The following is a 70,011-nucleotide window of genomic DNA, read 5'->3' on the forward strand; positions in this document are numbered from 1 at the left end:
AAATTAAAGATGTTAACCGTGCTGCTTAAAGCTTTCCTATTATGACAAGTAGCTTCTATCGGCTCCTCTTGATCCATCAGCTCCTGGAACGGTTCATTAGCTCCCCCACCATGACGGTGAATTTGTCAATTCTTGTAACTAGGCCACTTTTTATTTCTGCTTCATGAATCTTTAGGCTCTATCATCGAATGCATACAACTTTAGAATTATTATATCTTCCTAAAATTTTAACCTTTTATTACAATAGCAGCCAACATTTTTTTTCTTTTTTTTTATATATATTTTTTATTGATTTTTTTACAGAGAGGAAGGGAGGGAGATAGAGAGTTAGAAACATGCCCAGGCACATGCCCTTGACCGGAATCGAACCTGAGACCCTTCAGTCCGCAGGCCGACGCTCTATCCACTGAGCCAAACCGGTTTCAGCACAGCCAACATTTTTTAAGTCTTGACTCTATCCTAAGATCTGGCACAGAGGGGCCACGTACTACATTGTTACAGAAATAAGACTTTGAAAAACAAACAACAGAAGCCCCTAGGGGTGGGGGTGCCCATAGGACCTCTGACAGGCCCCCCTGAAGGCAGTGCTGGGAACCCCTTTGGGTGGGGGTACACTGTGCTCGGACCAGTCTCTTGCTCAGCGTCACAACCAAGAAGGTGGCAGAGGGTGGCGGCTCCCGGCAGTCCCCTGTGGCTGGCGTCTGGTCCCCAGCCTGACAGGGTCCCCCAGCGCGACTGCTCTGGGGTCACATCCAGGGGGGCTGGTTCCGACCGAAGCCGGTGATTATTCCCTACCCTGCACCCCGCCCCCCCTTCCTGCTGGAGGAGCCATGCTCAGGTCCATGGGGAATGTCGGAGTCAGGGAGGGGGTTTTCTCCCAGGAAATCCCCATGAAGCCCTGGATGCAGAGTGGGGGACTTCCTGTCTTCCCCAGGGCAGGTTCTGTGCCCCCGACACACCCAGAGACCCAGCACAGCCAGGCTCCTGGTGCCCCCCCTTTCAGACCCCGGGGAGCCCTCCCTGCGGCCCCAGCAGGCCCCCTCCGTGCAGGGCTGGCTCAGGCGCGCCTTCCGCCTCCTCTCCTTCCTGCACCTGCTCCCCGGAACGCTGTCCGGCCTTTCCCTGTACGCCCTCGGCGGCCACGCGTGGCTCCTATCGCCAGTGCCAGGCCGGCTGGCCATGCCCCTGGCCCCCGCCCCGATGCCCATGGGCCCTCGAGCTCAGCAGTCTCCCCACCTCCCACCCACCACCCAACCGTCCCTCTCCCTAAACTGGGACCTAGACAGCAAACTTTTTTTTGAAGTGTTTTTGGTTACATTTTTTAAAAATATATTTTTTGTTGATTTCAGAGAGGAAGGGCGAGGGAGAGAGAGAGAAACAACAATGATAGAGAATCATCGATCGGCTGCCTCCTGCACGCCCCCTACTGGGGATGGAGCCCACAACCCAGGCATGTGCCCTGACCGGGAATCTAACCGTGACCTCCTGGTGCATAGGTCAACGCTCAACCACTGAGCCACACCGGCTGGGCTTTGGTTACATTTTAATCTTTTCAGGTTACCTTTGAATGAGCAATATATTCACATGGTCCCAAATTCAGAAGGCCCAGAAGAGTCCATCACAATCGGTCAACTTCCAGCCCATCTCCCACGACCTGTCCCCTCCTAGGAGGCGCTCACTGCCCATCCCTGTGCCCTTCAGAGACTCCAGCACGAAGGCGTCCTTCATTCCCGTCTCTCCCCCACAAGGGAGCAGAGGCGCCAGCGGCCCGCGCACGCGGACGCCCATTTGCGTTCCCCTGGACGTTCCTCCTGGCTTCGGGCACTGACAGCGGTCTCCTTCCTTTTGGCCACGAGCAGAACGCCAGGGGAACTCACCTGACTCCTGCCCGTGAGGAAAAGGTGAGGGTCCCCCACCGTTTGCGGCCCTGTGTCACGGGGTACACACACCGCTTTGCAGAGTGGGGGGAGGGTCCCTGGGTGACAGGGGGTGTCATTCGTGCCAAATCCCCTCCCCAGCAATGCATCAAACCCCAGCGTCCCCGCCTTCTCACCAGCACAGGCTCTGAGGCAACTTTCTTAATTTTTGAGACTCCCGTAGGCAAAACAAACAACAACCAAGAAGCCCACAAAAGACATGAGGATGAGACGGAATTTGCATTTCTTTTCGTTTGCGTGAGCGGTTTTCGGAGGGTTGTAAGCCCTCTCTCTGTGTTCCCTTTCCTGTGAGCTGTGATTCCGTGCCCTTTGCCCACGTTCCTCTTTGCTGCGGTGTTTTTCATCGATTTCCATGTCAGGCAAATGAGCCTTTGTCCAGCCCACGAGTTGCAACCGCGTTTCCCCAGAGTGTCGCCGGCGTGACTGACAGTGGTTGGAGGCGCGCAGGCTTCTTGCTTACGTCCCTGACTTCACGGGCTTCTCTCCCATGGCTCCTGGCTGCCACACTGAGGTCACAGTCAAGCACTCCTCCGGGCGTCTCCCTGTCCTGCGTGGCTGAATTGGTGTATGTCTGGTTATTCGGTGCCTCTTAGCTTACCCCTTGCACACTGTGCGGTACAGAGCCTACTTCATTTCTGCCAGACGGCTACCCAACCCCGTTTTTTTTCTAATAATGTATTCCCGCCCCTCCCCCCCCCCCACCCTTGCCCACTGGCTGAAAAGCTACCTGGATCTCACACCCACTTTGCACAAAGTCTTGGAAGCTATTCCTGGGCTGGCAGCATTCTGGGCACTTGCTCCTCTCCTTCCCGGCACCCAGGCCCCTCCACACACCGATGCTTCTCTCTCTGTCTCCCTCCTGTTATCACCTGAGTTTGCCTTATCCTCTCACTTCCCGCCCCGCAGCTCCGGTTCAGAACCCAGCATTCGCCCCAGGGAGGCACAGCTGTGTAGGTGTCAGTGCTGGGCGCAGGGCTGTGGGCTCTCCCGAATGTGAGCGGGATCCTGTTTGCCCTCCCATCAGGCTCGCATTCGGCAGGAGGGTCTCCATGCTTGCCCCCTTCCCACTCCCTTTCTTGCTTCCCTCTGTCACTGTCTGGCCAGAGCCCTGGAGGGTCTTCGAATGCCACATTCAATGTGTCCTGGCACCTGCCATTCTCTCCACGCAGAAGTCCCCATCGTCCCCGTCTGCCTGACCAGGTCCTATTTCTCCTGCCAGACTCCTGAGCTCCGCCCCTGCGCTTTCCACGGAGGGTAGAACAGAGACCCCCAGCCCAGCCTGCTGGCACCTGAACCGCACAGAACCGGCCAGACGGAGGCGAGGAGTCTCTGGGTGTCAGCTCCACTCCCCCCAGCGCAGGCCCCCACCTCCTCCAATGGACAGGTCTCGGGTTTTGACTCTCAACATCCACTCCCTCCCCCATGGACCCCCCAGGCCATTTAACTCCTGCCTTTCTCCTGGTGCCCTGGCCACGGGTGTCAGTCCTCTGGCTCCGCCCGCTCTGGTGCTGGGTGGGCTTCCGATGCTGAGCAGGAGGGGAAGCACCTTCAATGGTCCTGGCCCAGGGCTTGGGGAGCGTGGCCTCCTGCCTGCCGTGTGAGGCTGGCACGCACGGTTCATCAGCCAGCTCATATTTAACAAGCTCGTCCTGGGTGCCAGGCCCCGGGGAAATGGCCGCAGACCACGCAAAGTCCCAGCGCCCAGAGAGCCCACTCGCACCATGAAAAATTAACAAAGGAGTCTGAACAAAAGAGAATGATGGAGAAGGGAAGAGTCAAATCAGACTGAGCTCTGCAGGGGAAAGACCTGCCAAGGGTAAAGAGAGGTGGAAGGCGCCTGGGGTGTTTCCAGGGGCAGCAAGAAGGCCTGTGGGGCTTGAGTGAAGTGCCCAAGGCAGAGTGGCCGGGAGACTTCAGTCCAGACCCCATTCGCTCTGCGAGCCTGAAGCCCGGAGACCCGGGTCTAGAAGGCGCCCTCTGGTGGCCATGTGAGGAATAGACGCACCGGGACCAGGGCAGAAACTGGGAGCGCCCTGCTGAGGTGTCCTGTCCAGGTGAGAGGGGACCCAGGTTTGGACCAAGGAGGTGATGGTGGAGGATGTGAGAAGTCGCCAGACTCAGGATGTGTTTTATAGACTCTGCAGGAGCTGCTGGAGCCAACGATGGTGCCAACTTCATTCTTAGCAGCTCGGCAGGTGGAAGTTCCGTTTAACCAGACGTGGGGTGACCCGGGAGGAGAGGGTTTGCAGGGTCGGAATCGAAGCTTCTACTCTGGACATTTCGGTTGAGAAGCCTGTTGGACGTGGGGAGGTCAAGTGTGCGGTTGGGTGATAAGTCCCAGGGGAAGGATCAGGGTGGAGACATAAGCATGGACTCTTCCAGCTGTGGACAGATTAAAGCAGCAGGTCACGGGCAAGGATTAGGCCATGTCCTCAGAGCACGAGGGCCGCTCAGGGCAGGCGGGACCAGGCCTGGGGCCCTGCGCCCACGGTGGGCTGCCTCCCGCTCCGTCGCGAGCGCACGGCCGGAACGTCCATTGACAGCCTCTCACACTGAGGAACGGGGAGGGGGACAGAGGCCAGAAATCCTTCCTACCACATAACGGGGGGCACATCTGCTCCCCCTCCGGCGTTCCCCGCCTGGCCTTCAGCCCCACCCCAGCTTCTTGCACTTACTTTGGCTGCATGCCCTCCCTGCCTCAATCTCAGATCACTTCCTGGACACGTTACTCAAAGCCCTCCACTCCTTCCCTCATTGGGACCTACACCCCCAGACCCTCCCCAGCCCCCCCATGTACCTCTTCCAACTTCACCTTCAGTGCAGCCAGGCCGTTGTTCTCGGCCATCCCCTTGCTGGCGCCTAGAGGGCGCTGTTTCTCACACACCCCTCTCCCCAGCCATTCCGTCCTGGGACCCCCAGCCTTGTCCTTCGGGAGAGGACCTCAGCTTCCATTGCACCCAACCCCGCCTAGAGCTGGCCCAGGGCCCCCTCCAGCCTCCTTCCTCTCCCACTCAGGTGTGTGTTCACATCCTGCCCCCTCCACGAGCTGGCTGGGCAGCCTCAGCAAGCAGCCTTCGCCCCCTGGCTGGAGAGCCGCCAGCAGGAGGAGAGTGATGCGTGCAACGCACCGGACCCTGCGAACACTGGGTGATGTCGGTTACTGTGGCCGTGGCCTGGCCTTCCCCTGCCCATCTCCTGCCCCCTCCCTTTTCCCAGCACTTGGTTCTGCTTTCTCAGGTATCTCCTTTCTCACATCCACTCCTTCCCACATCACGTCTGAAAGAAACAGCCCCGCGTTTACCCCCAGGGCCGCCCACCCATCCTCGCCTCCCAGCCCACACCATCTCCCTGCCTTCACCTCCCAGGAAACCCCTCACTCGCTGCCACCTGGCTTCCTTCGTGGCAAAACCAGAGACAGACTTTAATACGCAAAGAGGGGGCACTGAACCCAGGCAGGCTGGGGACCAGGGACCCCAGCGAGCCAGGACGCATTTGGGAGCTAAATCCATGTGTCCTGGCTGTGGGGCTCAGCCCACCTCTGTGGAGTGGGCCGTGTTCATAGAGGGCACCAACAGGCTCCAACATCCACGCCTCACTCCACTGAAACCACTGCCTCAAAGGTCACCAGAGACTTCCGGACCCCTAAACCCGAAGGCCACAGCGTGGTCCTGTGTCGGGCCTGGTGCGGTGTGGGGACCAACAGCCACTCTAGGGACTTACACAGAAAAGGCTTTAACGGGGGACTCGGTGTTTACAAAATCCCAGGACGTGCGCTCTGAGCGGGTGGGTCCCCAGGACCCCCCAGAACTGACCACGGAGCTGCTGCACCACCAGGTCGCCGGTTGGGTTCCCGCCAGGGCACATGCCTGGCTTTAGGGAGAGTGCAGGAGGCAGCCGAACTGTTCCACTCACATCCGTGTTTCTCTCTCTCTCCCTCTCCCTTCCTCTCTCTAAGCCAGCGGTTCTCAATCTGTGGGTCGTGACCATCAGAAAACACATATAGCAAATCAGATATTTACATTACGATTCATAACAGTAGCAAAATTACAGTTATGAAGTAGGAACGAAAATAATTTTATGGTTGCGGGTCACCACAACATGAGGAACTGTATTAAAAGGTAGCGGCATTACAAAGGTTAAACGATCAATAAAAATATTTTTAAAATAATAATAAATAGTTATATTTACTAATTAAAATACAGACTCGGCACTTGTATAACCTCATCTGTCTCACCCTGGTCCAGGCCCTACCCAGCACCCCAGCACCTCCCTCTCTCCCCCTCCTCTCCCCCCCTCCCATCCTCTCCATCACCACCTCACCCCCACCCTGAGGCCAGCCATGGAGAGTCAGGGAGGATTCCATGATGACGGAAGAGAAGACAGGGAGACAGAGTGGCCACGCCTTCCCAGCACCCAGCTCTGGCCGGCTCCAGCCCCTGCCCACAGGCTCCTGGGTGTCTGGGTGAAGGGCCCTCTGAGGTTCCCTCCCAGCCAGAGCCCGAGCTGTGGCTCCTCTGAGTGGCGTCCCCGCGGCCACCACCGGGGGGAGCCCGTGGGCTGGCGTTGGGTCTCGGGAAACAGAGAAAGAGGGTGAGGGAAGGGGCCGCCCTGTCTGACCAGGACCCGGCGCTCCTCCTGGCACAGGGGTTCTGAGCCCTGGCCGCGGCCACGCTCCGTGCCAGCTGCCTGTGTGGGTTCCGTCGGGAGATCCTCACACCTCCCCTCGTGGGAGGTGCCTTCATGATCATGATCCGTTTCTGCAGAAATGGAAACCAAGGCCCAGAGAGGGAAAGTCCCCCTGGGTGGCAGCTGCTGGTGGGGGAAGGACCTCTCTAAGGCCCACACTGGCACCCAGCGGGTGCCCTGAGCCCCGGCGCAGCCTCCACGGCCCTGGGCCTCGCTGAGAGCCTTCTGAGCGGGTCTCAGGAATAAAGGAGCCACAGTCCCCTTGGCAGAGTTGGAGGCCAAGGCCCAGAGCGGCTGGAGGGACAGAGGCGGGCAGAGGTGGGGCCTGGGTCTGCCTGCTCTCTGTACGTCCTGCCCTCAGCCCCCCAGCATGACCCCCACCCGAGGCCCCGGGCCCGGCCGGCAGACCCATGGGGCTCGGATAGGAAGTCCAGAGCAGGAGGAGCAGGCGCCCTTTGTCCCTCCCTTGGTCTGAGGTGGCACGGGGCACCTGTCTGTGCCTGGGGCTGAGTGGAGGACCAGTGGTGCACCTGTCTGTGCCTGGGGCTGAGTGGAGGACCAGCGGTGCACCTGTCTGTGCCTGGGGCTGAGTGGAGGACCAGCGGTGCACCTGTCTGTGCCTGGGGCTGAGTGGAGGACCAGCGGTTCACCTGTCTGTGCCTGGGGCTGAGTGGAGGACCAGTGGTGCACCTGTCTGTGCCTGGGGCTGAGTGGAGGACCAGTGGTGCACCTGTCTGTGCCTGGGGCTGAGTGGAGGACCAGCTCGCTGACAGCCCCCAAGGGAAGCATGGCAGGGCCTGAGGGGCGTAAGGGGGTAGGAAGGCATGAGAGGGTCATAGGAAAAGGGAATGAAAACTGGAAGCTCACGCTTAGGACCACCTCCCCGTCCCCCACCCGCCATGGTTTTCTCTTCTGTAACCGGAAGCGGAGAGCTCTCAGACAGGCTAAGGGTTCTTCCAGAATAATCTCTCCAGGGCTCAGGGTTTGCAAGCTCATTCCCGTCACAAGCTGGTCCATTTCGCCATCCCTGGACATGACGCCACCCCAGCCTGGCCGAGGCTTCCAGATGACGGAAGGTTCTGGTTAGTAGAGGTGCCATGGGCTCATGGAGGCAGCACTAGACACTGGTGGAAATGGCTCTCGCTTTATCCCAGGCCCCACTGGGACCTCGCTGGGAACGGTGTCACCACCTCTGGGTCAGGGGGTGGAGAAGAGATGCCAACCTCGGAGCCTGCTGGTCGTGTGCCTTTAGGGTGGACAGAGATTGACTGTTGAAAGTCAGGGGTCAAAAGGCCCTTTCAGCCGATATGGTCAGACCTGTGCCCCGCCTCAGCCACTTATCCATTCAACAAATACTTAGCACCGCCAGGTGCCGCGGGCTAACCAGATAGACCTGGCCAGTCCCTCACAGAGTTTATGACCCAAATAATGAAAACAAATACCGAGCAAGCAATTACAGTGTCATCCTAGAGTGCTGGGGAGGTGTGCCAGGAGCCAGGAGCATGTAGGGTAGGAAAAACGGCCCAGAGCAAACAGATTCAGCCAAGACCCGGAGCATGCGCAGGAGTTGGCCCAAGACAGTAAGGAGAAAGAGCTCTTCCAGGGGAAGGGGCAGCACGTACAAAGGCCCTGGGGCACCAGAGATCACGGTTCCTTGAAGCTGTAGCACAGAGTGGGAGGGAGCAGGGGGCTGGAGCAGGCCGCAGCCGGCTCCGGGGGCCTCGGGGGTCATGCTTTGGCGTCTCAGTGCCATCCAGAGGACAGTGACGAGCCACTGAGGGCTTGTAAGCAGAAGAGCGATGTGATCAGATTCATGTCTTGGCAAAATCAGTCTGGATGCTGCAAGGAGAAAGAGTCTGGCTGGAAGTGGGGCAAGACCGGAGGCCAAGGGAACAACAGATGCTGTCACATGAGGAAAGACGATGGTGGCCCCAACGGGGAGGTGACAGCAAGGGCCTGAGGAGCCGTGGCTTTGAGTCACGGGGGACATCAGACTGTATGGGGTATTGATTTCCTGGGCAGGGAGGAGGGAGAAGGAGTCCAAATAGATTCCAGGGTCCCGCCTGGGTGACGGGGGTTCAAGGGGCCCGGTGCAGCACTTGCCGAGCTGGAGGACACAGGACAGACATGACAGGCCGGGGGGGGACCGGCCGAGCTGAGGGCCACGGCAGGACACTGGCAATGAGGCCAGGAGTCGAGGAAAGCATGGGCGGAAGCAGGGGTGTGGCGTGTCAGTGTGCGGCTGTGGACTTGAACCGTGAAGAAAGGGGTTCTGGGCCAGGCCCGGGGGAACCCCAGTCTCCCCCACACCATGTGTCCGTGTGCCCACGGCCTGGCATGCTGCTTGGCGGGAGGAGGAGTGGCAGGCGGTATTTCCTAAGGATGGCAGCACCCGCGTCCCCTCCCACGTGCTCCGCTCACGAGGCGGCCCTGAGACGCGGTGGGAGTGACGCCGAGAGGCATCTGAGGCCGAGTCACACGAGGCGACCCAGTTTCCACCGCCCCCCACCCCTCCATGCACCTTGGCTTCTGAGGCTGGCGTTACCAGGAGCCACTGTGCTGGAGGGACCGAGCAGAGGCCGCAGAGAGCGAGAGAGATGCCTGAGGCGCTCCAGATGTGCGGCCCCAGCTGTTAGATTCTCCCAGACCTGCCAGCCAGCGCGTGAGGGCGCCGGCAGAGGATCCTGGCCCAGCCTCGAGCCGCCCAGCACACACCTAGCAGGACAGAGACCTGCCTGGGCTGGAGGTCTGTGAGCAAAATAGATGTTTAAGCCCACTAAGCTTTGTGTGTGTGTGGGGGGGGGGGGGGTTCCCCACAGCGGAGTAGGTAGCACTTTGTAAGTATGTGTTGAATGGCCATTTCAGGACAGGAGGAGACTGAGGAGTGGTCTGGAGGTGGGAAGGGATCAGAGAGTGTGAGTGAGTCACCCGAGGGCACACAGCAGGCTGGTGGCCACAGCGTTAAGTCCGGCCTCCTCTAACCATTGCACTCATATTTCGCCTGAGATTTTCCTTCCTTCCTTCCTTTATATTGAGAATTTGTCTCTCCCAGACCATCACATATATACACTGAAAGCTAGGAGCATGAAGGTAGAACATCAAGACCAAGGAGGGAAAAAAGCAAATATGCCAAATGATGGGTTGTAAGAGTTGAGCTTCAAAAAAAAATTTTTTTTTTAATTTCAAATCAAATTTTTATTTTTTTAGATTTTGTTTTAAATTTTTTATTGTTGAAAGTATTACCTATGTCTCCTTTTTTCCCCATTGACCTCTCCCAGCCGCCCTCGCCCCAGCACAGGCCCTCATCCCCCTACTGTCTGTGCCCATTGGTTATGTTTATATGCATGCATACAAGTTCTTTGGTTGATCTCTTACCCCACCTTATGCACCACCACCACCCCCCCCACCTGCTTTCCCACTGAAAAAAAAAAAATTTGCCTGAGTTTCCTGGCAGCAAGAGTGAAAAGGGAAACTAGGCAAGTTATCCAGTTCTCCTTACTAGAAAAAGGGAAACGTGCCAGTTCCCTGGTGAGCTGGGCTTTGCTGACACCAAGCTAGAAGGCTCTTGTGTGCTCTTGATGTAAGAGGCACTGGATGACATCATGCCCTCAACAGCGAGCACACACTGTTTCTTCATTTCTTCTAGCAACGTGTTTGCTAAATGCTGGCCCCAGAGCACTTAAGCCGAGAGGGTGTCCTGACAGTCTTAGAGAGAGAAGAGGACAATAGTCCTCTTACGGGGGTCACAGCGTCTGAGAATATGTTTAAAGCAATTATTTAGGCCCCTTCTCCAGAGAACGGACCCAGGAGTCAGGGGATTGTCTCCTAACAGTCACGCTGGGTGATGTGGGTGCATGTCCAGGTTAGGGGGTTTCCTGCCTAAGACCATCTCTCCTAACTTGCAGGAAAACGGACAGTAAAGCAAGGCCTGTGGCCCACCAGGCCCCGGAGCCCTTTGAAAACCAGACAAGCAGTGCAGGGACCAGGGCTGCCTCCACTGAGCCCCTCCAGGCCACACTCCTTACCCCTGCGCCCTCCGTTCTCCCCAGGTCGGTGAGACGTGGCACAGCGTCTCCTCTTACAGGTAAGGATGCTGAGCCGGGAGGGAGCCATGGCTCATGGGTGCAGACACTGGGGTGTGAGGCCAGGGTGACCCATCAGGACCCAGTGAGCTACGGGTGGACACAGAGAAGAGACCAGTCCTCCCAGCTGTGACACACATCTGCCCTTCACAAACACAGCCCGAGTCTCACCGGTGACAGTGTTAACAGTCATTCCTTCAAGAAGCACGAATGGAGCGCCTACTGTGTGCCAAGTCTGTGTCTGGTGCCTGGGATACGACAGGGAACCACACCAGCCATAGCAGTATATCTAACTATATACCTACCATGGTTCCTTCTTCTCTGGATTCCTGAGGCTCGGCAACTGGGGCCTTGCTCCTGGGGAGCGACCGCCCCTCCCAGGGGGAGCTCATTCCTAGAGGTGGTCATGACTGGCCTGCCAAGGCGCCTTTCCTAGGCCAGCCACCCAACCCTGCATCCGTGCCCCCAACTTGCCTCCGCAGCCTGGCCTTCCACTCCAGGAGGCAATAGTCCTCTGCCCTCGTAACCAGGGCCACGCGCCAGGCCACAGAGACCACCCCTGCAGCCCAGAGCCCCCCCAAATTATCCCGACGAGCCAATCCTCAGCCTGCTCAGCCACTTTACCCTGCCTCGCCTATTTCTTCCCTGGAAAACCAGAGTAAAGACTCTTTTTTAAAAAATATATTTTTAATTGATTTTAGAGAGGAAGGAAGAGGGAGAGATAGAAACACCAATGATGAGAATCATTGATTGGCTGCCACCTGCACTATCCCTACTGGGGATCCAGCCTACAACCCCGGGCATGTGCCCAGACCAGGAACTGAACCGTGACCTCCTGGTTCATAGGTCATAGCTCAACCACTGAGCCACACGGCTGGACCAGAGTAAAGACTCGTGTCCATGCTTCCCCCTCGCTCTTCTCCCCCCGGGCCGGCCCTGCTGCTTCCCTGTGTAGCCCTGCGTAGCCTGCCGTGCCTGAGACTCCTGGGAACTGGGAGTAGCAAACTGTCTTCTCGGTGGCAGTCATCCGTTCTGCTGGCCCCCGGACGCCTGAATAAAATAAAAACCCCAGGGCACATTTAAATCACCCAGCCCTGCCCTCTTAATTCACTGAAATGGTTCTGACCAATGATTTTCAAAACAGGCGGGCCCAGTGGACCACAGCACCGGGGGGCGGGTGATCGTAGGTGGCCCCCCTCTTCCCGCAGGTCACAGGGACATGACGGTGGACGTAGGGGCTGAAGAGATGAGACCGAAATGATGGAAATGCGGCCTGGGCTCCAAGAGACACGTGGGGGAAGGTCATTTTGTTCAAGCTCTATAGTCACACTTCTGAGCAAATAAATGAGTCCCCAGTAGCCGGAGCCTAACGCAAGCCCAGACACTGAAGTATCCGATTTCGATCCTTGCAAGGGCTGCCGAACGCTAGCGGGGTGGCTGTAGACTAGCTAGCACCCGTCCCAGAAAGATGACTCAGCGTAACCACAGTCGTGCAGAAGTCGGGCCGGAATCCCTGCTGGCAGCGCTGCGAGCAGCCTGCCGCCTGCCAAGCCTCAGTTTCCTGCTCTGTGAAGTGGGGAGCCGGGGGCCCTCGGGCCTTTCCCCTGGGCTGCCCCGTCCTGGGCCCTCCGCTCCTGCAGGGACCCTCTCCGTCTCTGATGCTGTAACTCAAGTCAAGTCGCTCCCTTTATATATATAGTTACCTCTGTTTATTTTATTTATTTATTTACTAGGGGCCCAGTGCACAAATTCGTGCACCTTGAAAGGAACTGTGGGCCACAAGGCTGTGGTAGGCACAGGGGCGGGTCTCGGCCCATCCTCCATGCCCCCGCCTGGCACCTCCCGCAGCGCCCCGTCTCCCCCATCCCCTGTCTCACCTATTTCTTCCCTGGCAACTGATGGTGTAGAGCAATTGGGGCTGGTGCCAGGAGCAGGTGTAAGTGGCGACTGCTGCCCTGATCACCCCTCAGGAGCAGGGGGAGGTGGAGAAGCCCTCAGGGGCAATTGAGGCCAGCAGCTGCTCCCACCTGCTGATGACACCCAGTGATTGGGACTAGTGCCAGGCACTGGCTTTGGGTTCGAGCGGAGCCGGCACTGGCAGTGGGTGTGAGCAGCGGCTCCAGTGCCGGCAGCAGGTGCAAGTGCTGGGTGACCGCAGCATGTGGGAGCAAAAAATTTTCAGAAACCATCAGAGGCTCACCCCAATGACAGCGGCCAGTGCCCCGCCTTGATCTGGCACCCCTGCTCACCTGCTCCACCATCCCGCTGCTGCCAACGCCTGCCGTGTTCCACACATGCCCCCTGGTGGTCAGCGCATGTCATAGCAACCAGCTGTTCAGTTGTTCGGTTGTTCTGCCATTCGGTCTATTTGCATATTAGCCTTTTATTATATAGGATTTTTGAGGGTATTTTCCATTGATTTTTATTTTTTTACATCTTTTTAAAAATGTATTTTTATTGATTTCAGGGAGGAAGGGAGAGGGAGAGAGATAGAAACATCAATGATGAGAGGGAATCATTGATCGGCTACCTCCTGCATGTCCCCTACTGGGGATCGGACCCACAACCCGGGCATGTGCCCTTGGCAGGATCGAACCCGGAACCCTCTAGTCCACAGGCAGACGCTCTATCCACTGAACCAAACCAGCTAGGGCAGTAGCTCTGTCTTTAAAACACCCTCCTCAGCCTGCGCCCTCACCCCCCAACTCCAGGGGACCCCACGTCTGGTTTCTTCTCAGCACCTCCTCATTGATGCCCCTGCCTCACCACCTCCACCCCCAGCGGCCCATTTGCTCACACACTGGATGCTCAGAGACCTCACCTCCCCCCAAGGGGGCACCTCTGACCACTTCTTGAAGGGCCCTCGTCTCGGGGTCTCTGACCACAGCTGGGCTTCCTCCTGTATCTCTGGCTGCTCCGTTGGTCCCTGTGGTGCCATCTCCCTTCAGGGCCCCACACGCTGTGCCTTGGTTCCTACCAGCAGCCCCTCCATCCCAGCTCCCTGGCTGGGGGAGCCCGCTGCCCACCTAGACGGGGCAAAGGCCAGGTACACCGTTTCCCAGGATCCTTTGCAGCCAGGTGTGAGCATGGACCTTGGACCAATGAGGTGAGCTCCGCTCGTGTGTCTTTAAGTGGTTATGAGATGCCTGGAACTGCGCAGACGTCTGGCGACCACGAGGGAGGTGTGACCAAGGGAGGCATTGCCTCTGGCTTCTCCCACTCAGCCCCGTCCCAGCCCATGGCCCAGCCACCTGGACCCGCTAAAGACGCTGCTCCTCCAGGCCCCTCTCCACTGAGCCTGGGAGAGGGTAGAGCCCGGAGCCACCTCCTTCCTGCACGTGGTGCGCACAGAGGCACTTGCTGGGCGAGTGTGTATTTCTGTCCCTGCAGAAACCGCGGTCCCCAAACTACGGCTGTCGGCTTGGAAAGGGGAAGTGGGAGTCAGGGAAGAGCTGAGTGAGTGTGGAGGCTCAGGAAGCCGGGGGGGCGGGGGGGGGGGAAGGGGGGGGGAGGCAGAGACCCCAGACAGAACTAGACCCGGGCCTGGATTCGCCCCAGTCCCATCCTCATCCCATCGCGGCCTCTGAGCCGCTGCCCATGCTGTTCCTCAGCCTGGAGCGCCCTCCCCTCCCTGCTCCAAAGCCAAACTCCGGCCGGCCCTTCCAAGCACCCTGTTCTTCCTGAGCTGGATTCTCCCGTCGTTCCTGGGCGTGAGGCTCTTGCGTTCTCTTCAGGATGAACTTCCTGAGATGCGCACGGGGGCTGGGATATGGAAGGAGTTACATGGAGCGGCATTTGCATGAGGTGATATTTCTCTGGTTCCAGAGCCCCTGCCCCTTAAGGCGGCCCTGGGCAGGGTCAGCGGGCTTCCAGCGGAGCCGGACGCCAGGCCCCGTCCAGCGCTCCCGGCCCACGCTGCGGCGGGTGTGCCCAGCACCCAGGCTGGTTACAGCCCGCTCGCCCGCTGTGGACCCAGCCTGGCTGTGCGTCCCGTGGCCAAGGGGCGCGTCCCCGCCACAGGAGAGCCGGCTTCTTCGCTTAGAAGTTTAACTATTCGGGTTTCACGCGCTTCCGGTGGCCACACCCGTCCTGGCCACTGATTGTTCCCAGGTGTGACTGACAGACAGGGAGACGCCTGTCCACGTCACTCAGACCTACTGGGCATGTGTCTAAGCCAGCGGTCGCCAACCTTTCGCACCTCACGGATCACCAGTGGTCCGTGGACCACCAGCTGCTGACCGCTGGTCTAGTCCATTCCCCCATCAGTCAGTGGAGAACGGACTTGGAGAATGTTAAGTGCAGCTTTTTGGCAAAGCTGTATAAATGGCATGCCTAGATCAAGACTTCCCTGTCCTCCTTTCCGGTTAAATAACAGCCAGGTTACTGCAATGGCATCACCTGTACAAATACCCAAGACTCAGACGGGCGTCCCGCTCCGGAAAGCCCTCGCTGAACAGTAGCCCCCCGACCCAGCCCCCTCCTCCAGGCTTAGCGCGGAGTGCTGGCGGTCGCTGTTCAGTGTTCTGTCCCCAGCACCCAGCACTCTGCTTGGGACGAAGCTTGCACTCAGGGACTCCTGCCACCTCAGCAGGAAGCGATGGCTCTCACCTAAAAGCCCCCTCCCCTCCAAAGGCCCCAGGCACGGCCGCACCTGGTGGAAGCACGCGGCATCCGGAGGGCACGCGCAGGTCTCCGGCAGAGGGGCCGGCTTCTCCGACGCCCTCTGGGCAGCACACGGGGATCCTGTACATCAGGCTACAGGTAGTCACACGTTCGCTTTTTATTCTTATTCCATTTATTGGAGTGACATTAATCAACATGATCAAGTAGGTTTCAGGGTGGGTTTCTATGTTACACGATCTGTATATTGCACCGTGTGCTCGCCACCCACGTGTTTGTTTTTGCAAACTCCTCATCCACAGAGGAAAGGGGGCGTCCTCATCTTCCCTCTGCAGGTAAGGAAGCCGGCTCACAGGGTGGAGTCGTGAGCCCCAGCCATACAGGTCGAGCTGGGATTTGAGCCCGAGTCCAGGCTCCTCAGGCAGGAGAGCCTGCAGGGGCCACCGTTCCTGGGAATGCAGCTCCCGTTCCTGGGAATGCTGCTCTGGCTGCACCTGCTCAAGGTCAAGGCCGGTCCCACTCCCCTGACACACTCCCTGGCTGCTATCCTCTCTACTGCCTCTTCCCATGTGCCCTATGCCTGGGTTATTGCAACTCCCGCTGCCTCTCCTGATGTCGATGTTGTTGAGTGAAACATTCAAATACATAGAAAATACGGAGAAAGTTCCAGTCACCTTAAATTCCACGACCACGTCTGTCAGCAGTTTGGTGACCATTCTTCCATCCTGTGTTTACATCGGAGGCACCAAATGCGTGAGCCAGGAGCCAGGTCCACCCATTTCGTTGGCTTTCACCTTGTTCTCCAGCTCAGCATTTTGCAATTTTAAAAACAAACACAACAAAACTAATTGATTGCTAACATCACACAAACATGTGTAAATTTACCTATCCTTGGGCAACAGCGCTCCCATGTCTTCCTGGCAATAGTCAGCAAACACCAAGGACCCGCTGCCCACTTCATATGGGACAAGTCACTTCATTTTGCCGCAGTCCCCACCCTTCCCTATTGTAGGCCCACTTCCCTCATTTACTGCCCCCACCCAAGAAGAATTCAGGTTGACAACCCCTGCTCTAGTTAGTCATCTACAAGAGCTAACGTTTATCAAAAACCTACTCCATGCCAACCACCTTTCAAACATGCTTGATATGGGCTAACTTGCCTAATTCTCACAGGAATGATAGGAGGAGGCACTGATATTATGTCTATCTTACAGATGAGAAAGCTGAGGCTCCGGGAGGGTATGCCCACTGCCCAGGACATGGTAGGAGAGTGGCAGTGTTGGTGTTTGAACCCAGGCAGTCTGGCTCCAGAGCCTGCCTCTGACCCCCATGCTATAGACCAGTGATGGCAAACCTTTCGAGCTCGGCGTGTCAGCATTTTGAAAAACCCTAACTTAACTCTGGTGCCGTGTCACATATAGAAATTTTTTGATATTTGCAACCATAGTAAAACAAAGACTTCTATTTTTTATATTTATTTTATATATTTAAATGCCATTTAACAAAGAAAAATCAACCAAAAAAATGAGTTCGCGTGTCACCTCTGACACGCGTGTCATAGGTTCGCCATCACTGCTATAGACACATACACTCAGCTATATGTTGAAAAGAATTTTCCATATCAATGAATATAGTCTAGGGTTATCTATAATAAAAGCATAATATGCAAATCGACTGAACGCAGAATGACCGTCCGGACGACCTTCTGGATGACCACGCTGTGACACCCACTGGCACCAGGCCAGCCAAAGAGGGTGTGATGCAATTGGTCGGGGGCCCCGCTATCGCCCCATGATCACCCCAAAGAGGGAGGCCCAGGCCATTGACCCAGTGGGCTGCGGTGGGTGGGCAAGGCCTCCCTCTGTGGGGTGTGCTCGGTCGCATGATCACCCCGCAGAGGGAGGGCCAGGCCACCGGTGGCAGTGTGACTGATCCGTGGGGGGCTCCACGATTGCCCCAAAGAGGAAGGCCCAGGCCACTGACTGGCGGGCTATGGTGGGTGGGCGGGGCCTCCCTCTGCGAGGGGCCGATCCATCATGGGGCTCCTGGACTGTGAGAGGGCACAGGCTGGGCTGAGAGAACCCCCTGCCCCAAGTGCATGTATTTTGTGCACCAGGCCTCTAGTCTGTACAATAAAAACAAAAGAAAAAAACTTACCCCAAAATAGCAAGAGTAGATACCTGTTGTTTCATCTGCCCAGTTTTCCTTCCTTTAAGGAGCTGCCCATCTCCTGGTGGATCTGGTGGGGCTGTCCATTCCCTCACCTCCCTTCTGACTAGGCATGGGATTCAGCCTGACCAACCATGGTATTCCTCCCATGCTGTGGCAGTGATTGGTCCAGAGATGGGCACATGTGCCAGGCCCAGCCAATCAAAGTCTTTCCCTGAGAATTTCTTGATAGCCCTCTTTCTGAGGTCAATGGTGATTTGATGTGAGCCTGGAGCTGTCTGTGGCCAGCTTGACTGCCCTATGGAGCAAGGCCACCAGAGAAAGAAACAACTAAGACAGATTGAGAGAAGAGAAAAAAAGAAAGGGGGAGGGAGGGAGGGAGAGAGAGAGAGAGAGAGAGAGAGAGAGAGAGAGAGAGAGAAGAGAACAAGTACATTTCAGCCCCTGGCATTCATATCCCCAAGGTTAACCCCGTCTGTGACTCTCCAGGAATTGAGCCAGTAAACTCCAGTTAAGCTAGACTGTTATGTTTACTTAACACCAAAAGATGCTTGAATTCTACATCATCATTACTCTTTTTAATGGCTCACGCGGGCCCAGAGTCTGAATGCTGCATAATTTATTAGTCATCAGCCCCTGGTGAGCATTTGATTCTTCCCCAGTTCCCTGGTTATCAAGGATACTGGGAGGAGCGATATCTCATTAGGAGCAGGTTCCAGAGGTGAACTTGAACATCAAAGTGTGGCCACTGCCCTTGACCCCACCCCTGCCTTTGACTTCCTGAATTATGGAGCCTCCCGGGTCTGGCCCCCTCTGTCCCTCTGTGCTGTAGGCTCTCGGTAAGTCTTGTGGCCAAACCTCGACGAGGAGGCAGGTCTGGGGGAAGCGGGCACATGTGGGGAGGCCCTGGCTCCTGAAGCCCCGTTTGCCACTCGGGTCCCTGGGGCCCGAGGCAGGAAAGTTTGGCAATTCCAAGACGCAGAGGGGCTCCATCTGCCAGACTGAGGCTGTCTCCAGTTCCGAGTCAGTAGGAAAAACGAGAAATCAGAGAAAAGTATGAAGGGGAGGGACTCGGATTATTCATCCAGACACACGCCCTGCCCACCACTGCCAGGTCCTACCCAGCTCCACTGACACAACCGTGTGCCCCATGAGGGTCAAGAGTTTTGTCTGTCTGGTGCCAATGCCAAGAAGGGCACACAGCACATAACAGGGCTTCAATAACCATCGGCTGAAGGGATGGATGGATGGATGGACAAATGGAGTACTCTAACAGTGCAGATGGATGGATGGATGGATGGATGGATGGATAGATGGATGGATAGATGGAGTACTGTAACAGTGCGGATGGATGGATGGATGGATGGATGGATGGATGGATGGATGGAGTACTCTAACAGTGCAGATGGATGGATGGATGGATGGATGGATGGATGGATGGGCAGACGGATGGATGGAGTACTGTAACAGTGTGGATGGACGGATGGATGGATGGATGGATGGATGGATGGAGTACTCTAACAGTGCAGATGGATGGATGGATGGATGGATGGATGGATGGATGGATGGAGTACTCTAACCGTGCGGATGGGTGGATGGACAGATGGACGGAGGGATGGAGTGCTCTAACAGTGCGGATGGGTGGATGGACGGATGAATGGACGGATGGATGGACGGACGGATGGACAGATGGATGGAGTGCTCTAACAGTGCGGCCCAAACGGGTTCAAGGGCAGGTTCTGCCCCTTACTCACTCTAAGTCCCCTCTGTCCCAGGTAAAAGGAGGTCACTAAATCAGACCATCTCTTAGCTCCTTCCAGCTCTCTTGCCCTGGAGCCAGCTGTGTCCAGGTGAGGAACTCTGAGCTTCGGGGCAAGCAGGAAGCATCACTCACACAGTTTAGCTACAAGAGGATTCCAGCGCTGGGCCCTTCCCATCGCCCCTGGGGGTGGGCAGGCCACTGAACTTTCTACACGTTTCAAGCGAGACCTGCCCAAGGCACAAGGTCAGAGTGGCAATGAAGTCAGACAGCTCCTTCCTGGCTGTGTGACTTACGCTCTCTGAGCCTCGTTTCCAGATCCATACAACGTGGACGTAGTGCCCTTTGTTGGGTTGTGGAAAGGATTAAGTGAGATGCTGTACAATCACTTCGCACAGTGCCCGGCGTGCAGAGAGGACTCCATAAATGGGGACCCCCAGGCCCCGTATTTGGGGAACGCTGTGTGCTCCCCATAGCCAACCACGAACCTCCATCTAGGGCACATGGATAAGGCAGAGCCCCGTTTTGGGAAGAAGGGCTGACTTCAGGCCAGAAGGAGCCGCAGGAAGGTCCCGTTAAAGGGAGCCCCTCACCTCTTCATCCTTCTTCCTGCCCGAAACTCAGGCACAACGGCTGGAGACAGGCAGCCACGCTGGCCCATGAGGAGACCTGAGGGTACAAGCAGGAGGTTAGAAGGAGCTTTGATCCCTGATTACCAGGCGTCTTTACCATAAGAGATGACTATACCGCCAATTTCCTTAAACCCATTGTTACTTGGATTTTATGTTTCGCATCAGCAAACCTAATCTCTTCTGTTCCCATTTTGCAGATGACAAAAATCAAGGCCCAGAGGGGAGAAGTTCTTACAATTAGCTAAGCCAGGATTTGCATCTGGGTCTCTCTGGCTCCCCTACCACTGATTCTACCAATGAGAGTGTCCCTCCCTCCCAGGCTACCTGCACATGAGCTGGTAGGCAGGACCAGGGCTCAAGGAGCCGGGGGAAGGGAGGTATAATCACGGAAGGCTTAACGGAGGAGGTGGCACTTGAGTAGATTCTTAGAGAATGAGTTACTCATACTAACTGAGCCATTCAACCAGCCCTTCGGACAAAAAGGGACATCCCAGATGCCAAACTGTGGCCCTGGGTACAGCATTAGGGCATGTGTTGGGTCCCCAAGACCAGCCCCAGGTTCAGTGAGTCACCAGGAGGATTCACACAACCAGCACGTAGTCTTAGCCATCACAGAGAAAGGACCCAAAGCAAAATCAGTAAAAAATGCCTGGGGTGAAGGCCAGAGGGAGCCAGGTGCGCGGAGTCACACAGGAAGCACTTTGCTCCTCCAGCAACAAACTGTGAAAACATGTGAGGTGTTGCCAGCCAGGAATGTCAGCAGAGACCCAGTGCCCACGGCTTTTACTGGGGTCAGCCACCTAGACCACGCTTGTCCCCAAACCCCAGACCCCCAGGAGGAAAGCAGGTGTCCAACACAGAGCACCTTGTTTGCACAAGCAGCTTAGGCACAGTGAGCCCTCTTACCAGGGGAGGGCAGGAACCCTCCACCGTCCAAGTTCCCAGAGGCCAGCCGAGGGCTGGACTTGCAAGCAGGCCTAAGTCAGACCTGCTATTCCATCACCTTTCTGCACAGGAATTACACCTCTCCCCCGCTTTCTCTTTTTGAAGTGACTTGGGAAATGTCTTTTTGTGCCTCACGCCCAGATTTGTTGAGAAAAATGTAGTTTGCCATGGAGATCATTTCAACACGTTTCCTAGAAAAAGGCCTTGAGTTATGCAAGAACCGAGGAGCAGGCTGGTTTGAGGAGTCCCGTGAGCACCAGGCTGACAGTTAGTCCTGAGCTGCCCACGAACTCAATTTCCAACCCGGGCAAGCATGTGCCAGAAATGAGCTTTGGTTTTCTCTTCAATGAAATGAAGGCCCTGATTTCATCTGTATCAGTGAGCTTTTGCTGCGTAACAAAAGCTGGTGGCTTGAAACAGGTATTTCGTATTTCTCACTGTTCTATGGGATGGCGATCTGGGTTGGGCTCAGCTTAGCGGCTCTTCTTCTGGTGTTGCCTGAGCTCACGCATGAGGCTGTCACCAGGTGGCACTCACTGAGAACAGCTGGGCCTTCCTCCAGATGGTCTCCCATCCCCCACCTGGCTAGCCCTGGCCGGGTCCCTTGGCAACTGGGCAGAGGTCCAAGGACAAAGGTGGGAGCTACAAAACTTCTTACGGCCCAGTCTCAAAAGTCAGGTAACATCACATTCTAGGGGTCCAAGAAAGATACGGCCCAGGCCAGGTTCCAGGGGAGGAGAACCAGCCCCCACATCATGATGGGAGCAATGGCAGTGCAAAGGGGTGTGGCTACAGGGAGGGGTGGATATTATAGCTACATATTGCATTAAGCACTCCATTTTCCCTATGCTCCTTTCATTCATTCCTCCTCCCCCTCCCCCTCCTCCTCCTCCTCCTCCTCCTCCTCCTCCTCCTCCTCCTCCTCCTCCTCTTCCTTCTCACTTAAACACCCTCGATGTCCCCAACATTTGCCAGACACAGACTGGTGGGATAAGGAAAGAGCATTTATCTTATAGATATTTCTTTACACCATACTTTTCCCCCAAAAAACGATTTGAGTCAACAGAGAAGGTACAAGCAGTAAAATTGTGAATTTTAACCACAAAAGGAAACCAAAACTGAAAGAGGAAAGGAGATGGTGTTTGTTTATTGAGCGCCCGCTATGTCCCAGCTTCTTGCGCCGTTATCTTCCTCCATTTTTTCCGCGACCCTGTCAAGGGAAACGAACGGATGCTCATTGCAGATAAGCGACTTGCCCAAGTTCAAACCAGGCTGAGTGGCAGAGCTGAAAGCCACACACGGAGTTGGGCCCCCACATCTGTAGGCTACGTTAGAACAGCTGTAAAGAGCTTCAGATTTGACTGTGAGTTTCCCAGCACCCTAAGGGAAAAGGGAAATTAAACATATTGCCCAACTGGTCACTGGACAGGAAAAAGCCAGACATATCATTGTGTGTGTGTGGTGGGGGGGGGGGCGCAACGCCCTTCCTAGCATGGAATTAATTTTTATTTTCTCCAGAGAGAATTGATGAAAGAGCTGGTGGGGTGGGATCCGGGGCTCAGCTTTGACTCCAAGAGCAGTGAGCCTTCATTTTAGACGTGAGGGGGTTACTGAGCACATGCTCATGGTCCCTGGAGAAGGCTCTGCCTCCTGGTGACCATCCTCCCGTGTGTGTGTGTGTGTGTGTGTGTGTGTGTGTGTGTGTGTCTCACTTTTCCTCCCTACGCCTCCCTTCGTCTCTTTGGCCTCTATCCCACCCTTGCTCACACCCGAAACACAGAGAGAGCCTGCGACTTGAAACTCCGTTTTTTTAGGAAGTGCTACGTCAGGGGCCTACGCACAGACCCGGCGAGGACAGGACTTCCTCCCCACACGGGCGGGGCGGGGCGAGCGGGAAGGGGCCTGCTGCGGCCGAGGTGACACATCTCTGCCTGCCAGGCCAGCAGCAGCTGGGCCAGCCGTTCACGGGAGCCCGGGCCACCGCTCCCCGGAGGCTTTGGAATGGACTTGTGCCGCCCAGGTAAGCGCCGGGGGACTGCCTCACTGGGCCTCGGTCTACTCTTCTGTAGAATGGGGCCATAGCGCCTGCCTCAGGACCCTGGCAGGAAACGATGTGTAAACAGAGGTAACACAGGTGGGAATGCAGAAGCACGCAGCGCGTTACGGGCTCAGGCTGGCTGCCACGCTGGGCCCCAGGCGCCGGGAATGCAGGGAACAGAGCGGGCGTGTCCCTGCCCCAGGAACTTACATTCCAGAGGAGAGACAGACAGGAAGGGCACTCCTGTCAGGTAGCAACAAGCAGAATGAAGAACAGGCAAGCAGGAGAAGGAGGATGGGACAGGGGAGCGGAGAGGCCAAGGCAGACCTGAAGGAGGACGGGACAGACCGTGCAAAGGCCCGGAGGTGGGGCTGAGAAAGGTGGCATGTTGGTCCCTACGAGCCTGTCTGCGTGGCACAAAGTCCCCGAGGCACCGGTTTGGCCTCTGGGGAGTGAGGGTGGCCTTTGGGGAGCAGGGCACCGCCTGGAGCCCGTGGAGGGGCCAGGACCAGGCAGCAGAGGACCGTGGCTGAGACCGTCCCCAGGAAGCAGGACCCTGTGTCCGAGGGAAAGAGGGAGGGAGGATGCGCACTGGGAATGGGAGAGAAACGGCGCTGCGTTTTGGGGGTACAGTGAAGAGGGGCCGAGTCCCTGTGCCCTGTGCCTCAGTGGCCGGCGCTGCCCGGACGTCCCGAAGGCCCGGGCTGCAGGAGCTGCCCGGTCCCCCGGGTCCAGAGGCGCCAAGCTGGTAGCAGCAGAATCCTTTCTGCAAGGGAATCCTAACATGGAGCAGTCTGAGCCCGCCCCCTGGGGCCCCTCGCCCCACAGTGAGGGAACCACAGGTCCATTTCAGCACCCCCAATTACAGATGGAGCAGGGGAGGCCTGAGGGGGACAGTGCCGTGGGTCACCCCCACCTCCTGACTCCCCGTCCAGTGGTCTCTCCCTACCCTGGCTGGTCTCTCCTCCCGGGGGCTGCGGGGACAGGGCTCACAGGCAGTCCGGGCTCAGGGAACACATTCTGGGCAAGAGGAGGCCAGCGAGGAGCGGCGCCTGGCTCAGGGCCACCGGGCGGATGCGAGGGGCAGAGGAGACAGTAGTCCCCCCACATGCCTGGCTTTCCATCATTATCGCTTTGTTCTTTGGGGTCACCTACGGGGCCCTTAGGAACAGAGATGGTTGTCCCCAGGATGCAAGTGAGGAAACAGGCTCACCAGAACAAATGGGCAGCCAGTAAATGGCAGAATAGGCCAAGCTCTGAGAGGAGGGAGAGCCCGGGTTACCTTGGGCTGATGTGGGGGTGGGGCAGGGAGGCCAGAAGGGGGCGTCACCGCTCTGCCTTAGGCGGGCCCAGGAGAGAAATGGATTCAATGGGGTCAACAGGAGCAGTCTGCTGGAGGATTTGAGGTCTTCATTGATTGCTCTATTCACTCATTCATTCTATAAATGGCCCGCCCTGCGCTGTGCAATGCTGGAGCAGCAGAAACCCTGCCATGGGTCCAGCCCAGGGGAGCTGCTGGTCTGGAAGAAGGGGGAAAAGGGAACACATCTGAGGGCAATGACCCAGGACAGATGTGCAAATGGGCTCAGACCTGGCGCATGGAAAGAAGCCGCTCTTTCCACATGAGCAGGGGAGATCTGGGAAGACTTCCTGGAGGAAGCAGAAGGAGAAAGGGACGATCATTCCTCTGTTGCCCAGACTGGGTCTTAATCACCCCATGGCTAGGTGACTACCCCTCTGAGCTCAGATTTGTCACCTAATGTGGGCACCTTCAACCTTGCCTGACCTAAACTAAACGAGGATTTGGAGTCAGCCAGACCTGGCTCAGTTCCCAGCTCTGTACCAGCCTGCCAGTGGCTATGATGGGTCTCAGTTTCCCCCCCTGTACAATGGGCAGGACAGTGGTATAGGTCCCTCAGGGCTGCCTTTGCTCCTCTAGCCATGGGTGTGTGACGTCAGAAGCAGGTCAGGCCCTCTTCCCCAGAACCTGCCAGGAAGGTGAGGGACCCAGGCAACAAACCCCAACATGGCCAATGGCCGTACCGGGTTGGTGCAGGCAGGCCAGGTGCAGTTAAAAATAGAGTAGCGACAGCTCAGCTGTGGGTAGGAAGCCACACGCAGCTCAATGCTCACACCCACAGGGCAGGCTGGGGCGGGAGCAGCTCCGCCCCCCCCCCGCCCTCCCCCTCCCCCCCCACACACACACACAGCCCCTCGGCCCCAGTGGCCCTCCCACCAGCCTCTGCGGAGCCGCTGCCCGTAGGGCCCAGGAGAGCACCTCGCAGTGCCCTGGAAAAGAGGAACCAGGCCAGCTGTCCTGGAAGCAGGGCTGCAAGCAGAATGGGTTCTAAAATTACGATGGGAAAGAGGAAGGACAAAGGGGAAGTGGAGAGGAGTGGGGCAGATGGCCGGGCGGCACCAGGCCACACACCCGGCGGCCCCGTGGCCAGCCGGGGGCAGAGGGCAGCCCCAGCACAGGCATGGGTGTGGTCAGTGTAAAGGTGCCTCTGGGAGGTGTGAAAAGCAGAGCCAAGTGGGGGTGACGGTTTTTATCACCACGTTGGGTTTCTTGTGTTTTATTACTGTTTTATTTTATGACTAGAGACCTAGTTCATGAAATTCGTGCACGGGGGCGGGGGGGGGGGGTGTCTCAGCCTGGCCTGCACCCTCTCCAATCCAGGACCCCTGTGCGATTGGGCCTAAACCGGCGGTCGGACATCCCTCTCGCAATCTGGACATCTGGCTCCTAACCGCTCGCCTGCCTGCCTGTCTGATCACCCCTAACCCCTCTGCCTGCTGACTGACTGGTCGCCCCTAACCACCTCTGCCTACCTACCTGATCGCCCCTAACTGCTCCCCTGCTGACCTGATCACCCCTAACTGCTCCAGTGCCTGCCTGATGGCCCCTAACGGCCTCTGCCTCGGCCTCCGCCACTGCGGCTTTGTCCGGAAGGACATCCAGAAGGTCGTTTGGCTGTCCGGTCTAATTAGCATATTATGCTTTTATTAGTGATGATGATGATGATTAAAAGCCTACCCCTGTGAGCCACACCAGTCCCTGAAACAGGCTTGGAATCAGAAGTGGGCCCTCTCAGCTCATGTCCTTCTCACACTCCCTGAACTCAGTGTCCTCAACTCTGAAATGGGAAGAAATCCCCACTTTTTAGCCAATAGGTGGAGGGTCAGAAGGTGCCTACATACCACCTTCCAGCTGTGTCACCTGGGGCAGGTCAGGTGACCCCTCTGAGCCTCAGGTGTCTTGTCTATACAGTGAGGTGAGAAATACCTTTCTTCTTCTAGAGCTGTCGTGTGGATCAAAGGAGATCTGGGTGGGAAGAGCCTAGAGCACACGGGGCCTGGCACATAGTAGGTGCACAGCTAGCACCCCTTTCCTTCGCCAGCGGCTTAGCTAGTTTTTGAGCCACACGACCCCAGGCCTGCTGCGGCGAGTGGGAAGGAGGCGGGAGAGGGCGATGCCCAGCGGAGGTGCTCCTGCAGAGAGGAGAAGGAAGGTTATTCCGGGCAAGGGGAACAGCATACGCAAAGGCCTATGGGAAAGAGCACATGAGAGCAAGTGAAGGGCGGCCAGGGAGGCCTCAAGTCCGGGGCAGGGGGCGGGGCACGGGGTGTGGTGAGGATGGGGGTTGGAGTCTTTATCCCCAGGACAAGGGGCTGCCATGGGAGGCTGGGTTGGAAGGGCAGATGGAGGCAGGGAGCCATGAGACAGGAACCGGTGGTCAGGTCGAGGGTGAGGGGGCTATGCAAACAGAAGAGATGGGTGGGGCTTGGTGAGAGAGGAGACAGGAGGGTGAGGGGGGTGAGGGTCCAGGTGCCTCCTGGGGTTGTGGCCGGTGTGTCTCAGGGACCATCCTAGCGCCCAGGGAGCTCAGGAAGAATTGAGGGGAAATTCTAGGACTTCTGTTTTGGTCCAAATGGCAAACAAGATGACGGCCAGTGCCCAGAGGGGTAGCAGGGTCTGAAACTCAGGGAGCAGTTGGAGCTGAGGGGCTGTGTGTGGCTCCTTGGCCCAAGAGAAGACAAGGGAAGTAAAGAGAGACAGTGGGAGAGGAGAAGGCAGCCTAGGCCTGGGTCACGGGAGCCCATGGCCCAGCCCTTGACCATCTACAGTGGGGATTGTGCATAGAAACACTGAAACTCAGCCAGGTCTCTCCCCAACCCCTTTGGCATCCACATGGCCTCCCCCAGCAGGTGTACCCTGGCCAGGAGCCCAACTCAAAACACAAGCCCCAGCCAACAGGAAAGCAGCAGGAAGTAAACAAACAAAACAAAGAATCTGATCCTTCACCCCACGGTCACCTAGAGGTGACTGGGTCTTTCCACGACAGCACTCAGCCCCCCTCCCGCTCCTGCAGTGCCGCCTCCCTGCCATGCCCTTGCTCCTGACTCCACATGGACGGACGGCCCCTCACGCCTTCCATCCCCACGTGAATCCTGGGACACAGTCTTGGGTGTCTGCAAACCAGGGTTCTGATCCCAGCACTGCCACCTCTTGGCTGTGTGACTTAGGGCAAGTCACTTCGCCTCTCTGAGCCTGTGTCTTAAACTAAAAAAGAGCCACTTGACAGAGTCGTCAGGATGAAATGACAAGTTATATGACGCTACCAGCATAGGTGGGTGCTTCTGAGCTTAAGGTGTAATGGAGCTCTTGCTTTGTGCCCTGGTATTGGGGCCACCTCCCCCTCCCTCTGGAAACCAGGAACTCCAGGCCTGCAGAGCTCAGAGTTGCAGGAACAGAAAGGAAAACTCCCAAGTGAGTCACTAGGGGGTGGATCTGTGTAGATTACTGACTGGGGACAAAGCCCCACTTAATGGCCACTGATTTAGGGTGCAGAGGATGGTGCCCATCCAGGCAGGATGTGGTCTCCAAGCTGACACCGCAGCTGCACCTTCAAGAGGCTCATTGCTCAAGCATCTACCAGGCCAGCAACCCCCCGCCCCCCCCCCCCCCAGCATGTGGTGGGGAAATGTTGATTGGACCAGCGGGACCGTGGCTACATGCTCCACCCACACGTCCTTTACTGTAAAGAGGGTCCCTCCATCTGATGTGATGTCATGCAGCGTTCTGTGTCGGAGGATGAAACCCTCTGGGAGCCCTTGGAGGCCGATGCGGCCGAGGCTCTGTGGGCAGGAAAGGGCACACACATCCAGAACATGTGTGAGTTCTGGTCAAGATAGATTGCTGGTCTCTGCAGAAGAGAAGGGATCCCGCGTGATCAACCAGCTGCCAAGTTGTTGGTTGGGTTTCTCAGGAAACCACGGTCGCTGTTGCTGGCAAGTAGGCAAGTCAGCAGTGGCGGTAGCTCGGGAAGCCTGGCGAGTGGGTCTACCCAGAGTCCTTGCCCAGGCCACTCGGCTACTTTATGCATGTGCCGTTGTACCAGCACTGGGCTGGCCAGTCAGAGACTGGCTGATGTCAACTGGCCGAGTCTTGGTGGTTGAGTGCCTCTCCTGTGATGGGTGCGTGCTGGGAAACATAAATGTGCTGTATGTCTTCCCACTCTGTGCCCACTCCCATAGCCGTCGACTTGCCTCTTCCCCAGATCTCTCTGTTCGCAGACTTCTAATCCTTCTTCTTAGCCTCCGGCCAAAAAGTCAAGCTACTCTCTACTGCCCATGATTGCATGTATATTCTTACTTCCCAACACTTCTCTTTCCACATGAGGAGGTTGACCAGGTGCCCTGCCCAAAGTTCTGCCCATTGGAAGGACTTCTCACCACTGTCTCCACAGCACCTTTGAGTCACACAAACACCGAGCCACACATCCTGGAACCTAGCTCAGGCATTTTCCTCCTTTGTCAGAAGATCACCAGGGACCCGCCCGTGCAGCCATGGTGTGAGCTGAGGGGCACGCCTTGGTGCCACAGCAGAGGATGACATGGGGGTCTGGGCCACCCGTCCATGGAGCTGGCTGGAGTCTTCTGTTTCTGCTCCCGCTTGCTACTAGGTTAACCACTTACAATGAAGAGCTATTGGGCTTTCTTGACTTTATGACTTGAAGGGTCAGACGGACCCATCTTGGCTACTTGGCCAAGGGAATCCTGACCATATACTACACTTGCCACAGTGTTGCAAGACCCTTCCCTCTGGGGACACAGCCTCTTCTGCAGTCAATAGATTTGGGGTCTGATAACTGGCTCAGGTCCAGAAATAAGGCAAGGGGTCTTGACTTTTTGTGCTGTCGCTGCCCTTTCGGAGGGACATATCCTTAAGCGAAGCAGCTCCATTTGGCTGAGGTAGTTTCCTGGAGAGGGACCCAGCATCAAGTGGTCAGCAGGCTACCTGCCCCCCGATCCCCAGTAGCTGAGAGAATGGGCACCTGGGTCCTGAAGAAGAGAGCTGCATGGCACAGCAGAGCACCCATTATACACATGTTGGACCCTTACCATATGCCAGATACGTTGAACAACACTCAGCTCTTTTAATCCTGACAACCACACTCTAGGTAAGGGTGATGGTTCGTGACTCCCAGATCAGGACACTGCACTGGTTACATTTCAGGACTGACTGCTGTTAACGAGACTCAGCATAACAGTGACAGTGACATTCCCAAAACTGATTTCTCTCTCAGTGAAAGGTCCGAGTGGGGAGCTGCTGGTGAGGTGAATATGATGACTTTTCTCCACACAGTTGCCCAGGGCCCCGTCTCCTTCTAGCTTGCTGTCCTGCCATCTCAATACCCAGCTTCCATCTCAAAGTCCAAGACGGCTACTCCGTCAACAGGAGGGAGAAGTAGGGGAACGGAGGACTTGATGTTCTCTGCATTCATTCAGGAGAAGTAGTATCTGTCCTCGTAAAACCTTTAAGAAATGGTTTTACACTTCCCAAAGCGAGGACTTGAAAGTCAGGAAGGGTTTGGACAGGCAGACAGGACCAGGTGTGCGGTGGAGGAACTGCATAGGCAAAGGCAGGGGAGTAAGATGGAGAGTGAGACAACACAGGGCAGTGAGGAGCTGGCAGGCCGGACTGGCAGGCTGTGGTCGAGAATGGTGGGGAGAAGGCTGGCTGGAGAGGCCAGGGAGACTGTGGAGGACCAGAGGAGGGCTTTTCCTTCAAGTGATGGGGAGTCCATGGAGATTTTGACCAGGAGAGTGTTGTAGCTGGAACAGGAAGCACAACTGGGGAGTAGAAGCAAGCCAGCTGACCCGGCGTGTGGGAATCATCCTGGCACCTTGCACAGAATTCTGACCAACACACACTCATCTCCTTTCATTCATTTCCAGGTGACGTGGAAAAAGCTTTGTAGTTATCCCAATCCACGGTCGGCCCTGGTTCAGCAGTTCATCCCTGTAGGACCTTAACCAGGTCAACTCACTGCTCTGAGCTTCAGTGTCTGGCACAGAAGCTGTCAGATGTCCCCCAAAATCTAGTTTCCCCACCTCACATAGTAAGGCCCACCCTATTACAGGCTCATTTCCCAGCCTCCCTTGCAGCTATGTGTGACCATGGGACTACATCTGGCCAATAGGGTGTGAAGCAAAATGATACACCACTTCCTGGTTGTGCAAATAAATAAGTGAATAAATGAGAGACATGTGGTCCAGTAAAAGAATAAACTGAAGTTCCAGGGAGGAATGAATGCCTTCCTTATTGGCTCTTTCTAACTGCTGAGGATGCAGCAATGAACAAAATAATGAGTGTAATGAATGCAATAGAAAAGATGCAAGTACATGAGGTAATTTCAGGGCACCTGTACCAGGAGGGTAGTAGAAACAGAAAGCTGGGTAGGAGGGGAAGGCAGGGGAGGGGCTGACTTAGACAGAGTGGTCAGGGAAGGCCTCTTGGAGGTGGTGACATCCGAGCCCAGGCTTGAGTGAAAAGGGCCAGCGAGTCATGGGTTTCTGGAGGGAAGAGGGCCCTGAGAGCTAGCTGGTGCGGCTGGAGCTGAGGGGTGAGGGGAGGGCAGTGAGTGAGCCAGTGACCACATGGCCTTCTCTCTCCAGACCCCGCGGAGCTGAGCAGCGGGGAGACTGAGGAGCTGCAGCAGATCAAATGGCACCGGAAGCAGCTTCTGGACGACATCCAGGTGAGTGCACACTCACAGCTGTGCATGTGAGTCACTCACACATTCACACTGACGCACCCTCAGACCCTGCTGCGTGTGGAGCCCGCCTGCGGCTCTACAGCCTCCTCGCATGGTGGGGTCCACCAGCGCTCGTCCCCGTCCTGAGCCTCAGCTTCGTCCCCTCCTAAAACGGGGATCATTAGGTCAACATCATGCCAATCCATGCCCAGCACTTGCCAAGTCACCAGTTTTTCAAATGTTAGCACATCTGGTTCTCAGCAGCCTCTGAGACAGACTCTGGTTCTGTTCCTGGAATATGCTGAGCCCAGGGCTGCCCCGGGGCCTTTGCACTCACCGTCCCCTCTGCCTGGGACTCTCCCAAGCTCTCGTCATGGCTCCTCCTCATTACTTCATTCTCAGCTCATGTGCCGTCTCCTCTTAGCAGCTACAGTTGCTGGGACCTCACCCCAGCCTGACACATGTCCACCTGTTTCTTAAAGGTTTTATAAGTGTGCAGGGCAGAGTGAAGGTACAGAAGGAAGGGACACTCAGCAGGTATTTTATTGAGCACCTACCATGTGCCAGACATTTGCTATGTCATCACTGCGATCATTATCTGCACAGTCATTTCATGCCCCATGACCATCACAATCCCAACCCCACTAACTGTGAGCTCTGTGTAAGTGGGCCTGGGTCCGTCTTGCTGACCCCTGTATTTGCAACCCAACAGTCAGAGCGTAGTAGGTGCTCAATTAATACTTGTGAGTGAGCCCCCACTTTATTTGTGGGGAAGCCACTTGGTGACTCAGCTGAGATCACATGAACAGGAGCTGACTGGGCACAGATATGGGCTCCAGGCCCCATGCTGTCCTTGTGTCCTAGAACAAGCCCCTGGGGCCACCCCATCCCACAGATCTCAGGGAAGGAAGGGGGGCGCTGGGTGCCTTTTAGGGGCTCATGCTGCTGCCCTGCAGGGGAATGCTGGACAAGCTGCCACCTCTCCCTGTCGGCCCAATGGTGGCAGTTGGCTGAGGCAGGGCTTCTCGCTGCCACTGTTGCCCCCCCGCCAGGTCAAAACAGAACATGTGTGTGTGTGTGTGGGGGGGGTGGATCTGGGAAAGCAGAGGCTGAGTCAGACCTTAGGTAACATGTCACCTCACCTCTCTGCATCTTAATGTCCTCTTCTGCAAGCCCCATGGGGATGGCAAAGGCCCTGAGAAGAGGCCAGCGTTGTCTAGTGCCTGGTGCACCCACAGTACCTGGCACACAGCGGGCACCAAGTCAGGGACAAGTGGCAGAGTAAACAGATGGGGGGAAGCTGGAGAGGATCCGGGCCCTCCCAGGGCTGGAATCTGTGCCTTCTGCCTGGGGACGGGGGCAGTGGGAGCCATGGAAGGAGTTTGAGCAGGGGCAGGGCAGGCACCAGTCTGCTTCAGAAAGATGGTAGCTGGGCGGAGGAGGGCTGGTGGGGTGGGCTTGGCAGGACGGCAGGAGACTCTACAGCTGCAGAGGAGAGAGAGGGGAAAGCCGGGAATAGGGTGGGGACTTGGGGACGACACCCCCAAGTCAGGAGATGGTGGAAGAAAGAGAGTAGACGGAAGCAGTTTGGTTTGGGACTTTGAGGATAGGTGACCTCCGGGAAGGGGATCTGTCAGGAGAGAGCAATGCGGGGGTCACGCCGGGGTGGGAGTGGCTGGGGGAGAGTTGTGAAACCCCTTCTATCCCAGCTTCCACACCCTGACTCTCCCTCCCTATCCTGCCCCTCCCCCACTGCCACCCACAGAAGCTGAAGGATGAGATCGAAGATGTGTTTGCCCAAATCGACTGCTTCGAGATTTCAGAGGAGAGGTGAGGTGTCGGCCAGGGGGCCCCGGAAGTTGCCATGGTGTCATCCTAAGGATGTCACACACCATGAATGAGCAGGGCCATGCCTGGTCTGGGCCCTGGGGAAGTCAGGGAGGGGGCCCGGAGGAGGAGGCAGGACGGTGAGACAGGAGCAGGGCTGGCTGGTCCCTGCTTCCAAGCACCTCCCTCTCTTGAGAGACAGCCCCATCCTCCCATCCTCTCCACCCAAAGTCTCTTCCGACCCACCCTGACCTACCCCTTGACCAACCGCCACCCAGGAGCATCCCGGGATGGGAGGGGAGAAGGCAAACTCAGCCCCAAGGATGAGGACAGGGAAGCCAAGGCTCAGGGGGAGGAGCCTGGCTGTGACTCCACCCTCAGGGAGTCATTCAGCTGCCCCTGCTATGGGAAGGCTCCCCATTGGCTGTCACCGGGGGCTGGTCCCCTCCCCTCTTGGGGCCTCCGTTTTTCCCACTTGTGAGATGAGAAGGTTGATCCTGACATCACCCCATAGGGCCCAGTATCCCAGGAAGTCCCCACCCTGCCCTGCCACCCCGGAGCTCTCTGCCGCCTCCACCTGTCTGGCCCCCACACGTGCACACAGACACTCCCACGCACTCCCATCCCGTCTCCAGACTCCCTCCCTGCTCAGGCCCCAACCGTAACACAGGACATGTCCAGAGCACCAGCCACCTGCTGTTTCCAGGCCTTTAACCTCCCAACAGTGCTGGGAGCTGGGGTGATGCTGCCCATTTTACAGATGAGGAACTGAGTTCCAGGGAGATGAGGGGCTCTCCCTAAGTGGCTGGGCCAGCAAGGGGTGGGGCCCATTTGCACCAAGAGGCTGGCCCCACCTGCGCTCTCCCCCCAGCCTCCTGTCATCTTGCCCGCACTCCAGCTGGGGGAGGGGGGGAGGGACGGGGCGGGGGGGCGGGGGGGCAGGGGGGCGAGGGCCCTAAGTGCTCCTCCTGAGAACTCTGGGTTCTCAAGGCCATGGTGCTGGGCCCATTGGGAGAGTCTGGTGTGGTGGCTCTGGGAGGGCCCAGACCCTGCATTTCTCATGCTCACAAAGCCTGCCCCCCCCTCCCCCCCCCCCCCCCGAGGCCCCTCGGGAGTATTTGCTCTAGCTGAGGGGACGGGAGTCGCAGGGTGTCTGAGGTCCTTGGAGACCTGCTGGAAGGGCGTGCCCTGGGTCCTGGGGCAGCCCACGCTGACACCTTTGTGCCCACAGCCGGATGGCCCAGAAGGAGAAGGAGCTATGCATTGGGCGCAAGAAGTTCAACATGGACCCCGTGAAGGTAGGCAGTGTGAGGGGCTGGACTCACGGGGCCGGGTTGTTGCATGCCTCCACCTTCGTAATGCTCTCGTTTCCCTCCGCTGACACTATAACCCATCCTGCAGATGAGGAAGCTGAGGCCAGCAGGGCTCAGCCTCCTGTCCAGTCATCCCGGGCACAGCAGCCCAGGCGTGAGGTGGGAGCCAGGAGGTGGGGGTCCGTGATGGCCATGGCCCTGGGCTCCCTGGGCACTAGGCCTGCTTCCTCCTCTGTGGGGAGGGCATCAGACACGAGGACCCTTAGGTTCTGGGGCTCGGTCTCCAGAAATACCTTCCAGACGCGGGTCCGGGGAGCCAGATCTGGCTGCAGGCACAGAGCGCTGAGGACGCAGCTACCCTCTCCCCTCCCCCAGCCCGCCCCTGCCCTGCTGGAGGGCTGCGGGCTCCTTTCCTGTGGGAACACAGACAGAGGAAGCTGAGCTGACACAGAGCAGAGGTGGGCAGGGCAGCCAGGGGCCTGGAAATTCACTGCTCTGGCTCCAAAGGCTACCTGCCCTCCCTGTCACAGGCCCACAGCATCACCCACCCACTCACCCCCCACAGCCTCACCCACCCACTCACCCCCACGGCCTCACCCACCCACTCACCCCCACGGCCTCACCCACCCACTCACCCCCACGGCCTCACCCACCCACTCACCCCCCACGGCCTCACCCACCCACTCGCCCCCCACGGCCTCACCCACCCACTCGCCCCCCACGGCCTCACCCACCCACTCGCCCGCCACGGCCTCACCCACCCACTCGCCCGCCACGGCCTCACCCACCCACTCGCCTCCCACGGCCTCACCCACCCACTCGCCCCCCACGGCCCCACCCACCCACTCGCCCCCCACGGCCCCACCCACCCACTCGCCCCCCACGGCCTCACCCACCCACTCACCTCCCACGGCCTCACCCACCCACTCACCTCCCACGGCCTCACCCACCCACGCCCCCCACGGCCTCACCCACCCACTCACCCCCACGGCCTCACCCACCCACTCACCCCCCACGGCCTCACCCACCCACTCACCTCCCACAGCCCCAGAAATTGGACCCCTCTGCCCCATACCAGGGACCACACACACACACTCACACTCCCCGCCCGAGCACCTGGGAAGGGCCACTCAGGGGTCCCCAGGACCCCCTGCCTTGCATTCAGAGCCCCCCCACAAACTGTCCCCCCAGCTTCCAGAAGCCTCTTTCACCAAAAGGAACATGAAGGACCCATCACAGAAAACCAGGGGCAATCTCTCCAATGCCTAAAATGAGAAGGATGGACTCCGAGAGCCGGAGTCGTGGGGAGAGACGTTGTGATATTGTCAAACCAGAAAAGCAGGTTTTGGTGCGAAGGCGTGACCCGCTCCCACTCCCATCTAGAAAGGGAGAGAAGGCCACCGTGGCACTGCCTACCTCCGAGTGGTAGGACTTGGGCAATTTCTCCTTTTGATTTTGTGTTTTCCTAATTCTTATGCAACGGACATAGATTACTTGCAAGAAAACAAATGAAACACCCTTTTTAAATAATGTGAACTTTTAGGGGACAAAAGGAATGGCTGAATCACTGAATCTTAACATTTTAAATCAATGGAATCATTGACGCTTATAGTCAAAGCGTGTCAGACTGAGGGGAACCCTGGGGAGCATCTGGCATGAACCTGGCAGACACCCCGTCTCTCTTTGCATGCCTCCAGTGATGGGGAACTCACCACCTTACACAGGCAGCTTCTATTAAGGAGGGACACAACTTCCCAGAACAGGCTGTGCCAATGCCAGATGCCAGGCCCCGGGGCTTGGGCCACGGGGGCTCCCTCCCTCCCTCCTCCCAGGCTGGCTGCTCATGGCTCTGTGTACCACGTCCAGGGCATCCAGTATCTCATTGAGCACAAGCTGCTGGCCTCCAACGCCCAGGACATTGCCCGGTTCCTGTACAAGGGTGAGGGTCTCAACAAGACGGCCATCGGTACCTACTTGGGGGAGAGGTAAGGGGACGGGGCCTGAGGGAGGCAGGGAATGGGGTGTGCAGGTGTGTGCACGCAGGTGAGTGTAGATGTGTATGTGCAGGTGAGTGAGGGAGTGAATTATGTCAGGAAAGTCATAGCTCCTGCAGCTTGAGGAGGCTGTCCCTTCCCTCCAGATGCTGAACCAAAGCCTTCCTTCCTTCCTTCCTTCCTTCCTTCCTTCCTTCCTTCCTTCCTTCCTTATTTCCTTCCTTCCTTCTTTCCTTCCTTTAACAGGTAGACATTTGTTAGTATCTATCCTATGCCAGGCACTGTTCTAAGCCCCGGATTTAGACCAGTGACCAAGACAGACAAAACTCCTGCCCTCGGGAAGGACAGATTCCAGTGGGGAAGACAGATTCCCAAATATGTAAAACCTGTTAGAAAATTATAAATTCTTTGGAGTCCAAATAAAGCAGGGATGGGAGGTGAGAGGGGCTGGGGACCACAGGGCAAGGGCTGTGACTTTAGCACGGACAGGAATGTCTCATGGAGGGGGATGTTCGACTGAAACTTAAAGGGGGAGAGCAGGGTAGACATCTAGGGGAAGAGCATTCCAGGCAGAGGGAACAGCATGTGCAAAGGCCCTGAGGCAGAAACATGCGCGAGGAACAGCAGGCTGGCAAGACTGGAAGAGAGCAAAGGAAGGAGGGAGGAAGTAGTAAGTGACAAGGTGGGTGTCCATTGGGGGCTCTGGGCAGAGGAGTGTCGAGAGAACCCCTCTGGCTGCTGGGTTGGGAGGCTGGGACTGCAAGGGACCCAGGTGGAGCTGGGCCAGCGAGCCAGCCACCCTTCTCCCAGGCTCCCCAGAGGACCCATTTCTCCTGAGCGAGCAGGGAGCATGGGTGGCGAGAAGGGCAGCACCCCCTGGTCTAAGAGCCGGGAAGAGGGAGGCACAGGGATCCGCATAGTCATCTCGGTTGCACAGATCAGGACACTGGGGCTGGGGGAGATCCAGTGGCTTGAGTGGCGTCCCAGGCGGGCAGTGACAGAGGGAGGGTCTGACTCAGGGGAAGCCCTCCAAAGCCAGGCTCGCATCCCGAGTGAGAGCAGCGCTGGTGAGCGGTGGGCGTGGTGGGGGTCTGTTCAGGTGTGGGGGGGCACGGTGTGCATGTGGGAGCGGGTGCTGTGGGGTCAGACAGATGTGAGCAGGCCAGATAGAGGCTGGACCCAGAAGGAGGACATCTGTCCCCTCCTGTCCCTCCCCCACCTCCATCCCCTCCAGGCGGTTCATACCAGAAAGTTCCCCAATGCATCCCACTCTCCCTTCTGCCCCCTCCCCAGGGACCCCATCAACCTGCAGGTCCTCCAGGCCTTTGTGGACTGCCACGAGTTCGCCAACCTCAACCTCGTCCAGGCCCTCAGGTGAGTGGTCCAGGGCCTGCCCACGATGGTGGCACAGCCAGGGTGGGGCTGCTGGGGGCATCACGAGCCACACGGCTAAGAGCACAAAGTGTCAGGAGCCAAAATGAATGAATGGCAGTGCCCGCCGCATGCAGCTGGGGCTGCTGAGACAATTGGCTGGACCACCTGGAACGGCACCTGGTTCATTTCTGCTGCTGCTGCTGGTATTACTATGTTACAACATTACTATAATAATACTTAATCACTGGAATTGTTATTACGATTATTACTGCCATTCCCACTACTTTTCAGAATAGTGCTTGTTTTATTTATTTTATTAATACAGCTTAGCACGTATTGCATTATTATTACTTATTATCCTATATAATAAAAGACTAATATGCAAATTGTCCCCTCGACTGGGAGTTAGACCAGCAGGTGGGGCTGGCCAACCATTCTCGGCCCCTCCCCCTGGCCAGCCCTGCCCCCAATCGCCCCCCTCCACCCTGATCAGGGGTGGGGCCGGCCAACCAACTGCCTTTGGCCCCTCCCTCAGACAGGCCAGCGGACCCCACCTGTGCATGAATTTGTGCACTGGGCCTCTGGTTTTCTAATAGAATATTATTGTGCCTACTTTATTTTTACAATTACAGAGGCATTATAGCATATCTGTTAGGAGCACAAACTCTGGAGCCAGACTGCCCAGTTCATATCTCCGTTCTGCCACTCACCCCCTGTGTGGTTTTGGGCAAGTCACCAAAAACCTCGCAGTGCCTATTTCTTCATCTGTAAAATGGGAATAATAATAGTACCAACCTCATGCAGTTGTGAGAACTAAATGAGAACGTGCTTAGAATCGGGCCCACAGTAAGTGTTTAGGGAATCTTGGAAAATTAGCTCCCAAAAGGGGGCCTTTGAGCTGGGCTTTAAAGGATGAATAGGAGTTTTCAAGGCAGAGAAGAAAGGAGCCACCACTATGCAGGCAACGTGGCCTTCCCTCTAACTCATGCTCTTTGAGAGAGAGGGCTAGTTTCCAATAGTCATTCGCTCACTCATTCACTCACTCAACAAGGCCTATGGAGCAGATGCTGGGTGCCTGGGGCTGGCCCAGGGCCCACAGTCAGACCGCAGTACCTGATGGCCAGGCAGGGAGAGCTGCAGAACCCGGGCAGCAGGGAGTCCCGCTCCGGCTGAGGTGCACTGGGCCACAAAAGGTGCGAGGACTCAGACGGGCAGCGGGCAGCACAAGCTCAGCTCTGTATTCTGGGGGAAGAAAAAAACAGGCATTTCTTGGAAACCTCCTGCATGCCCGGTGCTTGCAGAGCTTGGCTGACAGATTCGCCCGTTTACAGGATAAAGAGACCAAGCCTGGGAGAGGCAGACTGGCTTGGCCAGGGTCCCCGAGAGCCCCACCCACCCCGCTGCCCACAGCCCTGTTCCTCCCCCAGGCAGTTCCTCTGGAGCTTCCGGCTGCCGGGCGAGGCCCAGAAGATTGACCGGATGATGGAGACGTTTGCCACTCGCTACTGCCTCTGCAACCCAGGCGTCTTCCAGTCCACAGGTGCCCGTGTGGGGCAGGACCCGGGGCTCTGGACCCCCTTAAGCCAGCGGTTCTCAACCTGTGGGTTGCAACCCCTTTAGGGGTCGAACGACCCTTTCACAGGGGTCGCCTAAGACCATCGGAAAACACATATATAATTACATATTGGTTTTGTGATTAATCACTATGCTTTAATTATGTCCAATTTGTAACAATGAAATTGGGGGTCACCACAACATGAGGAACTGTATTAAAGGGTCGCAGCATTAGGAAGGTTGAGAACCACTGTCCTTAAAACCTAGAGCGCCGGGGAGCGCGATTGCGCTCCTCCTGTCTTTTGCCAAAAGTGCCAGGAGCGCTATCAAAACTTCGAAATGGCGCCCGTTCTAAATCTGCTTTTATTAGTGATGATGATGATATTGCTAAGTATGTCAATGTAGTAAAGGTTTCCTTAACTTCATTGACTTGCGATTCATAATTTTTTTCCTAAACTGCTGTAAAATCAGCAAAAATGCTTTGGCAATTTTAGCATAGTTCCTAGGATATTGGTTGGCACTCAAAGGGTTAGGCATCGCCAGGCACGGATCTGCCTCCCAAAGCACCATGCTTACCCCACTCCCTCTGGTTTCTCCCAAGTACCCAGACCCTGGGAGCCCAGATCATTCCAAGCCCTCACTGAGCACCAGCCCTGTGCCAGCCCCTCTACTGGGCACTTGTTGGGCAGAGCTGCCACTCATGCTCCTCGGGGGAGGAGGCAGGAAACCATGGCCCTGGGTGCTGGGCAGCAGCACCTGTCTGAGGGCAGGGACTGGGGAGTCAGCATGTCCAGGATGGCTTCCCAGAGGCAGTGGAGTCTGAATGGGGTTTTGAAGGATGAATGAGAGTTCTCCAGAAGATCAAGGGCCGTGGTCGGCAAACAGCAACTTGCGAGCCACATGTGGCTCTTTGGTCGCTTGAGTGTGGCTCTTCCACAAAATACCATGTGCGGGCGTACATGTACAGTGCGATTGAAACTTCGTGGCCCATGCGCAGAAGTCGGTATTTTGTGGAAGAGCCACACTCAAGGGGCCATAGAGCCACATGTGGCTCACGAGCCGCCGTTTGCCGAGCCGCAGTTTGCTGACCACTGGTCAAGGGGATAAAGGGCAGTTTGAGCAGGAGTTCTAGTTCAAGCAAAGGCCCTGGGCAGGACATAGCCGGACTTCCCTGGCTCTGAACACACACCCCAGAGCAGCAGTCACCTCCCTCCCAAATGCTCCGCCCAGCGCGCAGCCTCGCTGCCTCGCACGTGAACATCTGGATCTGAGAACAGGCCCCCCCCCCCCCATGCGGCCAGATTACCAAGCAGCACTGACTAAGCCCTGAACAGTGGTGCCAACAATAAGTGCTCCCCGAGACCCGGGAGGCAGAGAACAGCGTGGGCAGAGGGGCTGGCGGGCTCGGTGGGGCGGAGCGCTGGAGCTGAGGACCTGACTGGGTAGAAAAGGGGAGGGCAGGGGAGGGGACGCCTGGCAGGGGCCCCGCAAGAGCAAAGGTGCAGGGGTGGGAAGCACCCCGGCCTCCTGGCTGTGGCTGCGGGAGTGGCTTTGGAGCAGGGAGTCCAGTAGGAGTGGAAGGTGAGCCCGGCCTCGAATGCCAAGCCAGGAGGAGAGGGGGCCCTGGAGAGGCCGACCCTTGGTCCCTAGGAGGAGCCGGGGCAGAGGAGGGGGAGCGGCCAGGGCAGGCTCTGACCCGCTGTCCCCACCCGCAGACACCTGCTACGTCCTGTCCTTCTCCGTCATCATGCTCAACACCAGCCTCCACAACCCCAACGTCCGGGACAAGCCGCCCTTCGAGCGCTTTGTGTCCATGAACCGCGGCATCAACGCCGGCAGCGACCTGCCCGAGGACCAGCTGCGGGTAAGGGGGCGTGGCCTCGCCAGCCCCGCCACTGATGGGCAGCCCGAGGGGGCTCCTCTGAGCTGAGCCATCGGGTTGGCGACTGTCTGGAGACGGACCCCCGTAAGAGGCTGGTCCTGGGATCCCCCTCCCACGTGGCCCCCATGTTCAGAGATGGACCACCCAGGAGGCCCTGCCAGGCCTCAAGCTTTACGGGACTCTGGCACCCACCCTTCACACCTTCCGGAAAGGGCGCCTCACGCAGCCCGCCTATTGCTTGGAATCCCAGGTTCTTAGATGCTGAGTGCGTCAGAGCTGAAAACCCTCACGCTCTTCCCCCTTCGGAGGGAGGAAATTGAGGTCTCCCGCAGGCCGCACGTCAGCTCCAGAGCTGAGCAGAGCCCAGGGCTCCCATCTCCTCGTCAAGCAGCGCCTGCCCGCCCCGCCACCCCGCTCCAGGCCCGGTGGAGTACAGCCCTGGGTGACTCGTGCTGTGCTCGCCATGGGAACACGGCCATGGAGACACAGAGGACACAACCTCCCTCTCCTGGGGGCAGGGAAAGGTGTCGCCCTAGAAGGCTCCACAGAGGGGGTGACTTTGAACTGGGCCTTGCAGATTGAACAGGAGTTTCCCCCGAGGAGAAGCAGAGAAAGGTCCCTTCCGAAAGAGGAAGCAGCCAGAACCCAGGCCTGGCCTGGGTAGGGGAGGGGAGTCCGGATTGGCAGGCTGGGGTGTGGGTGCCCGTGGACAGTGATGGGCGGCATGGTGGGGCCAGAGCGTCCAGGCCTTTGGACGGCAGCCTCGGGAGTTGGCCTGTTTTCTATGGGCCACAGGGAGTCGGGAGCAGTTCTGCAAACACTGGCGTGAGATTCAGAGCCTGGCTCAGCACAAATGAATGGACAGTTCATTTCTCGGAGTGGACATGCCCAGAGCTCCATAGAGCCCCAGTTCCCTCCAGGCCAGAGCCCGGCAGGTGCGGGGGAGAGTGTGAAGCCCACGCTCCCGGCTTAGCACCATGTACCTCCTGCAGAAGCCAGGGGAGCCTGGGTCCGGAATGAGGCTGGCGCCCCCCCCTGTCTGAGAAGGGCCCTCAGCCCCCCACGCTTCTTAGTCCCAGAAGGGGACATTGATTGTGGTGGGAGCTCTGGTCAGATCTCGCCTCCCCTGTCTGCCTGCCGCGTGACCTTGGGAATGACTCACCCTCTCCCAGCCACCAGCCCCTCATACAACAGGGATGATGGCGCCTGTGTCACGGAGCTGCTCTGAGAGCCAATGTTTTCAATGCAAAGGGCACAGCCCATGCAGGGACAGAGCACGGGCTCAATCGGTGGCTTGTGCCACTGGTAAGAAGAATGAATAATGATTTTAACACCCCGGCACTTAGTAAAACGCCTGAAACATAAAAGGCACTCGAGAACTGTTGACTCATCTCGTCATGGCACTCCCGGCAGGAAGCTGGGCACACGTCTGGCAGTTAATGAGTTAATGGCCAGCCAGCCCAGTCCTGCCCAGCTCCCTGTGCCACAGAGTAGCATCAGCCCCCGGGGGGCCTTTCCCAGCACCTCCCTCCTGGATCTTTGCTCAGTTTAAGCCTGTTGTTGATCACAATCCCTTGCATTTGTGTGGAGCTTGTAACTTTCTGCTCACAGAGCTGGCTGGTCTGTTATCTCAGTTTTGCCTCAGACTCTGCCTGGGGGGTCTGGGAAGGGTTCATCCTCTTCCTTGGCCACTGAGAGAGGCAGGGACGGAGCAGAGCTGAGAGGTCAGGCCACACCTGAGTCCTGGTCCCCACGTCCTGGTACATGACGTTAGGTAAGTGGCTTGACCTCCCTGAGCTCCCAGCTCTCAGGATTAGTGTAGGAAGGGAAGGTATTTAGCAAAGTACCTGGTACAGTTGGAGGGGCTAATTCATCCCGAAGCTCTCGGGGCACACGGAGACCCACCCAGGCCTGGTCCTTGCTATCCAAGGCTTTCACAGGTCGCTGTTGTCGATGGCCGGATGGTGGAAGGGGGGGGGGGGGGTCTCCTTGCCTTCTCTCTGGGCCTCCTCTTCCTCATATGCAAAGCCAGGACTCGGCTTTCAGCACCTTCGGATATTCAAAGTTGGCCCCTTTGCGGAAGGATTCCTCATGGAGCCATCCCAGCCCAGGCCCTGCTGAGGACCTGTAGTGCTTTGAAGAGCCTGATATAGAAATTAAGCTGCTGCAGGTGCAGCCCCTAAAGAGAGGCCAACCCGAGGGCTTGCGGGCCATGAGGGTGCACAGCTGGGAAAGGCTCGGACAGGGGCGCAGTGGGGTTGAGGGACGGGTGGGTCGAGCAGGTCTTCCCTGGCCCTCGTGATGGGACAGGCCACAGTGCCTACGAGACTTGGGGCAAAGACACGGGTGTGGACTCAGAGGATGGAAGATCAAATCCTAGCGCTGCCTTTATGGCTGTATGACCTTGAGTCTGGGCCTCACTTTCTTCATCTACAAAGTGGGCTGATGGCACTGATCCCACGTCATCCTCCCAGAAGCAGAGATAATGCACTTCAAGTCCCTGGCACTTGGCAGATGCTGGAGAAATGAGAGGAATCACTTACCGTGAGAGCGCTGCCCAGAGAGGGAGCGAGGGTGTGAGAGGAGAAGGAGGAGGGTTACAAGTGGAGAAACTGAGGCCGGGCAGGGGAACAGCCTCCCAGTTCAGGGCATCTTCTACTGTGGAGTCCAAGTGACTCCATCAGAACTGGTGGAGCCCAGCGTCTGAGCCCAGTTCCAGAGACTCCACGTTCTCCTTAAGTCTCCCGACCACCTGAGGACTCTGACCCGCTGTCAGAAACCATCCCCAGTTTACAGAGGAGGAAACTGAGCTCCAAGAGGGGTAGCTGGTCAGGGAGGGGTTTCATAGTTTGTGAGGAGTTCAGATTCGAAGCCATGTCTGTCTGATCCCAGAGCCCTTCCCTCTGCAGAGACCAGGGGCACGACTTAGGGACAGAGGACTTGGCTGTGTGTCCCTGCAGACAGTCGCTTCCTGGCTAGAGGAGCTTAAGCTCATGTAACAGAAAAGATCAGGGATCAATATGTCTTCGGGTTGGTCGGCTTCAGGTGTGGCTAGATCCAGGTGCTCAGAGAGGTCGGGTATCGGTCCTGTCTCTCATGCTGTCAATCACCCTCCTCCATGCCAGCTTTCCTCTCAAAGGGGCCCTCCCCAGGCTGTGGCCGGGATGGCTGGCAGCTCCAGGCTCCCATTTTGCTTAGTTTAAACTAAAGTCCCAGAATTCAGGCTGATTGGCTGGCTTCGGTCACCCTTCCCTCCCTGAACCAGTCACTGAGACCAGCAGGATGAGATGCTCTGATGAGCCAGAAGGGACCCGTTCACACCCTGCCCTGGAGCCTGGGTGGGGGCAGTGGGTGTCAATACCCCTGGGCAATCTAGACAGAAAGTGTGTTTGGGGTGGGGTGAGTCCCCAGAGGGACACGGGGCGTGGAAAGGGGATAGATGCCAGTGTCTGATGGTGCCCACCCAGCAGAAGACAGCCTGGCCCAGTGGTTTGGTGGCGGCAGAAGCAGGGGTGTTCGGTTGGGGGGTGGGAGGCTGGTGTTTATAAGGTACAGGAAACGTGGGGAGCTGAGCGGTTTTCCTTGTGGGGGCAGAATGTGCAGGCGGATATGCTGCACGCAGAAGCTGCCAGGGCCCCCAGGGGGTGTGGGGCAGGCTCCCCTGCCCGCCTCCTCCGGCTTCCAAATATTTGTCTGTGCTGACAGCTTCGCTGACAAGGCCTCCTGCTGCAGCCCTTGTTTAACCAGCATGAGCCACCCGGGAGTTCCCAGGGCCAGGCTGGGCCAGGCAGGGCATGGCTGGGAGAAGCAGCAGGCCTTCCGGCTGCTCTGGGGGCTGCAGGGGCTCCAAACAGAGCAAGGTCCCTCCCCTCCCCCGCCCCTCCCTCCCCGCGCTCCTTCAGAAAGACCTTCCCTAAGCAAACACCATTTCTAAAACTTGGGGGGAATCAAGCAGCCCTCGTTAGATTTTTTCATTTAAAATGTTGAGGCAACCATCTGAACAGCAGCGCACACAAACGCGGCAGAAGGAAAAGATTTAATTATCTTGGGGATGGAGAGCCAGCACTGCGTCTGGTTTTCAGAAGCAGAAATAAACAGCTTGGAATGTTTCCCCAAACACTGGGAAGCCTGGGCAGCTCTTACGAAATGAAGTGCCCAGAGGGTCCAACACGCACAAGGATGACCCATCGCCAACACCCACACTCCGAAGGGAGGTCTGAGCCCTGACTCGCACCTCCAGTGACAGGCGCTCCTGCCCCTCCCAGGCTGCTCCTTCCATGTTTCAGCAGCTCTGGCGGCCAGAAAGCCCTCACAGAGAACGGAAATCGCTCCCTGGGACCCCTGCCCCCCAGTCAGAGCCCACCCAGAACAGGTCCTTTGCCTTTGACAGCCGAGGTCAGCGTTTCACCTTGAGAGTCTCCTTCGGCCGGAACAGCCCCAATCCCCCGGGCTCCTCTGTGCCCCCACCCAGGGCACCTGGAAATCCCTGCTGCTGTGCCTGAGCAGGGGTGTTGCCCAAGGAGGCCCTGCCCTTGCCTGCTGTGTCCCAGCACGTGCATCTATGTGCTGTGTGTGTATCTGTCTGCACTTATATGTGTGTATCAACGGCATTCCTATGTGTGTGTGTTTCTATGTGTGTGTGTGTGTGTGCACAAACACGCACGCACAGGTGAACGTGTGGGTGGGTGTACAGGTCCCAGTCACTGAGTGTCCCAGTCACACCGTCACAGGGGTGACAGTCTTGGAAGTGCTCATCTGACCTGTACGCACTTGGCGGAGGGAGTGCAGGCGGGGGCTGTACTCCTCCCTCCTCATCACCTCTGTGACTTGGAGAGGGGGCTCTGACCCTGTGTAGTCTGTTTACTACCCCGGAACCCTGGCCAGCCAGCCTGTTCTCTCCATTTATTGGATAAGGACACAGCAGCTCAGAGAGGTTGAGGGACATGCCCAGGGTCACACAGCCACTGAGTGACGGGGCTGGATTTTAACCCAGAGGGCCCAGTGCTCCTGTCCCACCATGCCGCCGTGCCACTGGCTGGGATTCCAGGCGGGGTGTGTGGGTGGGGGTATGGCTGTGGGTGGGGAGCAGCATCCATTCAGTCAGCAAATAGTTGCCAACCTGCTTCAGGCCAGGCCCTGGGGAAGCTGGGCGGGGGCGGGGGGGGGGACACCCAGGCCTGCCCTGGAGGAGCTCCCCTATTTGAGAAGGTCAAGGCCAGCAAGCAAGCTGAGGTTGGAATACTGATAGCGTGGGGGCCACGCATGCGGCGACCACACAGTATCAGAGGCGCTGACCTCCTCTCGCTCTGCAAGGGAGGTGGGGGGGTGGAGAACCAGGGAGTCTGGGGGAACCCGGGAGAGTCTCCCCAAGAAGGCCAGGGACCCACAATGAGCTACAGGAGAGGAGAGTTTGCCCCAAGGTCCAGTGACCTGCCCGAGGCCACACAGGCCAGGCCAGGCCCCAGCCTGGGATGGACATTACAGCCAGGCCTTTCCCTCCTTCTCTCGGGCCAGAACCTCTTCGACAGCATCAAGAGCGAGCCCTTCTCCATCCCTGAGGACGACGGCAATGACCTCACTCACACCTTCTTCAACCCTGACCGCGAGGGCTGGCTGCTCAAGCTGGGTGAGATGCACGCGCACTCAGGCACACGGGCACACGCAGGCACACACTCAGGCACACTGGGTCACACGGCTGACACACACAGGCACACACTCATGTGCACTGGGGCACATGCTGACACACACAGGCACACACTCAGGCACACTGGGTCATACGGCTGACACACACAGACACACACTCAGGCACACTGGGTCACACGGCTGACACACGCAGGCACACACTCAGACACACTGGGTCACGCGGCTGACACACACAGGCACACACTCAGGCACACTGGGGGCACACGGCTGACACACACAGGCACACACTCAGACACAGACACACTGGGAGCACACAGCTGACACACACAGGCACACACTCATGTGCACTGGGGCACATGGTGACACACTCAGGCACACACTCAGGCACACTGGGTCATACGGCTGACACACACAGGCACACACTCAGTGCACTAGGTCACAGGGCTGACACACACAAGCGCACACTCAGACATACCAAGGCACACACTCATGCACACTGGGGCACATGCTGACACACACACAAGTTGACATGCAACCTCAGGGTGGTGTTGAGCCGGTCCCAGACCTCCTGACTCCCGGTGAAGCTGTCGGCCTGCCCCATCTCTCCATCTGTCTGTCCTGGGAGTGAAGGGGATGGTGGGGGAGGGAAGGACAAGCAGGAAGAGAGGCAAATGCTGACAGACCCACAACCCTTCATCTCCAGTTCCTCTCCCTTCCCGAGGGCCACTGAGGAAGCTAAGGCTCCGTGAAGTGAGGGCACCTGCCGGAGGCCACAGGCAGCAAGTGGCAGATCTTGGTGGGCAGAGGGCGGGGTGTCCCTGAGGACAGAGGGGGCAACAGGATGACAGGAAGTGGCTCAGGGGAGCCTCCCCCAACATGAGGGCCTAGACCTGCAGAGAGGAGCTGTGGTGGGTGCTGCGGTGGTGTGGGCGACAGCTGCAGAGTCTGGTAGGGAACCACAGGGCCCAGCCCCCGCCCCCACTCCCACTCCTGGACGCCTCCAGCAGGGGCCGCTTAGCCGGGCACAGGGGCCTTCTGCGGCTGGCGGGACAGCTGTGACATGGGCAGAGTAATCACTGGGAGGCTTGACTGTGTAGCAAAATGGCCAAGCGCTTGCCTCTGGAGCTCTGCCCCTGGGGGGTTCGAATCTCAGCTCTGCAGCAGGATCTTGAGCAGAGACTTGGTCTCCTCATCTGTGAAATGGGTTAATAACGATCTCCTCACAGGTGCAATTAATAAGTGATTATTATTTAAAACCCTCTAGAACAGCGGTTCTCAACCTGTGGGTCGCGACCCCTTTGGGGATCGAACGACCCTTTCACAGGGGTCGCCTAAGACCATCGGAAAACACATATAATTACATATTGTTTTTGTGATTCATCACTATGCTTTAATTATGTTCAATTTGTAACAATGAAAATACATCCTGCCTATCAGATATTTACATTACGATTCATAACAGTAGCAAAATTACAGTTATGAAGTAGCCACGAAAATAATTTTATGGTTGGGGGTCACCACCACATGAGGAGCTGTATGAAAGTCGCGGCATGAGGAAGGTTGAGAACCACTGCCCTAGACTATTGCCTGGCAAATGAAAGATGAAATGCTCAGCCCAGTGCCAGGCAGGAAGCAGGCCAAGGATGGACCGAGGGGGCGGGCGGCAGGACAGCCCGGGGAGTGGCCAGCCACTGTCCGGGGTCTGATCATGGAGGAGCCTCGCAGGCTGGGTCAGGCAGCTCAGGGAAAACCTGGGGGTGCGGAGCCGCTAAGATTTCTGAGAAAGGAAGGGATAGATCTGGGGGAAGTGCGGCCGGCTAGGAGCTAGGGGCCCGGGGGGGGCGGGGGGGGGAAGCACCCAAGGCCCTGCTCTTCCGGGGGGGGGGGGGGGGAGCATCGCAGCCGGGGGGTGGGGGGGAGGAGGAGGAGGAGGAGGAAGAGGGGGAGGAGGAGGACTGACTCCGAGTCGGCCTCTTGCAGGAGGCCGCGTGAAGACGTGGAAGCGGCGCTGGTTCATCCTGACCGACAGCTGCCTCTACTACTTCGAGTTCACCACTGTGAGCCCGCCCTGCCCCTGCCCCTGCCCCGCACCCCTCTGCCCCTCCAGGCAGCAGTCCCCTCACAGAGCTGGGGCCCTTTGGGATCACGTGATCCACCTCCACACCCATTTTACAGATGAGGAAAACTGAGCTACAGAGAGGAGGAGGGGCTGGGCCAAGGGCCAAGGGATTAAAGTTGGGTCTCCTACCTCCCAGCCAGGGCTCTGTCTGTGCTGCTCCCCCTCCAGGGCTGGACAGAGTCTGGGAAGACAGGGGTCCTCCCCTTGGTTTTAGGGAGCCCCACCAGCTCGCTCCCCTGTCCACACCTCAAGGCTCCAGTTGCTGATCGTGACCTCCCCTCTGGTTCCCCTGCAGGACAAGGAGCCTCGAGGAATCATACCCCTTGAGAACCTGTCGGTGCAGAAGGTGGACGACCCTAAGAAGCCGGTAGGTGCCGGAGTGGGGACCTGGGAGGCTGGAAGGGCTGGTGGGAGGAGAAGGAGGTTGGGCTGGGCTCTCCTGCAGGTTAGGCCAGACCCCGCCCACCTGGGGTGGGGGGCGGGGAGGGGCTCAGAGCTGCCTCCATCTCCCTCCTGAGGCCATGGACCCTTCCGCCTGCCCCCCTGCCTCTCAGGAAGCAGGCCCGGGGCCAGGTGTGTGCTGCTGCTGGTCCACACGGGTCTTACCCAAGGGCCTAGTCCTCCCTGACCTCCTGGAGAGTCCAGCCCAGCCCCCCTCTCCTCCCAGCCCTGCCCTCACCCCGCTGCCTCCCCACAGTTCTGCCTGGAGCTTTACAACCCCAGTTGCCGGGGCCAGAAGATCAAAGCCTGCAAGACGGATGGTGACGGCAAGGTGGTGGAGGGCAAGCATGAGTCTTACCGGATCTCGGCCTCCAGCGCCGAGGAGCGGGACCAGTGGATCGAGGCCATACGGTAAGGGACGCCCAGCTGCTAGGGATGGGCTTCCTGTCACTTCCCAGAAGCCCCTGCTTCTTTCGGGCCTTCTTTCCTGTCTGCAAAGGAGGACGACTCCAGAATCTCCCTCCTGCTTCTGGCATCCAACTCCCTCCCACCCGTACTCTGTGCGCACGTCTCTAGGCCAGCACAGTGCCAGGCGCCAGGGCACAGGGGGGTGCGCACGTCTCTAGGCCAGCACAGTGCCAGGCGCCAGGGCACAGGGGGGTGCGGCACCAGCTCCACGGGGCTGGCGGGAGGCGCAGAGGAGAGGCCGCATGTCCAGCTCCTTGCCCAGCATCTGACATCGGCCGGACTCGGGCAGGCGCTGTAGTTAGTGGCAGGACCCTCAGTGGCCCTGGGGAGACCTGGTAGAGATGGAGGAACAGGCGTTCCCGGCGGGAGGACCAGTGTGGGCAAAGATGAGAGAGCAGGTCAGTGTGTGGCACAGTCCTGGCGGCTGGTACTGGGCAGCGTGGGGCCTGAGTGTGCGGGGACAGGGCACTGTGGGGGCTGAGCAGTGAGAGATGAGGCTGCAGAGGATGGCAAGGCCTTGGCTGCCATGGCAACGAGCTTGGATTTCTGGGGGGGGGGGGGGGGGCTGGGAAGCCACAGGCTGGTAAATAGAGAAGGGGTGCGGCCAGGTGAGAAAGGCTACAGTGTAGGGGCAATGGAGGGACAGGCCATGGAGAGGCAGGGCCAGGTGAGGGGCAGGATAACAACCTTGACTCTGAGCCATGGGGAGATGCGGACCAGTGTCTGGACCGGGGCCATGTCCCAGGAGCTTGAAGGGTCTTTTCCCTCAAGCTTGGCAGCAGCTCTATTAGGCTGCCAGTTCAAATCCATTCTCAGCTCCATTTTACAGATGAGGGAACTGAGGCCCAGAGTGGGGAGGGACTAGCCCAGGGCCACCCTGCCAGTGAGGGGCAGAGCCAGGCCGGCAAGCAGGTCTGACTCCATCCAGGATCTTTCCACCTCCTCCCGGGAGTCTGATGGAGCCTGCAGAGGGGCGCAGGGACATTTGGGGGGCAGACTTCCCCAGGCTTTCAGCTCTCAGCCTCCTCTTTCCAGCCCTGATCATGGGCCTCTGAGTTAGGCCAGCGAGGCCAGACACACCCGGCCTGGTCCCGGGTCCTGGTTGGGGTCATCTGGCCTTTCCCTGCGAAACCTACGCCCCTATCACAAGCGCTGGGAGATAGGACGGCTTGATGCTAGCTCAGCCCCCCACTCTTTCACCTGCTCCCCTTCCAGGGCCAGCATCACCCGTGTCCCCTTCTACGACCTGGTCTCTGCTCGGAAGAAGAAGATTGCCAGCAAGCACTGAGCTCCTGGGAGGGGTGCTGGGCCAGGCGTCCCGGAACCCATGACTATGGTACCTGGAGACCCACCTCCCAGTCCAGGGCACCCTTTCCTGGCTGCAGACATCCTCCCCTCCCCCGTTACTTGGAGCTGACGGGACGGGGAGGCGGAGCTCAGGAAGGTAGGTGGGAACAGCTGAAGGCCCGGATTGGCAATGAGGCCCCTCGGCACCCAGCTGCTGCCAGGAGAGGCCTGAGGAAGCCGGCGAAGGGAAGCCAGCCCCCCCGTCCTCTCTCTGGGCCTCAGTCTCCCTTTCTGTGAACGTCTCCTCGCCCTCTGAAATGCTGTCAGGCCTCACAGCAGGAGGGCTGTGGGGTTCCTAAGCTCCATCCCCAGGGCTCTGTGTGCCTTCTGCCCAGGGCTCACTCCTCCTCCGGTTCTTGGAAAACTGAGGGATGTCTTGGCCCCTCTGGACTCTGTGCTCCCCACCATTGCACCCGGTGAGGGGTGCCTCAGCCCCAGTGCAGGCCCCAGCAGTCAGCCCCTGGCTGCCTCCCTCCTCTCGAACTGCTTCCTCCAGGCAGACCGACAGGATTGCACCAGGTCTCCCTAGGGAGCTTCCAGCTGGAGATGTCTGCACTTGTTTACTGAGCTGGAGGGGACTCTGGACTGGAAGCTGCGGGGAGTCCAGAGCAGAGTGGGCTCCGCCCTCGGGATGTCCATTTCAGGGGAGGCGCCGGCGGGACTCCCCAAGAAAGTGGTGCAGAACATCCCAGACAGATGTACTCGAGCAGGACTGGTGGTACAACCAAGAAGCCAAGAAGAGAGAGCTTGTGAGTGTGGATTCCAGGAAGGCTGCCTGGAGGCAGCGGCCAAGTCGATGAGTGACACAGAAGCTCATGGCAGAGTCTCAGCCAGGCTTCCCTGCGAGACCCCTGAGCAGGTTCCCGTGCTGGTGAGGGGCAGCCCAGCTGGGCCCCGCATCCCGGGACCCTCTGCAGCAGCACGCGGAGAGCTGAGCCGACTCCCCAGCAACTGACAAGCTCTCTGTCTCCAGGGAGGCCCAGCCTGGAGGAGGATTCCTCCCTCCAGCAGCCTTCTTCTCAGAGGCACTTCTCACCCCCTCACCGGGTCCTGGGGGAGCCCCTGGAGGGAAGTTCCCTGAAGGAAGCAGCATATGGGGTTGCCTCTGCCCCACTGCCAGCCTGAGTGGGCGAGCAAGAGCTCGGGGGTTCCCCAGGGGAGGGGAAGCCACCTCTCTTCTCCCCACCGCCACCCCTCCACGGCGACAGGAAGGCGGCTGCCTGGTGGAGGGAGACCCCCCCATCTCTGGGAGTGTGCAAGTGCCTGCTATGAGATGGCACTGAGGAGGCGCTGGGCTGGGCAGCTGCGGGAGGCGGCCTTGCAGGACATGTCGGGGCTTCCCAGACCCCGGGTCAGCCTGGGAGCTGACCTCCACCTCTGCCACCTCACTGGCCCAAGAAGGGGCAGCCAGGGGTCATGGGAGGAGCACTGCTCTGGGGGTCACAGGGTCTGAGGTCCGCTCCTGCCACTGCCATCCGCTGGCTGGCTGTGTGATCTCAGTCCACTCCCGTCCCCTCGGTCCTCAGCGCCTCCCCTCACTGAGGGGGAACCACTGACTATCTGGGCACGAGGAGCATGAATCACTGAGATGAGAAAATAAAGTCATGATCCGCCTCAGGAGTGAGGCCCTGTCCTCTCTCTGTGACCACTTCTGCCGTCTTTGACCCAGTCCTGGCCCTTCACCTTCATCACCTCCCCTGCTGAGGGCAGGAGGGCCAGGCAGGGAAGAGTGGGCACTTTGAGGGGGGCGGGGGCTGGACCCTCACTCTCAGCACACTTGAGGCTGCCACACTGGACAGACATCCCCGAAGGCCGGATGTGCCACAGGGCTCTCTCAGAGCAGGGGTGGGGCGAGCTGGTTCTGCCCAGGCTGGGGAAAGGTGGAAGAACTTCCCGGAGGCAGTGCTGTCTAAAGGGAAAGAGCTGCTGCCTGGGGAGAGAGGTGATGAGCTCCCTGTCTGTGGAGGGATGCAAGCACAGCTGGCTCTAATGACCCTGGGGGGTGTTATAGAAGAGCTTCAAGGTGGTGACCTTCCTTTACTTGTACTTCTTGCAATATTTATTAAATTCCTCCAGGGTCCCAGGCGCTGTTCCAGGCACTGGTGAATCCCTGCCGACTGGGGCTTACATTCTAGTGTTTCTGGAGTCCAACACCCTAGGCAGCCCCCTCCAGATGTGCAGGGTACCCAGGTGGCTCCCAGCCCCCTCTCTGAAATTCCACCAGTGAGTCACTGCACTGATCAACTTACCCACACATGCATTCACTTGGCCCCTGCTTATTGGGTAGCTGCTGTGTACCAGGCTCCACACGCAGAGCCGGGGGTGCAGAGATGACCAAGACAAAGCCCTTGACCTCTAAGGAGCTCAGATCAGGTCGGGGAGACAGATGAGAAAGAGCAGGGACGACCTCTGCTGTTCTGGGGGAGCACAGGGGCCATTGGAGGCTGGGCTGGGCTGAGGGGCAATCTGGGGGGGCTTCTCGGAGGAGTTGTGCTTGAGTGTGGGCAGCCAGGTGGGGGAAAGGACACATACCTGAGAATGCAGTGAGTTCACCTCATGTCTGTTTCCCAAACCGCACCCGCGCGCGCACACACACACACGCACGCACACACACACACACACAGACCGTGACTTCCTCACAGGCCAGACGGTCCCTGCTCAGTGCCTAGGACACAGTAGGTACAAAATAATGGTTGGTCAGACTGAAGTCAACTGAGAAGTCAGCATCAGCAGGTGCAAATGTCTGGAAGCACAGAGAACTGTGGGAAGGGGTGTGCTGCCAGGGGTTGGGGGAATGACAGGAAAGGGGGGCAGGGCCGCATCACAATCCAGGACGGGGAGAGGGGCTTGACTCCCTGGCGCAGGCCCCCTGGCTCCTCCCCTGGGCAGCTTCTGCCCATCTTCCCACCATTCCGCCACTCCTCACTCCGGACAGCAGGGGGCTCCCACCACACATGGATGAGAGGTTCCCAGGTTGCAGTCCCAAGGCCCAGACCGCCTCCCCTGCAGGCATGAGACTCTGCCAGAGCAGAGCCTTGGCCTGGGCAGGCTTGGAGGCGGGGAGGGGGGCAGGGGGGGGGGGGCTGAGGGGGGTAATCTTGTCTAGTTGAACCTGCAGGCTCAGGCTCAAGCAGCCCAACAGGCAGCCACAGCACAGATAAGCACCGGCCTCCCCACCTTCAAGCTGGGCTCAGCCTAGGAGTCAGGACGCCCAGCTCTCACTCTGGCTGTGGGCCCCTGAACTTGTGGCTTCCCCTCCTGAGGCGTGATCTTCCTCCCTGAGGGTTGAGCCAGGTGACCTCCATCATACGAACCTTTAACGGGACTTCCATGTGCAAGGGTGTCTCAGACATGGGTGCAGCACAGCCCCTGCCCTGATGGACTGACAGGTGTGGGAGAGGGGGTGGCCAATGAGGAGGTTTTACAAAAGTGTGAGAGGCCACAGGGGGAGTCCTGAGAGCCACCCAGAGGGCCTGAGTTCAAGGCCCAACTCTACCCTGTGTCTTAAGCAAATTTCCTCAGCTCCATGAGCCTCAGATTTCCTATCTATAAAATGGGAACAATTAAATATATGCAAAAGTACTTAGAACAGTGTTGAGCACCTACTCAAGGTTATGATAAATGCTATTATTTATTACTGTTGTTGTTATTACAAGGCAGAATGTGTACATGCCTTCATGGAGATATAAAACAGGCTGAGGCCATTGGGGGAGGAAAGATTCATGGGGATGTGGGGGTGGAGATCTGGGAAGGCTTATTGGAAGAGGTGCCCATCTATTTATATATAAAGAGCCAGGGGCCATCGCATCTGAAACAATGGAACGGACGACCAAACAGGCTGAGTGGGGCGACAAGGCCAGCAGGGGGGGCAGTTGGGGGCGATCAGGCCAGCAGGGGGAGTGGGGGCAGTGAGGGGCAATCAGGCTGGCAAGGGGGGGAGTTGGGGGCAACCAGGCCAGCAGGGCGGGAAGTTAGGGGCAACCAGGCCAATGGGGGGGGGGGGGCGACCAGGTTGGTGGGGAGGGCAGTTAGGGGTGATCAGGCTGGCAGGGGAGCCAGTTAGGGGCAATCAGGCAGGCAGGCAGGTGAGCAGTTAGGAACCAGTGGTCCTGGATTGTGAGAGGGATGTCTGACTGCTGGTTTAGGCCCGATCCTGGGGATCGGGCCTAAATTGGCAGTCGGACATACCCCGAGGGGTCCCGGATTGGAGAGGGTGCAGGCTGGGCTGAGCGCCCCCACCACCCACATGAATTTCGAGCACTGGGCCTCTAGTTAAAGATAAGCAAAGTGAAATCCTAGTTCTTCCAGCCAGTGGGACCAAGAGGAACCGAGACCAGGATTCCTTTGGACCCCAAAACAAGCCTCGGGGGGCCCAAGAGGATACAGGTTTGAGGAGGGCTGGGTCCTGGCAAGAGCTGAGCTGTGTGCACGGTGCTGCAATCCCTTGCATCTCCAAGGCCATGTGCCCCTGGTCACGAAGCTCTGACTGGGGATCCAGTGACAGGGCTGCTGAACAGAGGCAGAGGATGTCCTGGGATGGAGGAGGAGAGGGCGAGGGGGCTCTGAGAAGGCAAGCGGGACCCCTGCCCAGTGCCTGAGGAGGGGGAGCACACTGGGTAACCCAGAGCTGGCAGGAGCCGGGGATGGGGCCAGGCAGCCGGCAGCCAAGCGGCAGGTGTGAGGGACCTGGAGAAATTGATTTATTAGGGACAATGAGAGGAGCTAAATGTTTGCCAGCTCGGTGATGACTCAGACGCTCCCTCAGGGGTCCACAAAGTGTGAGCATCAAAGAAGCAAAGAGGCCTCCTCCCACCAGGGTTCTGCCAGCCTTGAACCCGTCCTTCCCAGGGATGGAAGGGCCTCCCACGGAGTGTCCTGAGGGCCTGGCCTCCCCGAGGCAGCAGCGGCCTGGCCACGCCCTCCTGCCTGTGCCCCCCCCCCTTCGCCCCCCCCCCCCCGGCCCCCCAGCATGGCTGAAGAGCAGAGCCTCCTAGGGAGGCACATCTGGGTGAAGTCCTGGCAGTGCCCCAGATTGCTGTGTGATCTCGGACAAGTGGCTGGCCCTCCCCGGACCCACATTCACCAGAGCGGATGGATCCCCACGGAGCCCGGCTCTGCCTCCCCTCCCCGCCTGGCAGTGTCATTCCCATCCATTCGGCTCTTCCAGACAGCCCAGCGTGGCCTCCTCTGCCTCAAAGCGCCAGCTCCCTCCAGGAGAAGAGCCAGCTCCTGGGGCCTGGGGGGGGGGGGGGGGTGCTGCCTGCCTTCCGGTGCAGGGTTCCAGGCCGGTGCTGGGCTGCGGAGAAACAGGGATGACTCAGAGTCTGAGGCCCGAGGCAGGGCAGACAGAGGAAGGAGCGAGGAGCTCTCTCCTCGTGGGGGTGTGGAAGGGGCCTGCAGGGAGGGGGCTGGGAGGAGCAGAGGAGAAGGGACCATAGGATGACCTGAGAAGACCCAGGCCCCTCTGATGGCTCAGGCTGGGAGGTGCGCCTGCCCCGCCCCCCGCCCCCGCCGCCGCCCCCAAGCCCAGGGAGCTACTCAAACCTCAGGCCTAACCCGGAGAAGGGGGACATTCTCTGGGTCACAGAAGTGCCTGCCCCTCCCAAACCCACTTGGCTCTCCTGGACCCACAGTGCAAGAGGGCCTGAGGCCTCTGCCACCTTTGCCCCATAGGCGGTATTTATGGAGGTTTCCCTTATGTTCTCCTGTGAGTTCTCAGCAGTAAATGATCCTCAGAACACGCCCACAAAGACCCAGTGCCCCAGACTTCACCCGGACACCCCTGTCCGCCCCCCTCCCCCCACCCTTCCTCCCACCCCCCTGCAGCAGCAATATGTCACGGCCAAGGCCATCATTCATGGGGCACTAACTAGGACCAGGGCCTCCGCCAACACGCTGCCTCCCAACCTGCCGCCACTCTCCACAGGAGGCACCGCTACCCCCGCTCAGATAAGGGCCCTGAGCTCGTGGGGCACCGGGCACGGGGCCCAGCTGACAGAGGGCCTGAGCCAGCAGGGAACCACGGCCGTCCAACGTGAGGCCTGGATGGATTCAGGCGGCCGCACGATCATCTTCCAGAGTGGGCCCCTCTGAGAGTGCTGGATTAGAGGGGATGCTGGGACAATGGGGGTGACCAGGACAGCCATGGGCACCCCAAGACGTGTGGTCACTCTAGGGAACGGACATTTCTACCAGAGCCTGGCAAGGAGGTCGGGGCATCCTAGGTGGCCCTGTGGGCTGGCGGGATGTGACCGTGGCTGTTTAGTCCTGGGGAAGCACAGGGCAGCTATTTCACCCAGAGCAGACTCCCCCGCCACCCCATTCCCATGAGCACTCCCCTTTGCTGGTCTACCCAAGTCCTGCCCCAAGGGATGGTGGACGGCTGATCCTGCGTGCAGGGAGCTGCCCACCATCTGCCCTCTGCAGACATTAGCTGCCACTATTATAGTTTGAGGCGGGGGCGGCGGGGGGGGGGGGGGGGCGGGGGGCGGGGGGTGGTTCTGACTAGACTAGCAAGGGCTCTAGTCTAGTCAGAAGCGCCATGGGTCCCAGGGGCTGCCCCTCCCAGCCTCCCAGGAGCAGCTGAAGCCCTCCTCCTTCAGGAACTCCTCCCTCACCACCCAGCTCGCGCGCTCTCTCTCTCTCTCTCTCTCTCTCTCTCTTCTGCGAAAAGCCTCTGCCTGTGAAAGCATCCTTCCCCTTCCCCAAGAGGAAACGGACGCTCACAAAGGCGATGAGACACGTTCTAGGTCGCCCAACATGGAGGAAGACAGACTCAGAGGCGTCTGTTGGGCGTACTTCATCTCTCGGATCCTCCCAGTAGCCCACAAGGCAGACAGGATTGTTCCCATTTAACAGAGGAGGAAGTGGAGGCCCAGAGCTCTGGGCCCGGAAGTGGCAGCTAATCAACTTGTTTCCGTTGAGTTGCTGAGGCCAGGAGGACCCGGACCACAGGCAGTTCTCAGCAGAGGGGGGGATTAACTCCTGACCTTTACAGTCTCTGAGATCCTTTGAAGCTAAAGCTTAACTCTCATCTCTTCCTCCCTCCTCCAGGGGATTTGCACTTCATAAATAAGAGCCCAGGGAGGAACCAGCTTTGATGCAAAGACTTTTTTTTTTTTTTTTTAAGAAAATGTCCCCTGGAAAAAGAAAAGAAAAGAAAATGTCCCCTGTTTAAAAAATAATGGAACATGCTCATTGGAGGAAATTGGAAAATGCAAATGATCAGGAAGAAAAAACTTAGATCAAGAATTCTTCGACCTGATATTCTAAACATTCCAGGTTATTCCCAGCACACCTATCTGCTTTCTGTGTTACACTGCCCTGCAACTATCTAGGCAATTTTGTAACGTTCCCTTAACATCATGGCATTCGTATCCTTTCTCCACCCCCCCGCCCCCATGTATCAGTCAGAACAGGCTAGGTTATGCTGTGGTAACAAATAAGCCCCAAATCTCAGTGCTTCACACACAAGGCTTATGTCTTGCTCACAGTGTATACTCAGTGAAGGGTTGTGAAAGGGTCTCTGCTTACCACAGTCACTCAGGTCAGGGACCTGGGCTGAGGAGGGGCCAGACTGACAGGCCACCAGGAGCACTGTCTTGACTTGACAGCTTGCTTCCGCTCACATTTCATTGGCTAAAGCAAGTCACATGGCCACCTAACTTCAAGGGGGCAGGCAAGTACCATCCGACCACCTGCCCACAGATGAGGGAGAACAGAAATACGTGGTCAGCAGCTCTGATGCCAGTTACATGCAGGATGTGACTCATTTGTCACGACCAACAGGTTTCCTGGAATGCAGGACCGTCAGAGCTGAAACGGAGCCGGTCTGGGCCAACAGGGACACACCGATGACCTGCACTGTATCATGCCATCCGCTCGTCACAAACTCACTTCCCAGTGACTGCACAACAGGCCGTCCAGCAGAGGAGTCGTGGTTTTTCTCCCCAGTCCCCAGCTGCTGGAGACTCAGCCTGCTTCCAGGGTTACATGTTTATAAATACCTCGTCTTAAATATCTTCATGACTAGAACCTTGTCCATCTGTCCTCTCGGAAGTGCAGTTGCCGGCCACTCTTCAGGCTCAGGAGACCTGCTGCCATTCATATTTCAAAAGGGTTGGACCAACACACGTCGCCTTCCACGGCACAAGCAGGTGCCCACTTCTGAACACTCACTGGAGCCCAGAGCACTCATTCCCAGACCTTGGCATCAGAATCGCCAGGATGGCTTGGGCAGCACGGACTGCTGGGCCCCGCCCCAGAGTTTCCAACTCAGTAGGTCTGAGGTGAGGCCTAATATTTGCATTTCTAACAAGTTCCCGGTAATGTGATGGTCCTGATCTGGGGCCACACTGTGAGAAGCGCTGGCCTGATGGTGAAGCACCCCTGCTTTGTAATCTGACAGGTCATTCTGCTCAGCTGTGCAGCCTTGAGCACATCCCATAATCTTTGAGCCTCAGTCTCCTCATCTGTGAAATGGAGCCACTGTGAGGATCAGCAAAGCTAACGTTGGCACAGCTCTGAAGGTGTGTCATAGCATTCAGTTCCAGAAAGCTATAGTTATTCAGCAGTAGATTAAATAACTCCACGTTCTGTGATATTTGTTCATTTCAATAGAATTGCATTTATTCAAGTTCCGGGCCTTTAATGTCTCTGAGTGGGGATGAATTTTTTTTTCCATGTGGTGGTGAAGATTTGATTTTCCTTTTTAGTGTGAATTGTCTGCTTCTGCTCTTTGCCCGGTACCTGCGGGTTTCATTCTTTCCTCCTGGTCTGTCTGGCTCATTATAGAGCAAAGATGACAGACCCCATTTGCTACAAAATTTCCCAAGGTTGCTGCTTGCCTTTCACTGAGGTCATTTTTCTGGCTCACAGGATGGCCAGCTTCATCTGACTTTCCCACTTTTATTTCTGCTGTCACTTTTAAGTGTATTGTCTCCTTTCTCCGGAATGTGAAAAATATAAAGGAATTGGATTTTTGAATGATGGGATTTCACGCACCTTGACAGTTGAGGGCGGGAGGGGGGGGGGAGGGGGACAGGCCCCCCTGGCTCACCTCAAACCCTCTGTTCACCTTACAGAACGGTGGGCCTCTCAGCACTACCCATCCCCGAGCCCCAGACACAGCCCTGCGGTCTGTCTCCCCGGCTGCAGAGGCCCTCAGAGCGGGCCGGGGGTCCAAAGCTGGATGGGGTCGTTGGAAGTTCCAGTGGCCCATCCTCCGGGGGGACAGGATGCCCGAGGTGTGAGATTGTCCGCAGGGGCAGACAGCCTGGGGTGCTTCTCTCCTCTGGTGCTTTGCCCCTTGAGCTTTGCCTCTCTGGGTCTCTATTTTCTCATCTCTAGAATGGAAATAAAAATGCCCACATCAGCCGAAGGGTTTAATAGATCAACAGCTACCCTGCGCTCAGCAAAGTACACGCTCAACAAACGGGACTTGTCTTTATGCCCAATTCTATTCCCAGGGCGGGGCGTGAGCCCCTCGGCCTTTTTCTCTGTTTGGACTGAACATGCAGCAAGACCCTCAGTCCCGAAGTTCCAGGAATGAACCTCGGCGCCGCAGAGCCCTCCCCCCCGCCCCCCCACCTCCTCGGGCCCGGGCTTGGGGGAGTGACCCAGAGCCTCCCCAAGCAGCTCAGCCCAGCAGCCGGGGCAGGAGCAGCGCCTCGGGTCCCCCCCCCCCCCCCCCCGGGCTCCGATGGGCCCCGCTAGAGCCCGGAGCGTGGGGGGCTGCCGGCTGACACCCAGCCCTGCCTCCCCCAGTCCCAGAGCCCCGAGGAGAGCCGGCCACCGCCCCTCCGCCGGCAGGCGTGCTGCTGGGCCTCATTTCCATAATAATCAGCCACCGGCTCCCGAAAGGGCTGCCAGCGCCGCCGCCCACCGGGGGACCCTCCGCAGCCCGGCCCCAGCCCGGCCGCTCCCGCCGCCCCGCAGGGAGCCTCATTTTAAAAGCTTTTTAGAAACCGTTGGCGCAGGAGGCAGCTGGGAGCCGCCCGGGACGTCCTTGGCTTTAGAGGGTGGGGGAGTGTGTGGGGTGGGGGGGGGGGTGAAACAGTGGTGAGAGGTCACTGCGCGCACGCCTCCCAAGCTCAGAGGCGAGGCGCGGAGGAGGGAAACCGAGGCAGCGAGGGACCTTCTCACTGTGGCCCCGCAGCGACCCTAGGGGTGGGCTCTCTGATAAGCCCCGCTTTACGGTGGGAGCTGAGGCCAGAGGCATCTGGTGTGTTCCCAGGTGGTGAGTGGCTGGCAGGACCCCTCCTAGGCTGGGGGAGCCAGAGCGCAAGGCCTCCTGCACAGCCTCGGGCCGCCCCGGGAGCCGGATGCCCGCGTGCGCCTGGAGGTGATCGGACAGCGGGGAACAGAGGAGGGACCAGACTGAGCCGAGCCTGCGGAGGCTGAGGTCGTGCACTTGGAGCCGGTCTGGTCTGGAAGTCCAGGGGCTGGCATAGCCGAGTTCAAACCCAGCTCTACCACCTCCCAGCCAGGGCTGGGCAAACGGCAGCCCACGGCCAGATCTTGTCCACCTACTATTTTGGTACAACCAGAATTAAGCATGGTTTTTACATTTTTTAATATTTAAAAAAATCAAAAGAAGAAGAATATTTCCTGACATTTGAAAATTATATGAAATTAGAGGCCTGGTGCACGAAATTCGTGCATGGGGGGGGGGGTCCCCCTCAGCCCAGCCTGCACCCTCTCCAATCCAGGACCCCTCTGGGGACAACCCTCTCACAATCCTGGACTGCTGGCTCCTAATCGCTCACCTGCCTGCCTGCCTGGTTGCCCCTAACTGACCCCACCCGACCCCTCCACTGGCCTGATCGCCCTTCACTGCCTCTGTGTGGTGGCCTGATCGCCCCCAACTGCCCTCTCTCTGCCAACCTGGTCGCTCCTAACTGCCTGCCCCCCACCGGCCTAGTTGCCCCTCACTGCTCCCCCCCCCCCCCGCCAGCCTAATCACCCCCAATTCCCCCGCTTGCCAGCCTGGTCACCCCTCACTAACCCCCCTGCCGGCCTGGTCGTAGGCAGCCATCTTGTGAGGGCGTGAGGGTTAATTTGCATATTACCTCTTTATTATATAGGATTCCTGAATGCAGCTGCTTTTCTAATACAGTGGCACTGAACAGAAACACAGCATAGCACCCTGCAGTTAGCACCCTTCCACTTCCCCACTCCTCTCCCAGCCCCGCCCCAGGCTGCCTCCCCAATCCTGAACCACAGCCACCCCGATGAAAGCACCTTGAACTCAAGTGTCTATCACCCACCCTAATCCTGGGTGTCCTCGTCCCATGCTCACCAAGTGATCCCCCAGCCCACTGACCAAGCCTGGCTGGTTCCACCTCCTGCCCAGCACAGTCCCTGGCACATAGCAGGTGCTCAGCAAACATTTCCTGGATGGATGAATAGGTGGCTACCCTGCCATCATCCCCTTTTCCCCGTCCCCCGGCTCAGACCTTCATCTTCTCCTGCCCGGTCTCCCTGTACCCCCTCAAACTCTCTCCATTTCATTTCCCACCTTACGGGGAGGGTGGCCTGCCTATGTGACCCCTCTCTGCTGGCCCCTCCCTGCCCTGTCTGTCCAGGCCATGCTGACATAAGGAGCTGAGCTAGCACCCTTCAGTCTTACCAAATACCCCAGCTGCTAGCACCTCCCCAAACCCTAGAAACGGGCTCAGGCCTCCCGGCGGTTGCTCATGCTGTTCCCCGGCCCACACTCTTCTTCCTTACCTTCCGATGGGCCTGACACCCTCCATTCGACCCCCCAAGACTCAGTCCCGGCCCTGACTCCGTGGAACCTTTCCAGACCTCTCCCCCACCTCCACCGCCCCAGTAAACAAAGCTATCCTGGCACCAGGGAGATGTCAATGCCATTATGAATATTCATGAATGTAAATGCAAGATTATCCGGGTGAGCCTATGAGTCCCTTGAGGACCAGGAGTGTGGTGGTATTTCTGTCTCGCCAGTCCCGGCAAAAGCATGGCCCAGGGAAGGCACTTAGTACATTTTTAATAAACGGATCAATGAAGGAAGGAAGGAATTAATAAAGATGCGAGCTTGTCCCTCCCTTGCTCAGTACCTGGCAGTGGCTCCCCAGTTCTCCGCTACCCAGCCTCATCTGCAAGCCCCATCTGAAGAGGCTCTGTCCCAGCTCCCGGGCTTGTCTCAAACTGCGTCCCCCAAGCGTCGTCCCTAGACAGGCCCAGCCCCCACGCCTTTGCTCAAGGAGCCCCTCTTCCCAGTGTATCCTCCTCCCTCACCTGCATCTGTGCCTCTGGGAGCCCTGGCCATCCTTGGAGACCCACAGGCCTTCGGGGACCCAGGGGCCAACTACTCTCCCATTCCCACATCCCACAGCAGGAGGCAGTGAACAGGGGCTCTGAGGAGGACGACCTGCGGCCAGGGAGAAGCCTGCCTTGGGGGGGCGGCGGGGGGGGGTGGAGGTGGGGGGTGCGGGACACCGCTGCACTGTTGGGAGCTTAGAGATGCTATTGTCTCAAGTTTCTGGCACACAGTAGGTGTTCAACAAACAGCAACTATTTCCAACCCCGGGAGCAGACCTGGAGCTCCCAACCTGCAGCCTTACCTCTCTCCTCACTCTCTCCCTCGCCCCCCACTGGGCCTGCAGCCAGTGGCTGATGCTGCCGTGGACAGAATGACAATGAGGCCAGGACCTAAGCAGCCCATCTGGGAAGCTGAGGCTGGGACAGGGCCTCAGAATGAAGACAGCGCCGGACAAGGACAGGAGCTGGAAGGACTGGGGCAGGGTAGGAGAGGGCCAGTGGCTGGGGTAGTTCTGGATGAAGATAGGGCGGGGGCTGGGTAGGAAAGGGGCAAAGCAGGGCAGGGCCAGAGTGGCAAAAGCACAGGATGGGGGCTGGGACGGGGCAGGGCTGGCACTAGAGGGGGGCGGGGGAGGGACAGGGCTGGGGCAGGAACCACAGGTAACAGCTGGAGCAGGGCTTGGGTTTAGGGTTGAGATGGGGCTGGGGCAGGGATCAGGGGGGCAGGAAAAGAGACTGAGAGAGAGTTGGGGTCAGCCCAGGTCAGAGGAGCAAAGAAAGCAGTTTGAGGAGCAGGGGAGAGAGAGGAATTCAAGCGGGTGCGTGAGCAGGGAGAGGATCAGGGAGTCACTGGTGCTTGAGTCCTGGGGGCAGCGCCCCTGTGCCAACCTCCTCCTCTGGCAGGTGGGGCTGGTGTGTGGCCAGACAGGGCCAAGGACTCACCAGGCCCCAGCCAAGGGGAGGCACTTTCAAAACCAGACCCAGAGAGGAGGCAGGAGGGAGGGGTAAGGTGGGGGCTGGGTGTGTCCAGCACAGAATTCTGGGGCTAACAAACCAGAGGGACCGCTGCCATCCCTTCGGCTTATCCAAGCCCATATCACAGCTGGAGGGTCCGACTCTTACCTGCCCTGCTCATCCCACCTTCCTGCCTTTGCCCAAGCCAGTGCCCCGGACAGCAATGCCTTTACTTCCCCCACTCACTCCAAACACTTATCCTCCCCCCCCAACCTCAACCCCCTGCCCCCTCAGTCTGTGTGCCCTGACTCTTCCGGTCCTCAGACACTCCAGCCCTGACCTCCCTCAGCAATGACAGTCTCTCCTTGTCCCCCAGGGCTCCATGCTACCAGGGTTACATTCCTGTGGTCAAGGGTATGTGCTGGGCCCCCAAAAATGTGCTCACAAACATCACAAAGAAGCTTCACAGCCTAATGGGGAAGCCCGTGATCTTGGGACTCTACTGGGCCAGGTTCAAGTCCCAGTAGCTCCATTTTCGTATAGCAGGAGCCTCATAAATTCTAGGCTGCCCCTCTTCCCATCCAGTCGGTAGCTGAGAACACACACAGAGCAGGTGCCCAGCAGTGGCTCCTGGGCTGGGCTGAGCAGCCCTTCTGTTCCCAGTGAGAGAGTCGCAGGTGTCTCCCTGCCTGGCCTCCCAGCCCAAGCCCGAGCTGTCCAGCTTGGGAGGAAGGCCCATTGCTCATTCCCCTTGAGTCTCAGCAGCTCCAGCAATCAATCGGTCACCATGGAAACCAGACCTCCAGTCAGAGGCAGGCGCTTCTTGGCTGAGCCAGCACCACCCGCCCACTCACCCACTCAGGCCAGGCTATGTGGGACCCTCTGGGAGAGACAAGAGGCACCCTAGCATAATCTGGGGTGTACCTGCCTGCATCCTCAAGATTCTGGGACCCCCAGAGAGAAAGAGAGAGCATTTTCGGGGGTGGATAGCACCCCACCCCAGCTGGCCTCCTGCATTTTACAAGGTGCATCCCCATCCATCACTGCCCTTGGTGCTCAGAACAGACCTGAGAGGTGGGGCTTAGCCCATTGGACAAAAGAGAACGCTGAGACCCAGCTGGGAGCCAGTGAAAGCTGGGCATAGACCCGCCCCCTGAGGCCCACCCCCCACCCCCTCCTCCTTGCCAGGGGATTGGGAGAAGTGCCCTTGCCCCCACTACAGCCAGCATCAGCCTTCCCCCTAAATCCACCCCTGATACTTCCAGTGCCCATTAGTGCCAGGCCCACCAGGAACCATTAGTCAAGATCGATGGGCCTGCCCACCCACCCGCCCACCCACCATGCCCGGCTTCAGCCTCCAGCCCGGGTCCCCCATTTTCCCACAGTGCCAGGCACACGGGACAGACCCAGACTCTGAGTCAGAGAGCTCCAACTTTGACAGCTCCTCGCTGATGAGCCTGAGCAAGCCAGGTAACCCCTCTGAGCCTCAGTTTCTCTGTTTGGGAAATGGGAATCATTATCCCTGTCTTTTAGGGGAGTGTGGGGTCAACCAAAGGGTGTAGAGACTTTAGCACAGGGCCTGGGGCGTGGCTCATCCTCAGTAAACAGAGAGACCTCTCTCTCCATCCTGTTGTCCCTTCTCAGTTTCCAAAACCATCCCTCGGAACTGAGCTAAGGTCCCCCGTAGGGCCCCCTGGCTAGGAGGAGGCCGGAGGCCAATGCTGCTATCTATAATAATAAAAGCATGATATGCTAATTAGACCGGATGTCCTTCCGGACAACCTTCCCGACAAAGCCGGGGCTGCGAGGGAAGCCTGGGTCCTGGGTGCCAGAGGGAAGCCAGTGCCGGCAGCTGGGGGAAGGAAGGCCTGCTCTTGCACGAATCTTGTGCATCGTGCCTCTAGGTATTACTAACCAGCCCAGGAAAGTGTAATTCACAGATGAGGCTTAGAGAAGGGCAGCAACCTGCCCCCAGAGACAGTGAGGAAGACTCAAACCCCGTCTGTCTGACCGAGGCCCGCGCCCTCTCTGCTGCAGCCAGGGCCGGCCTCCCTGCACTGCTGCTGCCCACTCTCCACAGAGCCCCAGGCGGACTGAGGACCTGCTACCTGGCACGGGGGGCGCCCACTACCACACAGAGCCCCAGGCGGAATGAGGACCTGCTACTTGGCACGGGGGGCGCCCACTACCACACACAGCCCCGTTGGTGCTCGCAGGTGCTCTAAAGGGTAGTGGAGGGAGACGCGGAGACTTCTGGGAGGAAGGAAGAGGTGGTTTTCACTTTTCAGCTGAGGTCGTGGCCCTACGCAGCTGCCCCTGTTGGCCCCTGTTTAGCATTTTTGCCCTCTGCCTAGAAGTCCCTGTTATCGTGCCCTGTCTGCTGGGACCCAAAGGATGCTGCACCGAGAGCCACCTGGCCCAGCAGCCCCGTCCAGCTCAGCAGGGGTCAACTGTGTCAGCCCCACCGACCTGGCTCCAGCTTCCTTCTCCTCCCTGCAAACCAGCCTTCAAACCCAGTGCTCTTCACGGTCACCTTTACTGAGCACCGATGTGCCAGGCACTGCATGAAGCCCCTTTACAGATGTTAGCCCGGCCACTCCACTGGGCTGTCCCCTGCTTAGAGATAAGGACACTGAGGCACAGAGAAGTTAAGTGGCTTTCTCAAGGCCACAGCGGATAAATGCCAGAACCAGGATTTGAACTCACGTCTGCGAGGCTTCAAAGGCCAGTACCTGGGTGCAATACCTGAAGGGAGACACAGGGGCCTCCTCTGTCGGCTCTGCCTCTCCTTCCTGCCCCTTTCCTCGTGACCCCTGTAGGACAGGATGGAACAACTTGAGTCCAGCCATTATCAGATTTCTGCTTCCCTCGTCCCTCCTCTAGAAAACAAATTGATTCATCAAATCACACCTTTAATCTGTGCCAGGGACGGGAAGGAATAATCAGCCCACCTTTCCATGTGCTGGGAAGGCTTCCCTATGCTCTTCCCACCATGATTAAATACTAATTGCCACGTGCTCTCAAATTGAGAACTTTAATTTCCCGAAATGAAAAGTACATGTCAATGAGTTCCTCTCCCAAACCATCCCTCCTAAGAGGAGCCAGGACCAGAACACACCTCCTCAAGGCCACAGGCCGGTGCGCCCACTTTTCCCTTCCCCACCAGTCACTTCTGCCCTTCCCAGGCACCTGCCCCTAGGGGACGGGACCCTGAGGGCAGCACCCAAGAGACTCCTAGGATTATGGGCTCAGAAAAGTGAGAGAAGGCCTCCAGCCCTGGAGTCAGAACCAGATGAGAAGGGGGCAAAGACAGCCAGCCACAGGCAGGGTCACAGCTGCCTGCTCCCCTGCCACCCAGGTCAGCCTGGTCCTCAGATGCTGCATCTCAGCCCAAGAGAATGAGCAGAAGGCTGGGCAGGGCCCCCGGGAGGGAGAGCCTGGGAGAGGACAGATGGCCTCCCCTCTCTGGGTCTCAGGAGAGGGTTTGGGGAGGAGTTCAGAGTCAAGATTCCCCCACTCGGATGCTGGAGGTCCTGGCTCACCAGGTCTGGAAAGGGGCCCAGGAGCTAACATTTGTTAAAAGCTCTCCAACGGCTCTGAGTGCGCCTGGGGTTTGGGAACTGCCAGGCCAGTCGAGCCCCTTCAGCTGACGGCTATGAGAGTGGACCCAGAGAGGGCGAGTGCCTCGCTCAGTGATGGCGAACCTATGACACGCAGGTCAGAGGTGGCACGCGAACTCATTTTTTTGGTTGATTTTTCTTTGTTAAATGGCATTTAAATATATAAAATAAATATCAAAAATAGAAGTCTTTGTTTTACTGCGGTTGCCAAGATCAAAAAATTTCTCTATGTGACACGGCACCAGAGTTAAGTTAGGGTTTTTCAAAATGCTGACACGCCGAGCTCAAAAGGTTCGCCATCACCGGTCTAGCTCAAGGTCACACAGCGAATCAGAGGATTCGGCCAAATGACTTAACGGCCCTTCCGGCTCAGACACTTCAGAGAAGGGGATCAAGACAGAGAGTGAGGTGGCGTCGGGGAGACTTAGGTGTGGCACGCGCTGGTGGGAATGGAAGGGTTGGGAAAAGTCACGTAAACGGAGCTCCTTTAAAATGGAGCCAGGGCCGCCAGGGGACTGCCTTGTCTGTATAATGCCGCAACCCTTCGGAATGTTAAAACAGGGCAGCAGCACCTTTGGCCTGGGCCTAAGCAACAATATGTCCCAAAGACTGTTTGCAAAGGTAACAGGAAAGCAGGTATTATGACTGCCGGACTGAAATCAAGAACATTATTTAGCATTAGCTTCACTATGCTACGGCATCTGCACCAAGAGAAACACCGTCCTTCTACTGATGTGCTTGTTCCCCTTTCTCATCAGTACCTGCGGCCTTGGTCTCCTAACCAGAACAGTATTGGACCTTCTGCCTGCATCAGTGCCTCCTGAAGAGCTATTCATTTTTTATCTCAAATAAATGTTCGTTGCCTCTCACTTGGGCCTTTTTATTTTTTAGTTAACTGGTGGCTGGATTGTCCAGATAGGAGAACCCTCAAATTCCTACCTGGGAGCCACACTCCCTCCCCAGCAAGGTGGTAGACTTTGAGCAAATTACTCCTCTGTCTCCGAATGTAGGGGGCCTGGGGGTTTGCAACCTCTCCAGACTCCTATCTGGCTCCCAAACCTCCATCCAGGCCAGCTGGAATGGTGGTTATCACCATCACCATCGCCATCATCATCATCACCACCATCACCATCACCATCACCATCATCACCATCACCATCACCCTCATCATCACCATCATCACTATCACCATCACCCTCACCATCATCACCATCATCACCACCATCACCATCACCATCGCCATCATCACCATCACCATCACCCTCAACCATCACCATCATCACCATTACCATCACCATCGCCATCATCACCATCACCATCACCATCATCACCATCACCATCACCATCACCATCGCCATCGCCATCGCCATCGCCATCGCCATCATCACCATCACCATCACCCTCACCATCATCACCATCACCATCACCCTCACCATCACCACCATCACCCTCACCATCATCACCCTCACCATCACCATCACCATCACCATCGCCATCGCCATCATCACCATCACCATCACCCTCACCATCATCACCATCACCATCACCATCACCATCACCATCATCACCATCACCATCACCATCACCATCACCATCACCATCACCATCCCATCACCCTCACCCTCACCATCACCATCACCATCACCATCACCCTCACCATCACCATCACCATCATCACCATCACCATCACCATCACCATCACCATCACCATCCCATCACCCTCACCCTGGCAGACAGTTGCTGAGCATTTACTCATTCCAGGCACTGAGAGAGCAGTCGGCATGGATTACTCTTTTCTGTTCTCTCAACCATCCTAAGAGCGGTCCTGTCCCCTGCCCCCAACCCTTACAGAGGAGCAAAGCGAGGCTCAGGGAGGCATCTCTCACAGGGAGGAAAGGCTCTGTCGGGATTCGAACCCGGGGTGGGTCACTGGCGCAGGGCTTCAGGGCTGGGCAGGGCCTAGGGACCAAGCTGGGGTGGCAGCCCCCCTCAGAGCTCATTATCTGGCTTTGGAGGAAAGGGGCAGGGGGGAGCCTCATTAAAGCTCAGCGATGCGGACCCCACACCAACCTGCAGCGTCAGCAGAAGAATAGCTGGGGCTGAGACACGGGGTTGGGGTGATAGGGCCTCCTACGATGGGGACCACCCCTCCTCCCAACCAGGGGAAAGGGGCCCCAGGGGGAGAAATGCGAGTGCAGTGTGCGTGCGTGTGCATGTGTGCGTGTGTGTGTGCGTGTGCGCATGTGTGTGTGCATGTGTGCATGTGTGTGTGTGTGTGTG

At 57.9% G+C, this 70,011-nt stretch overlaps 1 protein-coding gene across 2 annotated transcripts; it reads left to right on the top strand.

Annotated features, from left to right (window-relative positions):
- Nucleotides 1–22,718: 22,718 nt before the first annotated feature.
- CYTH4 (cytohesin 4) lies at nt 22,719–52,519 on the top strand. 2 transcript variants are annotated; one of them, XM_081084264.1, is made up of 13 exons: nt 22,719–22,850; nt 30,831–30,913; nt 32,676–32,740; nt 33,969–34,035; nt 35,917–36,035; nt 37,338–37,418; nt 38,750–38,958; nt 40,688–40,836; nt 46,369–46,480; nt 48,478–48,554; nt 48,912–48,983; nt 49,314–49,468; nt 50,741–52,519. In XM_081084264.1, the coding sequence occupies exons 1-13, from the start codon at nt 22,832–22,834 to the stop codon at nt 50,811–50,813; spliced, it is 1,281 nt and encodes a 426-aa protein (XP_080940390.1). In that variant the 5' UTR covers nt 22,719–22,831; the 3' UTR covers nt 50,814–52,519. The 2 variants fall into 2 exon arrangements, with proteins under 2 accessions (XP_080940390.1, XP_080940391.1); XM_081084265.1 differs by having other exon boundaries at nt 38,846–38,958.
- Nucleotides 52,520–70,011: the final 17,492 nt, after the last annotated feature.

The sequence above is a fragment of the Myotis nattereri genome, assembly GCF_964212035.1.
Source record: "Myotis nattereri genome assembly, chromosome: 2".
Lineage (NCBI taxonomy): Eukaryota > Metazoa > Chordata > Mammalia > Chiroptera > Vespertilionidae > Myotis > Myotis nattereri.

Coding starts and splice junctions, on each gene's coding strand:
- CYTH4 (XM_081084264.1), top strand. Junction 34,036..35,916: donor TCAACATGGACCCCGTGAAG/GTAGGCAGTGTG, acceptor TACCACGTCCAG/GGCATCCAGTATCTCATTGA. Junction 38,959..40,687: donor AGGCGTCTTCCAGTCCACAG/GTGCCCGTGTGG, acceptor CCCCACCCGCAG/ACACCTGCTACGTCCTGTCC.